The sequence below is a fragment of the Tyto alba genome, unplaced genomic scaffold (genome assembly GCF_018691265.1).
Source record: "Tyto alba isolate M040663 unplaced genomic scaffold, T.alba_DEE_v4.0 Super-Scaffold_14, whole genome shotgun sequence".
NCBI classification, from domain to species: Eukaryota; Metazoa; Chordata; class Aves; order Strigiformes; family Tytonidae; genus Tyto; species Tyto alba.
The window spans coordinates 46,395,276-46,456,223 of record NW_024881276.1 but is presented as its reverse complement, the minus strand read 5'-3'; the positions used below and the strand labels follow the sequence as shown (position 1 = coordinate 46,456,223).

Below are 60,948 nucleotides of genomic sequence, written 5' to 3'. Positions count from 1 at the left end.
GCTGATGAAGCGAGGGTCGAGTTGCCGCCCCATCCTTGTTTATCTCCTGGGGCGGCAGAGGCGACTGGAGGACAGTACAACCTCCCGCGGTGGGGGAGAAAAAAAAAAAAATAACAAAAATTAAAAAAAAAAAAAAAAAAAAAAGAAGCAAACATAAAAAAACAACCAAACAAATCCCAACGGCTGAGGGCAAGCCCCGCCCCCCCGGGAGCGGCAGGGCCCGCTAGGGGGCGCCGTGGCGCCGCCCGCCTCCCGCCATGCGGCTGCTGCGCGCGGCCGCCCGGCTGCCGCCGCCGCCGCCTCCGCGGGCCCCGCAGCAGGTGAGGGGCCGGAGGGGGCTCGGCCGCCGCCGCCGGCGGGGCGGGAGGGGCGGCCCTGCCGCGGGCCCGGCGCCGTACAGCTGCCTCGGCGTGCTCCCCGCCGCCGCCGGGCCCCGCCTCCCCCGGGGAGTGGGCCGGGAGCGGAGCTTCCCCGTTTGCGGCGGTGGCGTTGGGGGTTTGGGGCGTTTGTAGGTGTCGGAGGCGCCGCCGGTGCCGCTTCGTGACCGGCCCCGGCCCGCGGCGCTTAACCCCCCTTTTCGCAGTGCCCGTGTCCCTTCAGAGAACGCGTCCGTGTGTCTCGGCCTGCCGTTCCCGGCACCGGCCGCTCCCCGTGGGCAGCGCGGCCCTCCCACGCAGGCACCGCGCGCCGTCGGGCCCACGCGCGCACCGGGGTGTTTAGTAGTTGGCAGAAGTAACTCGGAGTTTAGCGGGTCCTTCAGGTTGTCTCTTCTGCTGAGGGAAGTGATTCCCCTCAGAGGGGGCCGCTGTTTGGCAGGAAGGGGGAGAGGCCTGTCCTTAGCGGGGGAAATCCCGCAAAATTCAGCGTTTGCCCTTGAGGTTTTCCTCCCGAGTATCGTAAGTTTGCTGAGAAACCGAAAGTTCTTTCCCCCCCCCCCCCCCCCCCCCCCCCCCACTAAAATATAACATTTTCACAGGTTAACAAAACAAAACGTGTAAGCGAGTAGTTATAAATTAGTTATTGCAGTGCTTCATGGCTCAACTCCGGCTGACTTCCACAACGACTCAAATTATTTTTTTTCTTTTAGTTAAGCACATAGGTACACCTTGGCAGAGGTGATCGTAATCCTGCCATGCTTACTTTGCTCTTGGTATATTAGAGTCCCAGGAATCACTGTATTATTCACACAGTGGTTATGGAGGAGTATTATCAGCAAGCTTTGAATGACCTCTTCAGAGGTAAGGAAGAAGAGAGTATGCTAGTTTAACTTGTTTGTTCTCTGAAATTTCTGTTACATCTTGATTGCATGTGTGAGGTAGCCTTGATATTTGAACATCCTAATATCACTGATACTAAGTTGATTTCAATTGATAAAATGTTCTTCTAATAATTTAGTGAGAACTATGGAGGGTTTTGTTTGGTTGGTTTTACCACTTTTCTTTTTTTCTCCTTTCTCTGAAGGTGGAAAATAAAACAAAAGGGAAACTTCAAAAGCAGATTTGTCAAGTTGTTCTGGATCATTTTGAGAAGCAGTACACAGCGGAACTGGGAGATGCATGGACCAGTGTCAGGTCTGTTGTTTTGGGGAGAAGGGGGAGGAAGAAGACAGGTTCTGTTATTTTTTTAAGTGTTTCATAAAATAGCTTTGAAAAGATTCATGGACTGTAACAACTGCCCCAGTTTATTTTCAGTTTAGAACTAGTGTAAAAGTGTTAAATAGCAGAAGACTGAAACTTGGCATTTCTTATTGTTTTCCTTGACATGATTCTTTTGGACATGATGAAGTGTCTGTTCTCCTGAATGCATGGGCATTGCAGGGAGACTGGCACCTCCTGTGTTTGTTGTCTGTTTTGTTAAAACATGATCTAAAAGCATCCCTGTGTACACTTAACAGCTGCTATTAGGGTTTATTTTTTCTACAGCTTTATAGTATCTTGAGAGACTGGGACGAAGATGTTAGAAGTACATCCCCCTGATTTCTTTCATTAGAAGAAATTGAATATTAATGACATGTACAGAAAGGGCTATCACTTAATTTGGGCCTTGATCACACAGCCTCTAAAGAACTGGCTGTGGTATTGAGGGGAGGCATCTTACCAGCTAGCTGGTGATTGTTGCTCATAGGAAAGTCAGCAGAAGAGCCCTTCTGGAGAAGTCCACTGCTTAGCTTATATACCTTTCAACAGGAATTTGAACAAAAGCAGTTGACTTAGACCTAAAGTGTATGAGGCATACTTCTATGTTCAGTGCCACATTACTTTGAATGGAAAAGAGTCTAATGTGATCACAGCTGTAGAAACCATGTGCTTCCTCTGAGTGCCCTCTTTGGTTTAGCCTCTTTGGATTGAAAAGTAGTTTAAAATAACTGTCCTCCTTGGTTTTTTTTTTTTTTAAAAAAAAAAAAAACAAAAACAAAAACAAAAAAACCCCACAAACCAGCATAGATGTATAGCATTAAGTAAATCAACTTAAAAATTCTTTTAGGTTGGATCAATGTGTTTTTCTCTTAGGCAATGAATATTCCTGAGGACTATTTTTTGAGACTAGGTGAAGAAGTGCTGAGAGGAGTTCAAATAGAAAGTGGGGGAAATCCATGTAAGAAAGGTCTGAAAAAGTGAAATGAAATACAAACAAGCACGTTTCTACCATATAAGCACTTTTTTGGGGACTGTCTTCCAGGAATATCTATTGGTTTAAGTTTTTTTCTGCCCCGATGTTTGCAGAACATAAAAGGAAATTTAGAAAAGAACACTTGTAAAAACTGCATTTTATGGTGTTGACTGCAATAACCATTGCAAAGCCAACGTGATTCTTTTTGTTGTGAATATTTACAAGTGATATTACGGTTGTTCTTTGACTAGGGAAGTACTTTATAGTCAGATAGATCACTATGCCTCATCATTTATAACTTCTATGGTCATTTGTTAAAGAATTAAGAAAAATAGAGAACATCTTGTTTCAGAATAAGTTAGTGTTTTAAATGCAATAACTAGAGAAAATGGGGTGGCTTGATTTCCTATAAAAATTATTTTCCTGCATACTTTGCTTAATTATATCTAATCAAATTGTTTCCTTTTTGATGATACCAGAATCATCCAATGGTGAGACTGTTAACCTTATGTAAGAAAAGGCTACCTACACTATGGAAAGCTCATTTTATTTGTCAAGCGACCTCATAACTTTTCCTTTTTTCAATCTAGAGATGTACTCACATACCCGTTGTGCTGGCAGTACGCCATTCTGCTCAACAAGTTCAGCCCATCTGCTGAAGTGGGGAACACCTTGCGTGCAAAGGGATATCATCCTGTCTTTCCAGCAAGTTTGCCCTATCTTCCAGCATCGTTTAAGTGTTACATCAGGAGGACTCCTGGGAGATTCCCTGCACAAAGACACCAGGCTGGTAAACTGAAAGAGTATTATCTGCTGAATGCTGCATCGCTGCTGCCAGTGTTGGCGTTAGAAGTGAAGGATGGGGAAAACGTTTTGGATCTCTGTGCTGCACCAGGGGGTAAATCAGTAGCTCTACTGCAGTGCGCCTATCCAGGTAAAGTATCGAGGCGCTGTTAGAAGCTGATCCCTGGCTCTGTGCCTGGGCTGTTGCAGTTGTGCCCATTTTCTGTAGAAGATTGGGGTTGGAAAGCAAAAAAAAAAAAACAGCAGTTTATATTCCAAGTAGTTCCATGCTGTTTAGTAAGATTTTTATGAAGTTTGTTTACCTAAAAGAGGATGAAAAATGCAGTGGTTATTTAAATAAAAGTTACTGCAGACTGACAAACAAAGGTGGAGTAGCTATATTTTCCTTCTTCCACTGGTTCCCTTACCATTACTTCTCAAGAATTTACTTAAAATTATGTAGATTTGTTGGCACAGGGTGGTAAGTAATCTGCAATTTTAACATTACCTGTAATTTTTTTTTCTCTTTTTTTTCATTTTCCTCTGCTACCTCTGGCCAGTACTATGCAAATTGTCTAAGTAGATTTAAGTGTACTGATATAAAACGGAGCATAACAAATTAGATGTGCAAGATCTAGGCAGAGGGAGAAAGCTTATGATGAGGAATTGCTCTGTATCAGTACTTAATAAGCTTTGTGTCTCAATCCACCTAGATGTTGCAGAAGGCACTAAGATAATCACAGTGTTTAGAAGGCAACAGCAAACAGCAGCTCAGTTCTTCCCAGCCAGGGAGTTAAGGCAAGCTGTGATTGCCATTTCTGAGTGTCTGTGTTAGTAATTGTCTCAACATCTTCACAGCACCTTATGGTCTTAATGATGAGACCATTACTATAACCACCTGCACCTGTTGATTACAGTTGGTTCTCACATCCTCATCACTAGAGGAATGAGGCGATGCCACAATGTGTATTACCCTTTCAAAAGGCTTGGGGAAAAAACATTTTTATCCCATGGCTGCTTTTGAACATACCAAATTGTTGCTGAGAATGTAAGATGTAAGGAAGTTGATTCTGAATATACCTCAGAGAATGCTAAGATGTACCATGTTGTGTTTGGCAAACATGGTGTAGGGCAACCTGTGGAGACATGAAAACAGGAATTTTATTAATTTAGAAAACAGAACTAAGAAAAAAAAATATGCTGCTTCTGGTCTGGGTGCAAGCAACAGCAGTGTTTCTTCTGAAGGGGTAACTACTCTGGCTACATTGTTAAAAGTAAGTGCAACCAATAGGCTTCTGTTAAAACACTTCTGGCTTAAATTTTAAATAAAAAAGGGTTTGAACTGCTTGGCTTAGGATACACAAAGTGGATGGTTTATTTATTTAAAAGGTAATTAATAAGGGGAATGTACTTCATTTGGGCAGTGGCTCAAGGAGACCAGAAGGGCATTCTCCTAGTACTGGTCTTTGGATATGGATCATGTTTAAAGTTTGTTTTAGTGTGGAAGTCTATTGCTACAGTAAGTATTTGATAGTAAATATGGATTACTGTAGGAGCATGTTGAAATTTACTCAGGTTTATAAAAGTTCAGTAGTGTTATAAAACATGCAATAACATAAGCACATAACTTGTAAACTCTGTGACAGACAAGGCACAAAAGCAGAACTTCTGAAATTGGTGTAACTCATTTATGAAAAAACAAAACAAAAAACATACTTATTTTAGGGTGTTCAATTTTTTTTTTTTTTTTTTTTTTTTTTTTTTTTTAATTTTCAAAGGCCAGTTTCACTGTAACGAATATGATGATTTGAGGTTAAGGTGGTTGAAACAGACAATAGAATCCTTCATCCCGGATCCTTTGATTAATGTAATGATGGTGTCTAAACTGGATGGAAGACAGATTGGAGATCTGAAGCCAGAATTATATGACAAGGTAACATTGTGTCTTATTAGCAAATGATATTTCTGCATTCTGCTTCTTTTTCTTCCTATGTTGCTTGGTTTTTAATTTATTTTTTTTTTCTCCTCTGGCCCCTACAAAAATATATGACCTATCAAGGGGAACCAAGGTCATGTACAGGATTTGCGGAGCCTTGGGAATCACTTTATGAAGCCTGTTGTGCATTCATGTGTTAGATGATGTTACCTATTGAACCTTGGTAGTGAATTCTGAAGACCTTGCAGCAGCATTCTTTGCATGATGTGTAATTAGGAGGGGGAGGAACAAGTGAGAGCTCTTAAGGTAGAGGGTACTTTTGGAGCAGTGATGTCTTATCTCTCCCCAGTCCCCTCCCAATATCTCCATACAAGCATCTCAGAATAGTAATTAGATTGTTTATGCCACTAAAATGTAAAATAAAAAGGATGTTCTAAGTGTTTGCAAAACTAAGCTGAGTAGATTTTTGGCATGCAATTCATTGTGGATTGTCTTATTTGCTCTTATTTATTGTTTAGATACTTGTTGATGCTCCTTGTTCAAATGACAGAAGTTGGCTATTCTCTTCTGATATTCAGCAAGCTGTGCTTAGGCTAACACAAAGGAAGGAGTTATCATCTCTACAATTCCAGCTGCTAAGGTGAGAAGTGCAAAGGAAAGCTATTAAAGGAGCTATTCATAATTAATAAAAATTACATGGGGGCAAGATTTGTCATGTTTAATAACCAAAACCAGGTTTCACTATGTGAGAGTGTTACAGTGCTGTTTAGAATAAACAGTTGATCTAGGTTAATGTGAATATGGAAATTTTTACAGGGTAATATAAGCAATGAGGTGTAGGTCCTCTTAACTCACTTATTCACATATATGTCCATTTTCAGATGACTCAGAACAGTCTGGTACCATATCAAAACATTTTTGGTTGACACAGCTAAAATGGTCTCAGATATATCCCTCAGCTGAAGCAAACACATACGTATAATTTTTAATAGTGTTTTTTTATCTGTGAAAGAGTCTATAAACCTACCAAGCTGGACATCCTTCCCTAGCTCCTTTTGTTGTTTTTGTTCTTTTACCCTTTATGGTTCTTTATTGCACACTTTGATAACTGAGCTGTAAGTCAGCACTGACTACCAACCATCACTTAGGTCATTAGTTAATGCTGCTTCAGAATTTGCTTTCTGAGTTGTCTGTATCAAGAGATTGAGTCCACTATTGCACTTTCTTACATGCTGCTAGAATTTAATACCCATTTGACTATTTGTAGCTCAGAAAGACCACTGATCATAATTGATAAGGTAAAAAAGTAAAAGAATATGGGGTTTGGTGGGGGAGAAAGGATTGTTTATTTTTCAAGAACATCCACCTGTAATCCAAATCAAGGGTGTTGTGTATTACATTTTTTAATACCAGCCATAGGCTAGCATTTGTAAAGCATTTCAGACTGTACCATTTTTCTCATTGGGGAAAAAAAAAAAAAAAAGGTGACTTCCCAATAATACCTTCTAGACTTGAGGATTTTTTGCAGAGTAACAGTCATGCCTGAAGTCCATCTGTCAAAGCAAATTGAGGGAAAAATAACATAAAAAGGAAAAAGAAAGTTTTTATGGAAAGTTCCCATTGCAGCAGTTCAAAATAGTTTTGCATGACTTCCAGTTGAAAAAGGCCTAGCAGAAGCCTATGATTTATAGCAGAAATATGAGTATCTTATTGCAATAATGCATCATGTCACCCATTTCCTTTGAAGAAATCAGTCTCATTTAAAACACTGACCTGTTTCAGTGTTCCTTTTTCAATATTTGACATATAAAATCCAATTTGTGAACCCCTACCAAAAGAAAGTGTATATCATGCAGAGAAATTTAGAGACTTTGCATAAATCACTCCGGATTGTAATTCTGAAGTACAGAACTCATGACACTGGAAACCTTGTTTTCAAAAAAATGACACATTCCTGTCAGCCCAAATCAGATTTAATTGAATTATTCCTAAATCAAGAAGAGAACTTTGCTTCTGTTGAAAGTATACTTTACTATAGGAACAGCAATAAGAATTAGATTTGTAAGGACAATATACTTTTGATATGTAAATTGAAGTAAAAGGATAGTAATTTCATTGCTTAACATGGGTCTGAATAGTTGTATAAGATTGACCAGTCTATTGTTATGTGCACTGGAATTTTTTTTGTCTTTTTAAAGATTTTGGAGCATATGAAATAAAGGGTTAGGTTCAAGAGTTGGAGATTACAAGTGTTATTGGGTAAAATACTTGATGCATACTTAGTAAATGGTATAGCTGTCCTTTGTATTTTTATTGTTCCTTTTATCTGATCACTTTAGGATGAATTTCCAATACTAAAGATATCTCAGATCCCATGTGAAAAGGAAAAAGGAAATGATAAAATGAGACCAGGAAAGGCTTAAATGATTCATGCAAGTGCATTAGAAGTTTGACACAATTAAAATTGTGGAATGCTACTCTGTTCAATCCTTTGTTTCATGGCTAGAGTGCATAGTTATAAATAAGAAATTGAGTTTGAATCCCATCTCTGGTACTTCCAGTAATGTTCAGGAAGGCTGAACCTATGTTAATCCAGCTGTACTGCGTCTTGTGCGAGTCAGCTCATGCAGAGCTACCTCTGTTTTACCTATTGAGGTTACCTGGTGCTTTATGCACGTGGGCATTTCTCACCCTGGTTCCTGTATCTGTAAAACAAAAACAAGTGTAAAGCTGGATGCCAGCAATTTTGCTGAGAGTAGTATAAGAAATGCTGTGATTTTTAAGATGAAACTTAAAGTGTAAGGACCAACCATTATTTCAGTTCAGCAGTATTATTAAGTGTAAGGATAACACACAAATGAGAAGAATGAAATGCAAAGGGGAGTTCTGTTTTCACTTCTATCAAGTGACACTTATCTCAAAATTTGACATTCCCCCTTAATTAAGGAAATGCTTCACTTATAATCTGTTTTTCTGGGTTTGGCCATCTTGTACATTTTTATCTTCTTTAAGCAGATCTGCTTGGGGGGGAAGCTGGGAACATCAGAGGAAAGGTGAAGGAAGGAAATGTAGTTTTTGCAATACAGTATAATTTTTAAGTACATAGATGTTTCAGAGAATGAAGATTTGAAAGAAGTGTTGAAACTGATACAACAGTCTTCCTACTCCAGTCTGAATGAAATTTGAAATGTAAATAAGTGGCATAAATGCTGAACAGCAAATTTTATAAGCGGTGGGGGCACCACTGATTTGAAGGAAATTGAGTTTGTAATGATTGTTAATACCGAAACCAAAGCATCCCTGCTGAGCACTATAATCCAAGAACACACTGCAAATCTTGTTATTATTTGGAGTGTTCATGCAGAAAACAAATTGCAGAGTAAGGAAGGAATGTTCATTTCCTGATACTGAATGCTAACACAAAATGCAGTGGTTCCTGTAAGTGAATTTACCAATGTTATCAGTTTTCAGATAGAAATTAAATTTTGGGTTGAGCTCAAATTCATAATAACTTAGTGGTGAAACTGTTATGGAGTTTGTAATTATTCCTAGACCAGTTACTGCAGCTAAAAGAAACTGTTAGGGTTCAGATGAAAATAAATCCAACAGCATACAATTTAGAAAACACAGCCAAGGCATTTAGACAGCTCTAACTCTTCTATACACAGCATCTCTCAGCAATTAAACAGCTCTAATTGGTCTTCAATAGAGTTCTGGTCCACAGGAGCTCAGACTAACTTTAAAATATATAGGTTGGCTGAGTTTCCTTTTTCACCTCTTTTTTTCTCCCTACTGGTGAGCTACAAGAGAGATTGCTTCAACTACCTAAGACACGCGCAAGCGAAGTTCAGAGGGTTGGGGGAATTTGAGGTGCATGAGAAATTTGAAGTGTGCTTTGGATTACTGGTGGCAAAATAAGCCATGCAAAATGCTCATTTTCCTACTTGATCTCTTTCAAGTTGGATGTATTCTCATTTTCCAGAATTTAGGATGAAGCATTAAACTTGGCTTGAGAAACACAGAAAACCCTTTATTCATCCCATATCATTCAATGTTTCAATCCCTATTTTGTTTAGAAATGTGATTTTTAAGGAACTGTGTCTGGTTCTGTATAACATATGTATTTCCTCTTACAAGGAGATACGTATTGTGCAAGTAGAGCACAATAGTAAGATAAAATGAACGTTTCCCTTTCTACAAAGAACACTTTTTCTTTGGATATCAATCAAGAAAGGTTACCAGAAGTTTTGAGTTTGTTGTTGTTTTGGTTTGGTTTTTTTCTCATTGAATAGTTTGGGAGGTAGGAGGGTTATGCATATGTTTTTATTTGGAAGGAAAAAAAAAAACGCCACCCAAACATTCTGGACCTTTTTTTTCTGAATTAAAGGGCACTTAAGCCATTAGTTAATGTCATTTATAAGTAATCAGATGTTGTGCAAGCAGCTTCATAAAGCTTTTGATCTGTGTTTGTCTTGTTGCTTCTGTCCCAGAGCAGAGACTGCTGATCATGCAGCCACTTTGTATGGTGGTCTACCAATCTGCACACGTGGGAAATAAAATGAGATTGACTGCTTCTCTTATGTCATCAAGTAGAATTGGCAACCTAAGTCCCTAAAGGCTAATCTACATGCCACAGGACTTGCTTTATTTACTCTAGTCCAGACCTTTGAAAATATACCTTAGTTAGAATAAATGTTAAGAATTTTGGTGAAAACGTAGGGCACAAATATAACAAACCTTAAGTTACAAGCTGCTCTGTTTTCTCTGGTATGTGAAAATTAGTCATGTGGTTTCACAGAGTACATTTAGTCATAGGTTTATTTGTTGAAAAAGAGTCTTTTTCATGTACTGTGTAGTAAATACTGTGATATGCTGGAAAAATCCTGATAATTGTCCGTCTGCATTCAGTGTCACCTCTGATTTTCACTGGAGTGTAGAGTTTTCCACGGATATCTAAAAGAGGAATTGTGTGCTCTTAATTGTGGGTTTTTTTGCTGTTGTAGAGTGAAGGCAAAAGTTGGATTTTATTAACATACCATCATATATCTAGCATATGGTACTACTGTATCATTTGTGCTTTATGACAAAAGCCTTTATGGCTACATGGGCACATAATGTTGAAGTGAAAAGGGAGATACTTGGAATTAACTAGTTGTCCTGTGCAGGCAAAGTGATTCAGTTTTGTTTGTGATTTGCTACTGATGAAAAAAAATCTCAGCCTTTAGCGTTCATTTCAAAGGCATGGAGAGCCAGTGTCTTGAACCTCTAAAAAAATTTACCATCATAGAAGTTGCTTGAGTTTTAGAGTCAGGCATTAAAAGGGCTGAATGTCATGGAGGAAGGAAAAGCACAAGGGATTCCTTCCAGAAATATGGCAGCTGTCTTGTGCCACAGATTTCTGTTTCAGTGTGTGCTGAACTCCTGCACAGGAGCTCCCTGGGTGAAGTTCAGGAGTGTTTTGGAGAGACCTGAAGGAATTCTGAACCCCAGTACCAGAGGGGGAGAGGTGAGCTGAGGAAAGAAGTGGATGCCATTTTCTGTGAAGAAGGGAAAGAAGGCGGCACATAGGAAAGTGGAGAAAATTGCGTAGAGCATTGCTTCATCACACTGTTCTTCAGCTCTTTTTCTGGAATTTTCCCCTTTGCTCCTCTCTGTAGATGCCCATTTAATCCACTCGTTATCCATAACCATCTAGTCAATTAGCTCCACTGGGAATTTTATAGAATTACAACTGTTGGACCAACAAATCATCTGTGGGTTGTGTGGATGATTCCTTCATTAACCACTTTCTAGCTTAGAAAAGCTGAATAGTTTCTATAGACTGCTGGCCCCAGGCTCCAAATTTGGAATGCTGCCCAGGGTGTCTTGCTGTGCAAACCATGTTCCCGCTCTGTGCATCCTTGCCCCTCTGGATGAAAACAGTTAGATAGCTGCTGACTGGACAAGGAGACTTTGGGGTTTATTTTGATTTCATATGCTTGAATGTGGCGTGTTTGTGCTACGCCGTTCCCCAAAACACTGTTGGTTATGTTGCTGCCGGTATGAGTCGTTTTACTGAGTGTTTTAGACTCATGGTTGGTTTGAGTTTCTTCACAGTGAGTGCTGGGGCCACTGTTGTAGCTCCATGTTGTCTTCCATTAGAGTTGTTAAAATAAAGTGTTTCTGATTTAATGTACTGCCTGGTTCCTTAAGCTGTTGGCAGTGCCCTGTGAGTAACTTACAGATCAAGTCCCTTAGGATATGTTGCAAAACAGTTTATTGAATTAATAAATAATTGCATGGGTAGATAAATAAGCTACCCAGCAGCTAGGCAGTTTTTCTGGGATCGCAAGTTTACATTCGGACGCATATTTTGCTTTAATTCCACTTTCAGTCCTTTCTATGTATATATGTTTCATAAGCTGTAAGGAAAAACACTAACTCTGAGGCTGTGTGGCAAAGTCTGTAGTGGGTTTTAAAGGTCTTTTGTTCTCCTTTCTGTAGCTGAGAAGGTTTTGCTTGGGCTATATATATTTTTATTCTTGTAAGTAGTTTAAGTTGGGAAGAGAGATGGGCCTTTGAGAGTGTGTAAGGTAATTCTGGGATGACTAAAAAGACAAAAGGTTTGAAGGTTTGTGACAGTGGACTACCTCTGGCTGCTGGAGGCTAGCCAGCTAGAAACAGCCTTGCTGTCAGTGATACTGAGCGTGCAGAAACCCAGCGTGCGAGTGTGTGAGGCAGCTGCAACGTTGAGAGTGCAAGAAAAATTCTTGAGCATTGCGTTGGCACTTGTGGCTCTTAAATCTGTGGATGGGAAATAAACCAATCTGTTACCATTGCAAAAGCACTGCAGTTCTGAAATTGCAAAGGACGTCTCGTAGCCCTGTGTTAACATGATGAGTATTTCAGAAGGCACTATGCATAAGAAGAGAAAGCTCAATAATATTAAACTGAAGGTTCTGTTTTTGCTTTAGAACAATTTAAATTTGTTTGCTATAGGAATGTTATTTATCAGAACTTTCAGGACAAATTTTGGCTAGAGCAGAACAGGGTGGGTTTTTTGGTTTTGTGGTGTTAGGTTGTTTGGGCATTTCTTTGGTGACTCTCTCTACTTTTATTTCTAGATCAATCTAAAGCTGAAAAAAAGCAGTTCGCTTTGCTGTTGCTACTGTGTTATTCTGAACTGCAGTCTCTCTCCATGGTAGCAAAGCTTACTTAGAGAAGAGCAGAGGGAGTACATGCTCAGGGTATGGAGAGAATACTTGAACTAGCGTCTGTGTCTCCTACACACCTCTGTCACCGCCCATCACAAAGTGTTAAAAAAAATTGGTATTTTGACACAGAAGGAATTTCCTTATCATTTTGACTTGGTTTGGAGAAATAAAAGCAAAACCTTTAACATGCAGGCCATATTGCCACAATGTATCTGGACTCTTGTTAGACAAAGAAGGAAATGGGTGATCTCTTCATCCCTGTATTTCATACTGTCCCACACGTCATCCTTGTCTCTAAATTGGAGACATGGATTTGACTGATGGACCACTCAGTGGGTAAGCAACTGGGTGGATGGTCACGCTCAAGTAGTTGTGGTCAATGGTTCAACGTCCGAGTAGAGAGCAGTGATGAGCAGCATTCTCGAGGGGTTGGTGTTGGGACCAGCACTGTTTAACATCTTTGTTGGTGACACGGACAGCGGGACTGAGCGCACCCTCAGCAAGTTTGCTGATGACACCAAGCTGTGTGGTGCAGTCGACACACTGGAGGGCAGGGATGCCATCCAGAGGGACCTGGACAGGCTGGAGAGGTGGGTCTGTGCAAACATCATGAAGTGCAACAAGGCCAAGTGCAAGGTCCTGCACATGGGTCAGAGCAATCCCAAACACAGATACAGATTGGGTGATGAGCGGATTGAGAGCAGCCCCGAGGAGAAGGACTTGGGGGTATCAGTGGAAACTAATAATTAGATGGAAAACTGAGTATGAGCTAGCAACATGTGCTCGTAGCCCAGAAAGCTGTGTCCAGGGCTGCATCAAGAGAAGTGTGGGCAGCAGGTCGAGGGAGGGGATTCTCCCACTCTGCTCTCATGAGAACCCACTGGGAGTCCTGTGTCCAGCTCTGGGGCCCCCAACATAAGGAGGACATAAACCTGCTTGAGTGAGTCCAGAGGAGGCCACAAAGATGACCAGGGGGCTGGAGAACCTCCCCTGTGAGGACAGGCTGAGGGAGTTGGGGTCGTTCAGCCTGGAGAAGAGAAGGCTCCAGGGAGACCTTACAGCGGCCTGCCAGTGCTTAAAGGGGGCTACAGGGAAGGTGGGGAGGGACTCTTTTTATCAGGGAGTGTAGTGATTAGGACAAGGGGTAATGGTTTTAAACTGAAAGAGGGCAGATTTAGATTAGCTATAAGGAAGAAATTATTCCCTATGAGGGTGGTGAGACACAGGGTGCCCAGAGCAGCTGTGGCTGCCCCCTCCCTGGAAGGGTTCCAGGCCAGGTTGGACGGGGCTGGGAGCAACCTGGTCTGGGGGAAGGTGTCCCTGCCCGTGGCAGGGGGGTTGGAACTGGATGATCTTTAAGGTCCTTCCAACCCCAACCATTCTGTGATTCAGTCGATAAAAAAAATAGAATTGTGGATAAAATAAATGCATCTTGAGGTCCTTTGTTTGTTTCATAGTTTAGAAAAGAGTTGGCAGTTTCTATTCTGATCAGACAATCTTGCACGTTGAGCAGAAATACATCCCAGTTGCCAAAAGATGGCACTGTTGAAATGTTTTATTATTTCAAAATTGACCTAAAATATATGTAATCTTTTTTACTTTAATACTGAAAATGGTTGAATGATTAACATAATTAATGCTGACACTTCCAATGGCATGCAACATAAACCCAAGCACAGGAGGAGTATGCTGGACATTCACGTGCTAGCTATGGTATGAAATATATATTTATTGTCTGCCTATTTTTTGAAGGATGTTTGAGACACCAAGACTTTTAGAATTAACAAAATGTGAGCCTATCATGTTTAATTTTCTGTAAGTGTGAAAAATCCTCTTTTTGGGTCCTAGCTAACTACATTTTAGTTTCATGTAAGAGTTTTTTGGTTTTAGGGTTGTCATGTGGCTCTAGAGTGGTGTTTTCCCTGAGATTTTAAATAATAATATAGCTCTGTTTTCCCTAATTTACTGTTAGCATCTTTCCCATTGTTAGATTGAAAGTAATTCTTGAGAAATAAACTAAATAAAACTTCTTTAAAATAATGTATTTCTTTAAAAAAATCTTATCCTGTAATAAGAGAGGTTAGGAGAGATTAGTCTTACACGTCTTTTGTACCTCTGACTTCCATAGTACAATACATGCCATTGAGCCCATATCCAAAGAGACACCCTGCAAAATACAAAGTATTGTTAATACTTTTTTCTTTTTTTAAAAAAAAAACCTTCATTTAGAATGAGGAGAGGAGCAATTTGCATCCCTTAAATTGTTTTAGAGTACTTCTTGAATGGGATGGACATCAACCTTTTGTCTGGATTACAGATGTCTTGTGCTAACGTGCTGGACAGATTTCAGTGTAGATTTGGGGGCTATAAAGTGATAATGTCAGTAGTTCAAAGCAGGTATGGAGGAGCATCAAGCAAGTTTCTATAGAATGATGTGCCAGTGGATCTCACTCTATCTTGCAGTTTTCCAGTTATTGCAATTCCAAGCTATTAATGATTTGAAGATGTAATTAAAATATTGGACTATTTGATATCACTAAAGTCTCCTGAATTGTGATATACTGATATGTACTAAAGTTGTCTTCAGAACCCCAGAGAAGAGCTGTCTCTGTTTGTTTGTTTATCATGTATGTCATCTGGTAACAAATGTACAATAGTACTTGCAGTTCGGTAATGTAATTACTACTTTAGCATATTGTTTTATATTGTCTCCTGGAAGAACTGACCTTGGAGATCTTGTATACAGGCCCTACCTGGTAAATAGGGCATCTTAATGGTTTGTCATGCATTTCACTGATTTTAGTCTTCTCTGATAGCCCTTGACTATGTTATGGCACTAAAACAATAACCTCACGCTTCTGCAGTGGTGTAGTATGATAACAGGCAACAGAAAATCTTGATTTGCATCTATCAGCTGCCAACAGTGGTGGTGCTGCTTTAGGGTCGCGACTGCAAGTACTAAGGGGTTGTCATGTCATTGAAGCAAACATGGTTATTGGGAAAGATGAACAATTTGTGAGGCTCCAGGAAAAGTTTCCTGTGGTTTTAATGTGTGTTCTTATGTTTCTCTGTATGAAGCCTGAAACTTCGCATTAATAGTGCCTGTAACATGTAAAATTCATTATAGTAAATGTATACACCTGAATTTAAAACTATGAAATTAAGTGTAAATAGATTTATATTTAAACTGAAGGTTTTAATTCTTTAATAAATCTGAAAGTCATCTGTACCGCCAGGAGAAAAATAACTGCAGATTAATTACTTCTATGTATTTTATTTTCAAACAATATACTATAATCAAAGGAAGGTGAAAAAATATTTTAGGGTCTTTTACCCTAGCATCCTTTTTAATCATTCTAGACTTGGAGCCCGCTTTTGGAAGTTACGAAGTACCTTATAACAGGCATCAAATTCCTTCAGCCAAGAGTCGAGCTTTAAGTAAGGATTTGGAAGGTGATCAAGATGCTTACTGTAAGAGGGAACTTACATTCTTAGATGGTGGAATCATAGTAGCAGTGGTGGGTTCTGCTAGATGTCTGCAAGTTACGCTCCAGCTCTGTCCTATCCCTTGCAGAAGCTTGTTTCCCTCCATTGATAATAGAGAAAGACTAGTTTGTTAAATTTATTTGAACAAATTCTTTTATGAGTGAATTCTCTGTCATGCTGATGACAAGGGGACCAGACTCCCTGGATCTGCTTAGTCCGGTGCAATATCACTCTGTGACTTTGAGCCCAGTACTTCTTCACTTTGAATTTTGCAGCTCAGTGCAGGTTTATCAAAAGCCAAGCACGGCTTAATCAGGGATGGCGGTCGGTTGACTTTGAGCACAGACACTGAAACAACTGTTGCTGAACTTGACAAGATGGATAGATACATTGATTAACCTTGCAGCATAAAGTAATCCTCCTTAGATATTCTAATTCATGACTTGGGTTCAGAATAAAGAGTAACTGCACTAAGCAGCCTGACCTTTTTGGGTCATGGGCCCGTGAAGATTCCCACGCAAAGGAGGCTTCGAGTTAGGGGGTTTTTGATGTGAGATTTTCAGCATTTTGTTCAGAAACCTGTGCTGCGCTTTCCTGTGAATCACTGCCCCAGTGACTCAGTTGTAGGAGCATGGTGCCTTTGAAAGTGTTGTCTTTAATGGTTGTTACTGTATATATGGTAAGAAAAGGTCATGTAGCAAGTGCTCAGGCTTTTAACCCCCTAAGCTGTAGGTAGCTACATCTACGTTTTTGCTCGATGCGTTTACCTTTTCCACTTTCACGTGGTAAAAATATTTTCTCACTTCTTTAGTGTTCATGTAGTACCTGTCTTATGAGTAGGAAAGCAGTTGCTGTTACCTGTTTCTATGAGTAAAGTTATGAGGTATGCTAAAAGTACATCTTCATTATCATGCAAAACATTTTCAAATTTTCAAGCCAACTAGCTGTCCTCTCATGGCTCGGCATTCATGTATGCATGGAAAAGGTGTAGCTGGAGGGGGAAATTCTATGAAAAGGAGTAAAGTAGGTGGTTTCTAATAATACCGTGAAGATCAGCTCAACTTTGAGAGCCCATTTAGATTTCTGCTCTGTCCTCGTGAGTTCTAATGTGAAAGATAGGAAGCAAGCAACTATTACATGTGAAAAAAAAAAAAAAAAAAAGCTTTTATGTTTTCCAGAACTGGTAGGAGACCAAGGAGATGGGATCTCTGCTGGCTTGTTCACGAGAGGGAAAGTTGTATGTTCCTGCTCTGCTTTAGGAGTTACCTTCCATACATCTGGGCACACTGCAGTTGCTCAGACAGGCCAGAGAGCAGCAGCATAAGCGGTGCCGTTTTAAATGGGGGCTGCAGCCACAGCAGGACAGCTGCAAGCAAGGAAGGTAGCTGGAGGGACAATGGAGTCAGCCTAGGGCCTTGGGTCCAGTACTGGTGCTTTTGTAGCCTGCTAAGGAGTATGAGTGTGGGGAGGAAGAGTAGGTATCTGGAGCTGAGCAATTCAAATGCACACTGGTAACTGTACAGTTTTAGAAATTAAGATCTGGAAGGGACATTAGGATGACACCTGCTCTGTTTTACTGTCTCAAGGTGGCTTGTAAATGTCATCCTATATCAAGCTGTGTCTAAAACATTCTGAAACATTTTTGTAGACTCCTAAAAGCTACTCAGAGGTCTGGATAAGCTTGTCATTTTGTGATAGCTTTAGCTAATTTTGGGGGTATCCTAGAATGAATCCGTTAGACTCAGTGAAATTGAAAGTATTCAGACTGCCTAAGTACTCTGTAACCTGTTCTTCATCTATAACAGGCTGAACTGGAACTGCTCGCTCACATAGACTAAATGTGCTAGCCATCTGGTCAGTCTCCATCTTTTGACTGAAGACTGATAAACAAAGGCATTAAACACTGATTTTGAGCATCACCAGTTGAGATTGCTCTGTTCTTTTACGCTTACTGAAATTAGAGTAGTATAGACTCCAGTAAAATACGTAATTGGCTTGCTGATTAATGTAGCCAAGACTCATATGAAAAATGAGCAAGACACTGTATACAGTCATCAGAGAAACATATTGGGTATAATACACAGGAGTTTTCACCTGAGAAGGTGAACAGAGTTGTATTATCTCTGTCTGAAACAGTCATTTATCCTGATGTTTCCATATTATTTCGGACAGGACTTTCAGAGTAGCTTTGATCTGTGATCTGCTTTGATCCCACTTGTGATGAGGCTTTTTTTATTGATTCTTCTCCTGAAAAGGCCCGATGCTGTTAAAAGGACTTAGCTTATTACCCTTGTATTTTCCTCTTTCCTTTCTCAACTGTCTTTGTTCAGATAACACCCTTAGCAGCAAGTGCTCAGCTTGTCTCTGAAGGAATTGCTGTTTCAATGGCATTGTGTTTGTTTATCTGGTCTTGGAATCAGGATCACTACATTTGGGGGCTGCTCACCTCATCTGGTTTAAGGATATGGGGGTTTTTTGGTGTTATTTTTGGGTTTTTTTGTGTTGTGGGTTTTGTTTTGTTTTTTTTTTTCCCCTGTAGAATTTTGGGAGTGGGGGTGGGAGGGAAGGGGAAGGGGTGTCAGTGCAGTACTGTCAATAATATCTACCAATCTAAGATTATTCAGTGTGTTTCCATACAGGAAGTCTCTGTGTGTCACTGTGCTCCATGAGTACATACTTCCAGTACCTGCCCTGCCCTCGTGCACCTGCTGAATTCCCAGTGACACACTTGCAGTCCCCTGAGCACCTACCTTGTTGTCTCTCTGATACTCACAAGCTGAGTAACAGCATTCACCAGTTCAGATTCTCATAGTTTTAAACAAAAGAAGTTTTGTTTAGGGAACAATTGTATTTTAGTGTAGTATTTGCTTCAGCCAAGTAGTATCTGTTTTCCAGCAGCAGAAAGGTGTGATCTGTTTGAATACTAGCTTATACCCCAGTCTTTGAGCCATTATGTCCCAGAAGGCTCCAAAGTGTATGATTAAAAAGGATTCTCTTAAGAAAGCATTTTAATAGCAAATGAACCTTTAGTATAGCTTCCTTTTTTCAGTTATGTGGTGGTACCAGATTTGAAGAATGTTCTGTGCTGCAAGATTTAGGATTTTTCTCCTTACTCTTTTAATTTGCAGTAGGTGCATATGGATTGCGTATCTCATTTCTGTACTCTCATAGGTTATATTTTATCTGCCTGAAAAAAGGACCTTTCAGATCTGCTTTAATGGAAAGTAAGCAGTCTGTTTAAACTCCGTTCCAGTGGGGAAGTGAAAAAGAACCTCTGTTCTGTCCATCCACCAGTAGTTGCAAAGCTTTCAGGATACTTGAAATCTTAAGCCACCATTTTGCCTTTGTTTAGTCACAATTTGTCAACGGGTTAATAGGTGAAAGGCACATAAACAGACAATATGATCCAATGAGTCATATTTCCTTAGGAAATCATGTTGAAAAGTAGTGGCTCAGTGAAACCCCCGAGTCCTCTTACTTGCTAAATATGTGGCAGAATTTGCAGAAATGTTTGTAAAATTACAGCCCGGTAATTAGTTCAGGCTATTACTACAACTGTACATTCTGATATTTGTTCATGCAAGCAGCTAGCTAAGTGTCTAACTAGCACTTTTGATGTGGCGTAACCCATTTTGTATGCACAGTTGCAGCATTTTCACAGTTCTGCTGTGCATATAAATTTTTGAAATATATTCTGCAACTCTGAATGGATTCTGCTTGTCACTGTTGTGTAAAAAATACCTTCGGTTTACTGAGAATACATTAATAAATGAGAAAGCATAAATGTGTTGCAGGTAGTTTCCTGAACTGTCGATTATATACTGTTAAGATGTTTTCATGATGATATTTTTCTCATGTTTATTTATACCTATTTATAACTGTAGATTTATAAGTCTTTACATGTTCCCCCATTGCCAGTATGTCACTTCTTATGTTGAATTTTTTTTTTTTTTTCATTATTTGCAGGTCTGCTATTAAAGCATTGCGTCCTGGTGGATCATTGGTCTATTCTACGTGTACTCTCTCAAAGACAGAAAACAGTGATGTAATAAATCTCATTCTAAACTCCTGCAGTAATGTTATGCCTGTAGACATAAGTGAAATGGCCAAAGCTGTTTCTCAGGAATTCACTTTTCTCCGTGGTACACAACAACATGAACTTCTGGTTCTCCCAGAGAAAGGGAGAACATGGGGTCCAATGTACGTAGCTAAATTAAAGAAAATGTAGTCCAGCTGAGGCCTGTTAGGTTTTTTATAAGGGATATGTGATAAATTAATATTTATTTCTAGTATAGTATGTATAGATGAACATGTCCAAGGCAACTGAATTTAAAGCATTGCAGTTTTGTATCAACTGCTGCCTAATAAAAGGAAGCTAGACGCTTAGTTTAGCTTAAAATACTGAGTGTGTTTTGTAATGTGGACTTGTGGGCCTCTGTGAAGTCCTTACGAAGTCAAGGGCACTTTGTATTATTTTCAAGGTGTTGATCTTAGATGGATTTCTAACCCAAAATAGAGGCCTAATGTGGTGGGAGTTTACACTGGGTTTTAGTTTTTTTTTTTTTAATTACTAATTTAGTTTTAATAAAGTATATTTTCAAATAAATTGTTTCAGTGATCTAGAGTCATGGAAATCATGCATTCTCTCTCAAACACATCTAGAAATCTGTTTTCCTATAAGAACTGATTTGTATGCAGAGTCTGTCATCTTAAGCCCTGACTATTCCAAGCACTGGCAGAACAGGTTTCATATTTGCTGAGTTGTTTACTGGTTAAAAACTGTCTTTGGTTTACAGCTGCAAAGGTCAGCAGCTATATTGACACCAGCTTTTTCTTTTTTTATATTTTTGAACTTACACGTATTTGAAACAGAAGCATAATGATTAATAACTGCAGTAAGAGCACAGTATTCAAAGAGTTTTATTACATCATTACAGTCATGACGAGCAAAACGGTCAGTCTAGAGAAGTTGCTTATCCACCGAATTAAGAAATGTTACATGAATTTGTGATGTCCCATCTGTGGTGTGTGAGGAGAGTCCCAGTGAGAACATGTACCGATGTTGTTTTTAGGTTCCCTCAGTTCTGCTACACATTGCTGTGGATAAACATCTAGACATGCATGTACATGTTCATGTGTATGCACATGCAGACTGCGTCTTCCTATGTACTGCCTGAGGGTTAGGTGTAAAAACCTCAGATCCAGCAGTGCTTGAATTACGCCTATGAGTGGATTGTGTAATGGTGTATATATTAGGGCGAATGCTTGTCCTGAAGTAGAATGGAGCCCCTTCATCCCTCTCGGAGCAAAGATTGAAGCTTATAATAATTGTTTTTAAGGAATGGTGTTTTGAAGAACAGAGTTTGTTTGTTTGTTTGTTTTTTTTTCTGGTAGATGAGTTGCTTGTGTGGAAATGTGTTTGTGTGAGACTGTATACATTTATATTTTGTGGGTTTTGTTTACATCTCTGTATATATGGAATTCTAAGTTTTTTGCAATCACAAACATGACTTGTTAATGCAGATTTTATTTTTTTTTTTCTGAATACAAAAGAATATCAATTTATAAATAATGGATAAACTACCAAATTGGTAATTCTGCACCTCGCTAACAAAGGCAGGGATAAAGTTGATTGCCTGAGGTCTTCTGTAAGGAGCTCCATGTAACCACTCTGGAAATGCAGTAGTTCTACACGAAATTCTCCAGTGATTCTGTTGCTGTGAGCTCAGAAAAACTTGTTACAACTGTGACTGAACGGCCTTTTGCCTCTGAAGAACTCAGCTGACTTCTCACTGCCTTTATTCTTTGCTCGCCTTGTGACACTGATGAGCCTGGACTCTGCATTCACCCCGGTTTGTCAGTGCACCCCGGGTCACGGAGCGCTCAGTGCTTGGCCCCGCTCTGAGCACCGGGGCTGCCGGGAAGGCTGTGTCCGCAGTATCTGGAGCAGTAAGAAGGCAGGGTTCAGCAGCAGAGCACCTGAATTGAAGAAAATCTTAGTTGCCTAAAAGCACATGCTGACTGTGAGCCATAGCCTTGATTCTTCGGGCTTCTGGGACTAAGAGGATGGGTTGTGCAGGTTTTTTTGCTGCTGCACCTTTTGCTGAAGGAAATAAATGCCGGAGGTACTCTGCTGCTTTGGTGCCTGAGCTTCCACAGCCATCCTTTCACCTACTTCGTGATGAAAAATGTTTGAGGTGCCCCTGTAGTATTAAATTGTCAGCAGTGTTTCTGAAACCTTAAAAGGATATAAAGCGTATGCAACTTGAGGCACAGAAGTTACTAATGTATGCAGATGATACTCTGTTCCTATGAAAAGACCTAACAGCATCTGTCCCAGAAACATTAAATGTAATATCCAGATTTGGAGTCATCTCAGGCTACCGGATGCAATAACAGTACCCTTGTCAAAATGCTTTCCATCGGTTTTATTTGCCCTGTGGAAATTGAAATGGAAAGCCAAGAATGCAACTTACTCAGGGATAGAATTAAAATATGTGGTTAGGCTGAATGGTTGAGGAGAATGTGGACTAGGTAATCACAGAAAGAACAAAGGAATCCTCGAAAACTGAATTTTTCTCAGTCTCAGCGTATGAGCAAGTCCCTGTGAACTGCATTGCATTAGACCTAAATTATGCAGCAAGGCCTCCTGATGTATGTAAAAGCCGCACTGGGTTCTGCATAACACTTTGCTGATCTCCTGGAGTTTCTTTTGAACTACTCTAAAAGAGCACCAAAAAAGCAGGAAGAAGTGAGGCAAATTAATACATCATATTTATTTTGCTTTGTAGCAGATGAATGCTAGTACAGAGTGCTGCCAAGTGTGGGGTTTTTTTCTGTTCGAATCAGTTCTGGCTGCTGTCAGGGATGGGGGGGGAAAGGGGGTGAGAAGGGACAAGCAGGAAGGATGGGAGGCATGCCTGTGGAGGTAAGGAACAAGGTGCTTCACATTGGGGAAGCAGCATCCACTCAAAGGTGCTTGAAAAGCTTTCTTGTCCATTCAGGAACCTCTTAGGTACTTCTGATGTCCTAAGATGGCTTCTGCTCACCTTCAGGACAAGGTTGCAACGTTTTCCAGTTTTACACCTTTTTCTCAGGGAATTGTAATTTAATTCCTCTACTTCGTCCTGCCTCCTCTCACAGGCAATTGAATGGAAATGGGGTAGCAATCAAGTCAGGCTCTCTAACTTTGAGGAAATTGCAGCCCCAGGGAAAAGGCAGGTGTGCAAGCTGAGGGCAAGAAAATGACCATTTTTGTTGGGTTGTGGAGTAGCTGGAGAAATCTGCATGATCTCCAATGAAAGCAATTAAGAGAGTGTTTGTCTGACTACTCAATCATATTATGCATAGCACATGTTAGTGCCAGTATACTTCAGAGGCAGCAGAGATGACTGGAGCTCAAATACTATAGTGCTTTTCTGCCATTCCCTTTTCAAACATATAAAATGTCATTTTCCTGTCTCAGGGGGTGTGGCACAATAAGAAATTAGGGCCTTCTATGAAGGTAAGTTTAGATATTTGCCACATTTGTTCCTTTATTCAGTGGCATATGACGCAATTTGATTACGGTTTGCCAAAAGCATTCTCCACTGTGAAATAGAGTGGAAAAACAGATTACACACAAATGTCTGTGGACTGTTTCAGGCAACTAGGGGACTAATGAACTCTGCTTTCTTACTAAGATGTGCAAAGAGAAGGCGAAGCACACTGAAAGGGGTAAAACTAAAAGATCAGGAACACAGCAGTGGAAGAAAAATGTGAAATACTGAGAGGAGATGCCATGCCTTTTAGCTTGGAAGAGCAACAGTGCTGCACCCTGCACAGCAAAAGGTCTGTGAGGGTTTTGGTGGTGGGGAGAGGGGACCTCCTTTAGGGGAGGGTGGAAACCACAGTTACCTGTGCTGGAGCGCGAGGATCCCCTTAGTTCTTTTGGTTATTTTAGGAGAAAAATGTCTTTTGAGGACATCCATCATGAAAACTACTGGGGGCTTGCTTTAATTTTGCAGGGTATTTAAATTAGCTATGAGCACTTAAATAGAGCATGGCTACCTGTTTCTTGCAAAACGAATGGCTGTATCTGCAGTGTACCTTGTTAGAAAAATTGATTTGGTGGGAGGAAGTTCTGAGAATCTGATCCATCTTAAATAGTCTCTTCTGTCATAGAACATGGCCTGCTGGTAAGCTGATGTAGCTTTATGCAATATTGGCTGTAAATGAGACTCTTTCTTCTAGAGGGAGCTTGAACAGCACATATTGGTGTAGTCTCTTTACTTCCAGGTAAAAATGCAGGTAAAAGTGAAACTTTTTCTCAGTTATCAGTTTGTCAGACATGGACCAGAGAACACAGGGCACACAAAATCACTAGTCTTAGCTTTTAGATGGTGCTGCCGTGTCCCCACCACATGATTTTTTACTAAAGATAGTTTTTTATAAGACAGGTCACAGCAATCATGAAACATTTGTCAGAAAATGCTTTCATTGGCTGCTCTTCCTGGCTGCCTCCTAAGATTTGAGGTTAAGACTTAATGGCCTTGGAAGGCTTTATTTTTGTAGTAGTTGTACATAGTTTTCAAGAGGGGCAAGCATCATAGAGCTCCCATGGCTCCACTTAAAAATGTGTTTCAGGTGGTAGCAAAATAAAATACTTCAATCAAAAAGTCACAACTACTCTCAAGAGAAAGGGATGGAATGTAAACCTAGGTTTCGTGCCAGTCTATTTCACTGAAGAATTTCCACTCCTTACAGCTGTGTTTAAGGTGTTCACTTACATAAACGCTTCCTTGCTCTTTCACTTTGTGATAGCATGGCAGTGCTGTGGTCGCTTACCAGTGTGTCGTGGTGATGGAACCCTTCGTGGTCACAGAAGAAAAGGAAACGGATCTGCTACCCCAAAACCACAGGTAATAATCAATTCTATAGTAATAAGTGCTCTAAAAGTTGTTGCAGAACTATGTCTTCTGTTAAAGAAGACAGAAGCACTAGAAGGCAGCACAGCTACCCAAGTTTGAATGAGGCTAGCGCTTCAGCTGATTAGTAACATTATCTTGTCCTTCACAAAATGATGCTTCCCTGATGTACGGCTTTCATCTTTCATGACTGTAAGAGTTTAGCAAATGAAATAAATAAATAAAGCAGTCAAAATAGGCAATATGCTCATTTACATGCAGCATCAGAGCAGCTCTCAGAGTGATCCAGAAAAGATGTGGTCTAACTGTTGCTGTGTGTCAGTCACCCATGCTGTTCTGGTCTAATACTTGTACATCTGCACCTGCATCAGGTACGGGCCCTGACACAGCAACTCCTGATTATCCCTTTGTATCAAGTAGCTTTCTTTGCTACTGGGGAGATCTCTAAAGGTGCACGTCTTCCTTCAGTGAGAATCTGTGATTGAACAGTTTTCAAACTGTGTTTCGATGCACTTCAGTGTGGCACAGGCTGACAAGGCAAAACTTCTGTCTCTGGATAGGCATTCCTGTAGCATCTTAACCTACCTGAGGTCCTCTGATTTGAAGGGGCATAAAAATGGCATATATTTTAGATACACTTTTCCCCTTTTTTTAACATACTCGGTGCTTATTAAACATCCTGCCCTAAAAGAGGAAGGAGGCTGGTATTATCTGCCCTAACTAAAACAGGTTAAACCCAGAAGTGTGATAAGGCAGCAGGGAGTTGATGGGAAAGAAGCAACGTGAAGGTAACAGCAGAATTATATCTTAATTTTTTAATTATTTCAGCCTTATTCAGAACTGTAAGACAAGCATGTGTATGTAAGTGAGAATTAAATAGTGGTTTCTAGAGTGAAAATTTCATTAGATTTTGCTCAGAAATAACTGTGTCCCCAAACTCCTCATTCAGTCTGGCTGACAAAATAAGGACTGCCTGTATCAAGGGATGTGGTGGTGTGTGTGCCACATGAACATTTTACTGAAAAGGGTCTCCCGTACCACCAGTTCCAGTTTCCTGCTTTGGTAAGTCTCCAATATGCCTGTCACAGACTGCTAAAACTTTACCTCAAAGATTTCAGGTTTATTGTCTCAACTAGAATGCAGTTTTGGAATTAAGTTACTCAAAATTCAGAGAACGAAATGATCGGTTCACCTCCACACCTGCTTCTGGTGTTCACCATCACACCAGTAATGAGTGAGCAGCTACTTACTACTGCCTGCATTTGGATGTGGTGGGCTATGAAAAGCAGGGAAATATGTAACTGATAGTGTCCCGAAGTGAAATGATGCTACAAGGAACTTCAGAGCAATATACCATGGGGTTTTGGTAGGGGTGTTTTGCTTTGTTGATTTATTTTTTAGGAAAAATCTAGCTTGGCTGGATGTGTGATTAAATATCAGATAGAATAATTCATTACAGGGAGGAGAAGATGCCAGAACGTTTGACTAGTGTAAAACTACACTGCACAGAGGATTAGAAAAAGTACAGGGAGGAATAATTTTGTGTTGGCAGGAAGTAGACTTAATAGTACTTTTTTGTCTGTAATTTTTGTGATTCTACAGCTAACCAGGGAAACGTTTAATGTTCCTGATATAGCAACTGAAGGTAGAAGAAGAAAGATTGACATACCCAGCACTGTTATATTTCATTTCATTACTTCACACAGGGCTTTTATATTGTCACGCCCATAAAGCGCCAGTGTGTGCGCTTATAGCCAATTCATCTTTATATACTGCTGCTGATCCCATTGAAGTGAATGGCAAAACTCCCATCAATTTTAATGGCAGTGGGATATGGCCCATTTTGTAGATATACAATGTATATTTCCTGCACACACTATTTTTCGTGTATAACATGCCTCTCATCTGAGGTTCAGAGAATGTTTTATAAAGTGACTAAGTCATAACCATTGATGTAGTCTCCAGCTGATGAGATAACGTGATCTGTCTTCAAAATGAGATTTAAAGGTTGACGTTTATCTATCTATCTACCTATTTATTTATTATAGGCACAGTATGCATGTAGGTGGTCTCCATGTATAAAGTACTGTCCTTGGAAAATTTACCCAAATAAATTGCAAGAGGTAACTATGTTAGAAATAGATATTACACCTGCAAGGTTAACATTGTGCTTCAGCTTTTGAAAAATAGGAAGCCTCAAAGAAAATTGAAGGAAGCATGGATCAGTGGGTTAGTACATTACACAGCAGTCTGCAGCACCAGAGGCTAAAAAAGGTCCCTTTTGGAAAGCATCTGTTTGGATAGCAACTCACTTAATTAACAAGGTATCAGTTAAAAAAAAAAAAATATATATGATTCTTTGGATATTTTAACTAGTGTTCTTACTGAGAAACATTTTAAACAGCAGTAAGTTGTCTGTTCCCTCCAGAACCCATCATCCTTGACCCTATTTAAAGAAAATGTCCAATGTATGGGCCATATTTTAGCAGCTGTAAACCCTGCTGGTTATGCATTGAAAGATACAGATCCATAGCAGCATTCAGCATGTGTGTACTGGAAATGGAATTGGTTGACAGGCTGATGTCTTCACTTGAGAAGCTTCCTTTCTTCACAGTAACGTATGCTGGAGAGCAGTCACATTCCCAGCTTAGTGAGAGAACAGGGTTTGTAGAGGACTCAAATAGGAAGTTGGCAGTTTAACTAAAATTCTTCTAAGGTAGTTGTGAGTTATGTACCTGTAGAGACTAAATAATTCAGCAGACTGCACTGCAGGTGACGGATCACAAAGCCTTACTGTACTATACACTCTTCCGTTTAGTGCTTGCTGCAGTCACAGGTCCTGGAATTGGATTATGCAAAGACTTATGAACTCTTTCCTTGACTGGATGTATGCTAGAGCATATCCAGGTTGTTGAAGTGTACTTGTCTTTGATTAGTGTCATGACATTGAAGAGTATCTCTATGAATATGTTGATTGAAGTAGCTGTGCTGTGTTGGGGTAAGACAATAATTGAACAAACACCACCTTTCTGAAGGACATTAGCATCATCTAGAAGTCCACTTGCACTCAGTCCCTTACAGCCATTCTTGGAAAACAGTAGTTGTCGAAGACACATATGAATTAACTGGTTTTGGTTGGCTGGTTTTCACCATCTTGGTATTTTCAGCAGTTTGTATGGGTTTTCTAAATATGTAAGTACTCTTTTTTTTTAAAGTTGACTTAAAATTTTAGGCTGGGACTTACATTCCTATGTGATTCTCAAGAGAATGCAGACCTTGAATTCAAGTGCTGAAAACACAAAGTGCTGAAAACAGTTTAATGCAGAGCTATGTCTTAAGTGCTGAACTGTGTACCATAACACCATTCATTGTAAAGCATCTATATGCCACCACTATACCTTTGTGGAGAGGATGGCATTGTGGCTGTAGCACTATCCTGAAGTTCAGGAGGTTAGAGTTCAGTTCCTAGTTGTACTGTTTTTAGCTGGGTTAGAGTTCATTTTCTTCATAGTAGCTGGCATGGGGCTATGTTTTGGATTAGTGCTGAAAACAGTGTTGATAATAATTCAGGGATGTTTTAATTATTGCTGAGCAGGGCTTACACAGAGTCCAGGCCTTTTCTGCTCCTCACACAGCCCCACCAGCAAGTGGGCACAAGAAGCAGGGAGGGGACAGAGCCAGGACAGCAGACCCCAGCTGACCCAAGGGATGTCCCAGACCCTGTGGCATCATGCTCAGCATATAGAGCTGGGGGGAAAAGGAGGAAGGGGTGGGGACGTTTGGAGTGATGGAATTTGTGTTTCCACATCACTGTTACATATGATGGAGCCCAGCTGCCCTGGGGATGGCTGAGCCCCTGCCTGCCGGTGGGGAGTGGGGAGTGAATCCCTTGGTTTGCTTTGCTTGTGCACGGCTTTTGCTTTACCTATTAAACTGTCTTTATCTCAATCCACGAGTTTTCTCACTTTTACCCTTCCAATTCCCTCCCCGCTTCCACTGGGCAGGGAGTGAACGAGCAGCTGGATGGGGCTTAGTTACTGTTTGGGGTTAAACCACGACTAGTTTTTCTGCTGATTTCCTTTGGGCAATTTGCTTCTGATGTGATTTTTAGAAGTACTTAGTGTAAGCCTAGCTGTGCTATCAAAATCAAAATTTCCTATTGACTTATCCGAAAACAGAGTTAAGACTTATTGAAATGTATTTTCTGTTTTGTCCTCAAAGTCTCCAGGTCTCATTTTTCCATCTGTCTATTGAGAATTATGTGGTTTACTCACAGAAATGATGAGAGGATAAACTCACAGATATGTGTGAGCCACACACACCTTAGAGCAACAAAAGCCAGGCTTGGCCCAGTAGCATTTGTTTACTCTGTGAAGGTCTGAATGACTCCACCAGTTTCCAGGAGCTGAATAACCTGAGAATTTATTTTTTAAATTATGATGCTACTTTTTCATAAGAGGATTCATTATTTTTGCTGAGAATGTACAATAATAGCAGGGAGTGGGGGTGAGGAAAGCTTTCTGCTACAAATTTTCTTCCCATTTCCTCTCTTAAAAGACAGTCTTGCAACCCACAGCAGTTGTCAGTAGCCTGCAAATTATTTCTGCCCTCCCTAGCAGATGTCACAGTGGCAGTTGGCAGTATATTGTGAACTCCAGAGGTGTCAAAGATTAAAATAAGTGGAAGTTGTTAAACAAAAAAGATATAAAATGTTCTTTCTTAGACGCAAAAATATAAATGTCTGGGCTTCTGACAAAAGCCTGTCTCCCTTACATTTTCTGTTTGCAGAATACAAAATGCTCTAACTTCTAAACTCAGCTTTGCTTTAGTCTGAGAGATGCTGTTGATTTTTTAAAATTATTGATGCTTGACCCAAGAAACACAAAGGGCATGTTTTATTTTTCTTGAAGTTGCATCATATAAGTTGTCTCCCAATGCAGAAGAGAAAAGTGGTTTGAAAAAGCATTTGCAGTTGTGGGGTTGCAGAGGCAGGGGTTGGCAAAAAGCGACATTATCAAAGTTCACTCTCTGAAGGCTACTCCACTGCTTAAAGGAATGCAACATTTTGTGGCTTTTGGAGTTGATTTGCAGCAGAAGTGGTTTTTTGGAAGGGGGAAATAGATACTAGTTCTGACAAGAAGGGATGTCTGAGGAGGAACAGGAGAAGTGATTTGTTGAGCTAAAGAGAAGAATACAATTACCAGACCTTATGCTAGATTTAATTACTATAGTTAAAGAAATACACCACAGCTATGAATAGAATAAGTATTACACATACTGGTAAATAGAAAAATATGCATAAGATGGATTTTGAGCCCCAAATTTGCTGTGCTGGAACTAAATACTGTGGAGTGCACCAACTCTTTGGAAGAATGAGTAAAAAAAAAAAAAAAAAATTAAGATAATTATCGTTATGACTGGAATACCAATTTGTCAGTTATTTCCAGGTGTTTTCAAGTGACAGAAAACTTGGATCACTGGCTTAAAGTGAAAAAAAGAGTCCCAGGAACAAAACAGAACTTCGAGCTGCTGGGTTTGTCCCTTTCCATGGTCTAATTTGCATAAATTTATAGGTATGGAGCTTCTCTCTCTCTCTCTCTCTCTCTCTCTCTCTATATATATATATATATATATATATAACTATGCAAGCAGCAAGATCATTATCATTAAAACCCGGGAAACTCAAAGTCCAGGAAGTTGAAATGCAATGCCTGCATGCAAGTTTGTTTTCACAAGATGTTTCTGAGGATGAGAGCATAATAAGGTGTGGCTCAGAATAAACAGAATTATCATTACTGGTGACCAATTTTGGATGAGTTGTTTTAACCTCATGTGTTGGGCAACCTCTTGGAAAACTATATGGAAAACGACATGGCAGAGTTGCTCTTTCCCAGCTCTACTGAATGGATCCATGTTTTCTTCTGAAGTGCTTGACAGTGACTCTTTGCAGAGATTCAAGATTGGACTAGACTGGAGGATTATATAGGTTTAGTTTGATGCCAGAGGGAAATACCTGTGTTTCTGTGAAAAAGGGTCCAAACAATATTTAAAAAAAAAAGCTTCATGCAAGTATGTACACACAGAGAGCCTTTTAGTTTAGACTCTTCTGCCTGAAAGATACTTACAAATGAGAGTGTGGTTAGGTTCATGAGATCAGAGATAAGGAAGTGAAAGCTGATTAAATACATTGGGATGTGTTTTGTTTTGTCTGTTTTATTGAATAAGCAGAACATTTGGAAGGAAAAAAAAAACCTCTATGCTAGGAAAAATGTTTTAAAAATCTTAAGCCTTCTGAAGTTTTTTCTTTTTTTTTTTTTTTTGTTAAAGTGTCAAAATTGCTATTTCTGAAATAGGCTATAAAACAAGGAGAATATAAAAAGCTTTATAAGAAAGTACATTCTCTGTGGAATCCTACATTAAAAGGAAAATGAGAACTCTGTTTCACTCTTTACATGATATCTTTAGTCTGTCTGAAATGGAGTAAGGTTAACAGTGGCCAAGTGACCTATGTGTCAAAGTCTTATTCAGTTCCTTGAAGACTTAGTCTTTCAAAATTATTTCAGCACTTTGACAATGTTAACTTAAAACTCAGAATGGACAGAGTTTCAGTTGGTTCTATAAGGTAACTCTTCCTCCTGCTATCTTGGTTTCTTCAGGTACACAACTGCTATTGCTGATGGTGAATGGGAAAGTTCATTTGATCTTCCATAGGGAATTTTAATGAAAACATTGTGTAGGGGTGTTTTGGAAAAGAAAAGGTAACATTTTGTTGGAATACCTGCAACTGTTTTACACTATTTAACTGAGCATTGTTATGTTGAATAAAGCAGGACCAGGTATGAGTGGGTGTGGAATTTTGAAGTAGCAATGGTGGTGCAGGCAGAACTTAGAAACGCCACCATTCCAGCTCATGTCTAACAGCCTGTATGTCTATGTAACTCCAATTATGTGACAGGGTGTTGAAAAGAGGATACTTTCAGGAAGAGAGGACAGCATGCAAATGCCTGGTGTTGGGGTAACAAAGATAATTTCAGACTGCAAACCATTGCTTTGGCTAAGTACATTTCAGAGAGTCCAGCTGATGTCTTCATTCAGGCTCCAAAATGTATTTGGAGCCTAACAGCCCGCTCCCCAAGAACATGAAAGGCCTGGGTGCAGCTAAGCCCATGCAGGGCTTGAAACCTACTTGAAACCAAGTAAGTTTCACCTTCAAAAGAATGTAAGATCCATTAAGAAAAGCCCCATCCCTTTGGATAGCAACTTCTTCCTCCCGCTCTGCTGCCAAGCAAAGAGCGGCCCAGAAGAATGGTCACTCACTCCTCCAGGAGGTCTCCACTGCTCTCCCTGGAGCGAGCACATGAGGAAGCTCAGCTGTCCTGAGCCACCTGGATCCCTTTGCTGCTGCTTCTCACTGCTCTGCAGCACACTGCACTCATACAGCACCCTCCCTGTTTGTAAAGAGAACTGTTTTGTTTCTTTCTACCCAAAGTTTTAGGAGAAGTAAAAAGAAAACCTGTAGGAGAAGCTAAAGCAGCTCTGGATGGAGGTGAGCAGGATGGTTTGGTGGGAGGGAGAAGAGAATGAGTGCTTAAGGTGGTTCCATTAGCATCCAAAATAAATTAATTCAAGAGGAAGCACTGGCGAGGATTACTCCTATGATTTTAGGGAAGCTGGAAAGCATAGAAAGTGGTTCTCTCTTGCACTTTCTCTTCCTGCAGTCATTTTTTGCTGTACTGGGGGGAAGGTATTGGACTAGATATGTGTTTGGTCTGATAACATATGACTGGCTTTAGGAGTTCTCACAGTGGGATGGTTCACTTCACAAGCTCCTCCCCCCAAAAGGTAACATTTAAAGAAAATTAAATGATCCTTAAAAACCAATCTTATTACTGAATTTATAGTAATATCATGATTTCAGGCCACTTTTGGTTTTCAAATTTCTGTGGGTGAGTAGTAAACATGAAGATTTTTCCTTCAAAAAGGCAATGGTACTTCCGAATCAGCAAAATGTATACCTGGTCTTTGCTGCTCTTTCTTTGGTGTACTCCCTTTTTGAAAACATTGTTTTAGAGGATTGATAAATCTGAAGAAACCAACCCTAAGCACAGCCAGTTTGGCAGTGGCCTATCCTGGAGGAAGAAGTTAGCAAATGTGAAAAGTGATACTAGATCATCACTGTGTTAATGCCTCCTTACGTTTTATGCTGCATATTTGTTCAGTGAGCCTAAGGACGTGAGAGTGAGATCTGATTCTTTCCCCTTTCTGTCTTTAACTCAATGACAAGTCTATGATGATTTCTTTGAACTTTTGCTCTCGTACTTAGATCAGGACATGTATAACCATTGTTAACAGTTTGTCTCTTGGGGGCTTCACATAGGAGTATTTTTCTATTCTATAATATCTAAATATTATTCAGTTGAATAACTGATTTTCTCACCTCTTACAAAAGCTCTGATTATGCTTACTCTAAAATGCAAAGTCTATAATGAATGCCAACCTACTAAATTTACCAGAGGGTAGGAAAACAGTAGAAGTTAAGTCGTTTTATTTCAAGAATCTGTGCAAACTGGAGTAAAAGTGGACTTAGGCATCGGTTCATTGGCCTAATCTATATTGGATCTGAACTATTCCAACCTCTACTGTAGAAGAGCTGTCCTGGCCATTATCACATTTGGATATAGAGTCAGCTCTAATCTCTCTTAGTTCTACTACTGTATTTCCAGGAAGGATGAGTCTGTTGAGCCTTGCATACAGGCCTGTCAACTCATTTCAACCTGTAGCTATTTCCCAGGACCAATATTATAACACATTTATCTTGTAAACCTACTCTATTAAAGGATATCAATACATATGTTAGACTTAAAGACTTCCTAACTGCCCTTGTCTTGTAGCAGTCCCTGTTGTTCTGAATCTACACACTGAAAACTTTATCTCCTGTCTATGTCAGGAGGTCCTTTGCTCTGTATTCTTTCCCTACAGACCCATTGTATTTTGCATGCCATATTTTCCCTATCAATGTTGGCAGGTATACTCACAGGCTTATAATGGATTTGTTAAGAAATTATCTTGAGACCTTTGTGTCTGATGCAAATATAAACAAGTCAGCTGCAGTTTTCCTGTCACAAAGGAGATGGCATAAAGGCAGTGCTTGAAAAAATATGAAGGAAAGTACATAGCTCATTTATATGTTAAGGGAGACTAGCCTTCCTGGGACTGTAGTCACTGGCACTGTGACAAGGCAGCAAAACTCAAGCAAATCCTCAATAGGGATAAATTCTCTCCACAGATAGATGCTCCACTGTTGTAAATTCTCACAGTTTCATCAGAGCAGTGGTAACCAATACCAGCTAGGAATCTGCTCCATCCTTTGAGAGGGGAAGGCTTTCTGGAAGTTTTCAGTTGCAAGATCCAGGCTTTCGCATCACCTTGGTTTAGCAATTAGTTTAGGACTGTAATCCCTAGGTGGTCTGGGGGTGCAAGCCTAATCAAGTAAGTGGTGTGCTTTGGGCGAAAAAAACATCTGAAGGTCGCTTCCTTCTCAGAGGAAAGGGAATGATGTCCCTTGGTTTTCCCCAGAAACATAAACTTTCTGAAGACATGATCATACTTGTAGCTACTAGGGATTCATCTGGCTATTCCAAACCTGGCTGGAATGGTAGTACACAAAAAGTAAGAACCTAGAAAGCAGGACTCAAAGAAGGGAAGAGAGAAATAAGATCACAATTAACAAGCTACTGACGTGATTCCCTTTTTAAACATAGAGTTCTCTCTAACTTGTACTGTAGGTAAGCCCAGTCCTATTCTACCTAAAATTTTCTGACTTCGTTCTCAGAGTAGAAGATGTATTAAAAATGCTCCATTTGAGGTTTTGGGGATTTTGTTGTTTTTTTGTTTTTTTTTTTTTTTTTTTTCCTTCCCCTCCTAACACGCATGTTAATGTTAGTTGCTTGGTGAAAACTACTGTCCATAGTTTATGCAGTGCTTGCAAACAAATGGGGAAGTTTTCTATCTAGTCCTATTTGAACTCCTGGAGCTGTAAATGAGACTGACATGACTTTTAGTGTCTCGAATGGTAATGACCTGAATCTATATATATACACATATATATGTATATGCACACACCTATATATATACACATATATGTGTATATGTACATATATATGTGTATATACATAAATATACACACATATATATGTATACTGGTATGTATATTCATGGGAAGAGTGTATTAAAATGTAGTGACACAAAAGTAATTTTCACCTCAATTTCAGAGAATAAAGCAAATTTATCTTCTATCAGTCATACTTCTCCCACATTGTCTGCCTCAGAGAATGGGATTTGAATTGTTCAAATGAAATTAGAATGTCATGGCCTTGACCTGAATAGAAACAAGAATATAAAAAAGTACATAGAAGATGCCTGTGTAATCTGTGGGGTTTGTATGGCTGTTAATTTGTAAGCATTGTTAATTCACAGTAGCAATAACCTCCTATATTAGTGAAGCTGAGTGTCAATATTAACACGTATTATATGCATTAAAAATGATCCATTTGCCTTTTTTTTTTTTTTTTATCTCCTAACATGGATGATCAGTTTCAGGTATAACACTTTAAGATTTGTATTATATTCAGCCAATCCAGATCTCATTACATTAGACAAACACTGTACAGGAAGAAAATGGATTGTATAAATGCCACTAATCTTATTCATGAATTTTCCTACTGCAGTAGGTTGGAAATATACTACAAAAATTCTTATATAAATTACTTTGTTTAAGTTCTGGTATTGTATTTCTGTATTTTTTCATTACTATTTAAGAGGTTTTGATTCATTTCTTCAGATAAAATTCAATGCTTTACTGTTGCTGTTTGTTCTCTACCATTGTGGATAATGTTCATCTCTCTTACCTTCTTTCCACCTTCCTGCTGGTCTCTGGATATCAATCTGTATCGCAGGCTGGAACGTCAAATTCCGGTAGCTTTTTATAGAATAGGGATTCTTCTTTTTTGTTTTGTTTCGGTTCTTTTTGTTGTGTGCTTTGAATCAGACAAAGTTTATGACTGTTCAATACTGTTTCAGCTATTGTAAGTAACAGTTTAATTACCTGTTTTCTTTTGATGTAAAACTGTTTGCATACTGTTAGTTGCTGTTGGACATTGTGTTGTAAAACAGCCCAAAATATGGTAATAGAAATACATATATTATTTAGTGTATATATATAATATAAAATGAGCATATATATTACATATGTAAAATACATAAGTAAAAACATATATAATATTGCATGTGGTATGCATATGGTCTAGGACAACTGCAGGTAAGTCTTCTGGAGGAGTCTTATTAATGAAAAAGCTCCAATCTTAAGCTGGACCATACTGTAGTGTTTAATAAAAATATTACATGTGACATTTATTTCTACAGGATTCTTGTACACAATTTAAAAATAAGATTCTATTTAATGCCACAGGTTTTCACAATAATTTCTGTATAAATCCATGGCATTTCTGTGTTATTTTGTTGTTTCAATTATTATTTTTTTAGGTTGCACAAAACCTTCCCGTAAAGAAGTACAGTATCTTCTACTTGTGGTCTGCTAGTCCTTGAGGAAACTGGTATAAAATGGAGAAGTAACATGCTCTCAACAAGAACAAGTCTGTGTTTTGAGCATTGTTGATTATCTGAGAAGATCACTTGTACATATTAATTCAAGAAAGCTCTTCTATTGGTATATGTATGTTGAATGCCTTTCCTGGTCTGTCGCTAAAAACATCAAGAGGGTACTGATGTACAGCCTATTGGTGGGTTTGACCTTCAAAAAAGAAAGCATGGTGAAACGGAGCAACGGGAACCTTGAGGAGTGCTGTGAGTTCTGTTCTTTTTAGTGAGACTACGGTAGCTAATTCACAAACCTTTTTCCTCTTCCCTCACCCTCTTGTCTACTTTTAGGGGAGCAAGGGCCAGCAGGAGAGCTGGCAGATCTCGGGGCATTGCGTTATCTCTCCTTTGTGTCACTCTGTTTCTCTTCTCACTAGTCTGGGGCCCTTCTGGTAGCGTCATCATTCATGTGGACACAAGGTCTTGAGGGGGGATTTCCAGTGATGCTGACATTACTCACTGCATTACATCTGTGAATACTGGCTTCAGAAGCTACTGGCAAGAGAGCACTTCTGGAGAGTTGACCTCTTGCTTTACCATAACATTTCAATAGATTTTCTTGTTTTTTTTCCTTCCATCTGCTGTGGAAGGAGAGGTGAGTAATGGGTTCTGGAGGGGACAGCAGATCAGGTGGATTGCTACGGGCAGTTTTAATTGTTGACCAAGTCAATTTTTTTATTATTATTTTGTTGTTTGTTTATTTCAAACAGGTAAAATGATGAGTGATTCTGGTTCACTTGAACAAACCAAATTGCTCTGGCTGACAGCATACTTTTAATAGATTCCTTCAGTAATGATTAGGCCAATGTAATACAAGCAGTGCTTGAATTGTTATTTACACTCATATATGAATATTCAGTGATGTAGTATTTTTGGTGGCACAGGTTTTTTCCTGTAATTACGGTAGGTCTGCTTGTCAGATAATACCAATATATTGATTTGTACAAAATGGCACTAGTTAGATATATCTGAAAGTTCTAGAGGGTCAGAGATGTGCTGCTTATTGTTGGTGTTTATTTCTTTTGACTAGGCTGAGATGTGTGAACTGGATTTTTTTTTAACTTGGTGATTAAGGTATAACAGTCTTCATTTTATTACAAAATTGCTATTGGCATTGAATTTCTGTAGTTTCTTTTCTATCCTCTTATGTTTGTGACTTCTGTTTACTAAAGTTATTAAAATTCCTGTGCATACTGAATATGAATAAAAAAAATAAAAACTGTTATTAGTACATTCACTCTTTACTACCAGAAATCAACTTTTTTTTTTTTTCTTTTTTCACAGCAGATTTCTGCACAGAATATTTTGAGTTCTAGCTTTATTTACCTTCATCCAAGAATTTTGCTGGAAAGGGGCTGTTAATAAAACACAGTCAGAAGGGAAACACCAGTGAAAACACAGAAACACATTCAACCTCTGTCACAGGTAAGCTCGTTTCTGGTCTAATGCAAGTTCTTCAACATATCAACATGTAAGAGAGACATGGAGGAGAGTTGAAGGTGGTGGTGTGGAGGAAAACCCAAGTATTCAGATATGGTTTTATCTGCCTTATTTCCTGAGCTGTAATGCATTGCTTTCCTTCCCTTGCTGTGCTGACTGACCACAAGACAGCTACAGATTTCTGTCTTCCATCCCATTGCAGGTTTATCAGGTGAGCAATCCAAGCAGGGTAAGGGGGAGGCATTCTGTAGCCTAGGTTATGGCATCGAAGGCTGCACATGATAGTGCTATGGGGCATGAAGTGAAGACAGTGCATCCCACAGAACAGTCCAGGTGTGTTGCAGTGTTGAGGAAAACCATTCTGCTTTCTCCACACAAAAGAATAGATGCCTTTTGTAGTCCCATGGGAGGCTTTGGCACCTGAAAACTTTCATACCTAGTAAAATTTCATACTCTTGAGTATAAACAAGGTTTTGAGGTCAAACCATTTATGGTACAGAGGGCTCTCTAGGGGGGCAATAACTGTTTTGTCCTCCTTTTTTTGTGTTTCTGCAAGGTCTAACATCACTGGGTTCTGGTCCACAGTAACACACCTAAATATATATTGTGAAATATACATGTGATGAACTACACATAATAGATTCATGTTAACGTGGAGCTAGGTAAGCATTGCTGTAATCAGCTTAATTTTTATTTTTCTTGAATCTGAAGCCAAACAATCACTTTGCTCAGGTGAATTTGCATAGAAAAAAAATCTTTATGCCTGTAGTTAAAAATGCAACATATCAGATCCTGATATCCAAGCCATTTGAATCAGATTTCAGTTAGACAAGGCAATTTTTCATACCATGACAGCCATCAACCTAATAGGAAATTTCCCTTTCCTTTCAAAGCTTATGCTATTATTTTTACTGAAGGAAATGAGAGCCATCAAGGATTTTAAATTCTGAATATATGAAATAGGTTTTTCATTTCAAAGCAAACTGTGATTTTGTAAAGTTATTTTTTAAATAAAGTTATTTTTTGATGTGGCTTAGAATCATATTTTCTCCTAGGCATATCTGAGTTCAGCACAACCAGGAGCCCAGCCTCTATTGAACACTGTGCCCTCTATACGTATAAGCTACTGATTGATGCTCTGCTTCCTAATTACATGGGTGAGTAGAAAAGAATCAAGTGTTTTCTGTTATGCTCAAAGGCCAGAGAGAGACCATTATGGTAGTCTGATCTGACTTCCCACAAGACAGAGGCCATTTGCCAACCCTTGAAGTAACACATATTTTCATTAATATTGGATTTGTTGTTTCCATTTAAAATATTTTGTCTATGTGAAACAGCTGCAAAAGGTGTTAGAAAGGAGCTTCAGCAAGGAGTAAAAAACAGGAGAATTTTGAGTCCAGCTGCTAGGGCTGAGACAAGGAAGAGATGACCTTGCAGTTCAAAGCTTGAACTTTGAGAGGTAAGGAAGAGTTTCAAGCAGCAAGAGAATAAACAGGGAAAGAGAGATGACAATTTCCATTTAAGAGAGCAGAGAGCAAGTAGAATATTAATCTTGAGAGAATGAACTAATACAGATTATGACTCCAAAATATGAAAAATTCATACTTAGGTGTACAGTTTGTCCCACTAAAGAAGAATTTATCTACAAGACTCTCCATTCTGCCTTTTAAAGGATAAAGTTTCTCCCATGCCCAGTTCTGTACATTTATGGCTTTGATTAAGTATTGTTGTCCTTCTTACAGCTGTTAGCCATAAGCTAGACCTGTTGTATAATGGGTTGACACATCATTGTTGAGTTTGTTGTTGACTAGCCAAGGCTTAACTGAAATAAGCAGTATTCAAACTGGTATCTCCAGCTTATTTCTAGGAACAGCATATTTTTCTCCACCTGACCTTATGTTGGATTTGTATGTGTGACAGGTTTTTGGTAGTAGAGGAGGGGGGGCTGCAGCAATGGTTCCTCTGAGAAGCTTCTTGAAGATCCCTCAGCTCCAAGACAGACCTGCCTCTGGCCAAGGCTGAGCCAATTAGTGATGGTGATTGTGTCTCTGTGATAGCGGATTTAAGAAGGGGAACCTGGGAGTAGGGGTGGGAGTTGTGAGGGAGACACCTATGCAAACACTGAGGTCAGTGGAAAAAAAAGGAGGAGGAAGAGAGTGGGGAGGTGGGCCAGAGCAGAAACTTCCCTGCAGCCTTTGCTGAGGGGGCAGGCGGTGCCCCTGCAGCCCATGGAGGATTCCATGCTGGAGCAGGTGCCCACCTGCATCCTGTGGAGGATCCCATGCTGGAGCAGGTGGCTGTGCTCAAAGAAGGCTGGGACTCTGAGGGAAGCCTGTGCTGGAGCAGTTTGTTGCTGGGAGGACTGCAACACATGGGAACATGTGAGAGGGACCCATGCTGGAGCAACTTGGGAAGATCTGTAGCCCATGGGAAGGACTCATGTCGGAGAAAGTTTGTGGAGGACTGTCTCCCAGGAGAGGGACCCCGGTCTGGAACAGGGCAAGTGTGTGAGGAGTCCTCCCCCTGAGGAGGAAGGAGCAGCAGAAACAATGGGCAATGAACTGACCGAAACCCCCATCCCTTGTTCCCCTGCACCACTGGGGGAGGAGGAGGTAGAGAAATTGGGAGCAAAGCTGAGCCTGGGAAGAAAGAAGGGGTGGGGGGAAAGTGTTTGTAAGGTGTGGTAATATTTCTCACTATCCTACTCTGTTTGTTAAATTAAGTGGTGGTGGTGTTTGAATTAAACTGATGGGTTTTTTTTTTTCTTCCCCTAAGGAGTCTGTCTTTTGCCTGTGACCATAATGGTTGAGTCATCCCTCCCTGTCCTTATCTTGATTCTGAGCCTTTTGTTGTATTTTCTCTTTCCCATTCCTGAGGGGGAAGGAGTGAGTGAGTGACCGCCTGGTGCTCAGTTGCTCTCCAGGCTCAAACCACAGGGACACCTTATCTTCCCCACCATTTTTATTCAAGTAGCCTGTCGCATCATAAGCCAAGACCATAAGGTAAAATCTTCTGGGGAAAGAGACACTGTTTAAGGAGAGACTCATGCAGATGGCTGCACTCTACTTTCCTTGAGGTAGGATCATATCTTAGGCTTTTGTGGCATAGTGCAAGACTCTTTTACACATTTTGTGATTTAGCAAATGTTCTGGGTTGAGTGAGTGGTGGAGTTTTTTTGGTGGCAGAGGAGGGGGGATATAGGGGCGCGGCCCCTTGCGAGAAGCTTCTCGAAGCTCTCCCAGCTCCAAGTCAGCTCCACTTCTGTTTGGGAAATTGAGCCAATCGGCTGCGCCTCTGCAATAACATATTTAAGAAGGGACGTGGTGACGTGCAGTCGGACTTGTGAGGAGGAGTTGCTGCAGCTGCATGAACACCAAGGTCAGTGGAGGAACGGAGGAAGAAAGGAGGGGGGAGGTGTGCTGGAGCAGAGACCCCCCTGTATCCTGTGGTGAGACGGCAGGACGGCCCCCCCTGCCACCCATGAAGATCTACAGTGGAGCAGACATTGATTTATGGCCTGTGGCTTCCGCTGACTGATCAAGGTTCTGTGCCCAAAGAAGGCCGGGGTCTCATGGGAAAAGGTAGCCCCGTTGCTGTAATTCAGTGCTGGGAGGATTGCAGCATGTGGGGGAGTCCCACGCCGGAGCAGCTCAGGAAGGGCTGCAGCCGTGGGAGAGAATCCAGTCGGAGGAAGTTAGTGACCCATGACGGAGCATTGTGGGGAACGCTGCGGCCCATGGGAGGAATTCATGTCGGAGCAAGTTTGTGGAGGACTGTCTCCTGTGAGAGGGGGACCATGATGGAGCAGGAGGAACAAGTTCCAGAAGCTTCCCCCACCGAAGATAAAGTGGCAGCACTGACTGCATCCCCCATTCCCTGCCCCTGTGCCACTGGGGGAGGAGGTAGAGATATCAGCAGCAGAGCTGAGCCTGGGAAGAAGGGAGGGGTGAGGGGAAGGTGTTCTCAAAATGTGACAATGCTTGTCACTGTCCTACTCTGTTATGTGTTGTTGTTAGTTTCTGTAATAAATGTATGTTCTTTTTTTTCTTCCCCTAACGAGTCTGCCTTTTGCTCATGACCATAAAGGGCGATTTTTTCCCCATCCCAGTCCTATCTCGAACCCCAAGCCTGGCTCTCTGTCCCTTCTTATTGCTGGAAGAGAAGGGAGAGAGAGTGGCTGCGTGGTGGTTGGCTGCCAACCAGGCCCAAACCACGACAACAAGCCAGATGGTCCCATGCAGTGCAGCACTTCTGTGTGTCAGGGAAAAGAAAACTTGAAGTGTTCTAGGAAACTGGAGCTCTCTGCTGATGCACATGCTTTGAAACTTTGGTGTCATAAATATGGTTGGGTGGATGGATGGATTCCAATCTACTATGGAGCTGCAGTAGAATACAACAGTGTTAATTAATTGTATTAGCAACATGTTCTCACACTGAAGGGTTGAAAGAGTACTGCATGGTTGTAGCTGGAAAAGGCTTGCTCAAAAGACATAGAACACGTATAGCACCTAGTTCTCAATGAAGCAAGGTTCGTGGCTGTGTCTGTATTACCAGATAACACTGTTGAACAGAAGCAGATGTGTGCGGCAGAGCACTTGGGGCTGAGGACCCAGCACTGTATTTCAGTAGCTTACTCTGGGTCAACTGTAGCTTGGTGCTGTGAACTTGTTAGCCATTAGTGGATGGAAAACATTAGGTGGACTCTTGGAGCACACCATCTGATTGAGTTTCATCCAAAAGGAATCCAGTTTTCACACTCCAAAACCAACTCATAATCTGAACCAAGAGTGTGGTGAGACAGAGATGCTCCAAAAGTGGAGTCCTGATCCAACCCAAAATGCTGATATACATGTATTTCATGCCTACCCCATGAATACTCAGGGAACAGAGCAACTAAGACAGCTATTGTGTGATCCTCCTTCCATTTATTGAAAAGCCACCCTATGCTGGATGAGTTTAGTAGTGCTAAACTCTGCTAGGTGGCAAGGAGACTGCCTGGTCTTCCCAGCTGCATAATCTCAGTTCACTTTTTCCTGCCCTTTGTGCTCCCTTCCTTAGCCTCAAGCTGTCAGTATTTTGAGTTATTTGAACTTCAAAAAGAGAAGAGTGATTTAAGCCTTCTTACATGTTTTTAAAAAAACCCACTGGAATATTGGTTTCTTGGTGGATTTTCAGATCTTTAAAGTTCATGTTTTCAAGCTTTACACTGTGCTTGTTCTAATACAAATTCCACTAGCATTTTCTGTGGATCTCTGATCCTTCAAATTTAAGATGATGAAAGTAGTTAGTGAAATGGTTGTTCTCTAAATATAGGAAAGCCCTTTAATTAAGGGCATAGAAAGAATTAACCTTTTTTCCCTCCCCACGCACCTCCTAGAGATTTGAACAATTGATTTCACATAGGTAACAAATTAAAGTTTAACAGCAGTATGATGAATACACTTAAGTTCTGCAGTTTATTTCACATGCTCTTGAAAAAGCATGCTTAGACATATTATCAATAAAGGATAGGTGACATTTCTGGTAATTGGCATAAACACAGAGTCTGTGAGTCCATTTTACTCCTTTAGCTGTTGGTCTGTTGGTTTTGTTTTTTTTTTGTGGAGAGCAGACTTTAGAAAACCCAAAGGGTAACTATTAAATTGGAACATGCATAAATATACAGTCCCTTTAAACAACATTTCCAGCAAGAATCCCATCCTCTTTCTGGGGCTGCCAAATGTCCTGAACCACCTGAGTGTTTTGGGTTGTTTCATGTACCATTAACTACAGAATATGGAAATACTGCAAAATTCATTCCAACTACTAAACCTTATGTGTCTTGGTAACTGATTTTAGAAGATATTTAATGCTGTGTAGTCATTAATGTCTTTTGGTTGAGTTCACCTTTTCCACTAATTCTATATTAAGGTAATTCAACAGTTTATAGTACATTATTCCTGATCCACCCTGACGTAAGGGAGAAGACAAAGAGTCCTCCTGGTCTATATTTTATAACAACTATGGAAAATGGTGTGCTGTGTGACTACTTAGAATAGCTGTAACTTTTCTCTGAGGCTTCAATTTTGCAAGCTGTCCAGAAAAATCTTACGAACACAGATTTTTAGTATAGTGTCCATGGCTTGGAATGGAAAGAGCATGGATATGCACAGCTATTTCCCACATTGAGATCTGTTTTGATGTAATTTTCTACTGTATTCTGAACTAACCATGAAAAAACAAATTAGGAAAGAGGATAATTAGTTTTGAGGAAGAGTTGCTTACAGGCTTTTAGGTATTTCTGATCTCAGTCGGCTGTACTCAAGTGTGATAAGGGATAATTCATTTGCTAAACTAGAATAAGATTGTACTACTAAAACATCTTGTCAGAAAATTTGTAAATTGAAGCCACGAAGACAAGAGACAATGAAAACAGTCATGTATGTCTAGCAAAATGTGTGTGTGCATGTCCTGCTTTTAAAACTCTTGAGTATAAATGTGTAAAGGGAAACATTCTAAATGACAGAAAAGTCCACCACTGAAGGAATCACCTTTTAATTTAGAAATTTGCAATACAAGTTATAGAATCTTATTTCATTGATCTTTACAACTAGTTATTCTGTATATTTATCTATATTGTGAATGCGTTGCATTGGATATACAGACCACAACTGGAGATACAATATCAGTCTGAAGCTCTTCATTTCATTTCTTATATACATATGTATATGCTTCTTATGCAATCTATGATTAAACATATGTGCCTTGCTTTTTGGAAAATCAAACACATAATGTGTGATCCAGAAATGGCTGAATCAAGGAAACTACTACATTGACTTTAGGCATCTACTTTTATGTATAAATGTGGGGGGTTGCCACTTTTGAAAATAAAAGCTTTTTCTTTGTCTGTTGGTACTCTGTGATTTTCATTCCCTTCATCAGAACAATGAGTCTTTGCTAATTTGCAGTGGTGAATGAGGAAACTTGTATATTAATTTATTTTGTGCACTAACAAGTAAGTCATTTTCCATGGATGGCTACCGCTTCAGTAAACATATTCTGTGTCTCTTTTTTTGTTAGTGCTAGCATATCTTTATTTATGATGCTTCATAGTCTACTAGTCAATGTTCTGTCCTATGTCTGCAGAAATAATGAAACAATAATAATAAGAATCTTGACTGTGGCATATGCCCTATCTTTGGAAGGTGAGAACAGTCCACAAATGCTGTTTTCTTCAAATAATAAACAGTGCTATTTAGGAGAGTGCTTATAAACAAACGTCTTACAGGACTTAAGCAGCATAATTTTAAAGGTTCTGCTTTTGTCAGAGAATTAAGCTAAAAACCATCTGCTTTCTGTCTTAGAAACATTGAACTAAATCCAAGTTGGGAGATAGTAGCCTCACTTGCACTGAACTGCATTCACTTTCATACTAATTGGAATACCAAACACTGTAATTGCCTCCCGCAGCCTGTGAGAAGGGAGCAACATGATGTCATTCTCTCTTCCCCTGCCAGCTACAGCTCTGCTCTGAAAGAGATGCCCAAGGGCAAGAGTAGGAGTACCATGGGCTTTTTGCCCCACACAGCCTAGCAGTCTTCGCAGTGCTCTTCTCTTGTCTGTATTCTCCCTGCCTGTGATCTTGCCTTCTCTTATGGTCACCTGTGGAAAATTTAGCTTTTCCTCCTTCAAGCTCAGGTGGCTACATCCCTCACCAACACTTAACAGCTTTCCTTCCCAAATTATTCACTGCTCCTTTCCTAAACCTCATGCTCCCTGCCACTCTTATTTAACTATTTCTTCCCATTGACCCCAGCTGGTTTTCCATGCTCCCTCACTTTCCCTGCACAAAGTCTTAGTGTAGTGTGAGACTGCACACTGCTGCTCAAAGAAGTAACTGCAGAAGAGCTGCTTGTCTCAATCCCATAGGACAATGTCACTACAATGCTGACATGAGCTACCTATACTGTTTTCAGAGGCAGTATGGGGAAATTGCTTCTGCAAGGAATCCAAGACAGATGGCTGCAAGTACAGCAAGTACTTACTTGCTAGAAGGAAATAAAACCTGTGCCTATTGCACTCTGACAGATTGGTTTGAAAGGGTTCCATGCAATTTATAATCTCTAACCTGGTAAAGAGAAACTTATTTAGCATCAGTGACTCCCCCCATTTAGTTCTAACTCTTTCAGTGGGAAAAGAAGGTGTAAGATTATAAGTAGTAACTTGGTAGCTATAAGCAACTGTTTTAATCAATTTATCTGTAGGTTATGTGGAAGTTGCAGGATGAGGAAATACTAGATATGAGACACAGTGGTACCTTTTCATGAACAAGAAGGTCAGAAGAAAGAGCTTGTCATCCAGGTAGCCAATAAACATAAATTTTGCCTTGTGTAGATCGATATAAGGTCATGTGTTCATATCTGATTACCTTAGATCGGTAAAGATTTTGGATGTTATTAAGATAATAAAAGACAGGTTTGGGATCATGATGGCTCTTCTTTGTCCTTGAAGTTCTGTGGTTGGAGAGGTTCCCATCTGCAGATGCCAGAGGGTTATTGAAACCTGGTTGCTGAAATGAGGGAAGATTTCTACCTGAACAGGTAGTTTTCCAATTAGATTTTCTTTAGGTGCTCTCTACCCCTGGTTGTTATATATCTTTCTTCTTTTGTATTGTTTTCATTTTCAATCTGTATTCACTTTCTCTCTTCATGTTTTGTTAATGACCAATTACTTAGCACAGTAGCTTGGTTCTAAAATCTTTGTCTTTTTACCAGCCAGCACATCTGGGCACGCTCGGTTACTGATAGTTTTGCTATAATTTCCTTGGAATTGGGAACATAACAGTGGAAAAACAGATTTTGCTAACTGTCAGCTAAAGTATCCATCTCTCCCCATTCACATATCTGTTTTGTCGAAGTGAAAAATATCTGTAATAGTCTGTTCCCTCATGTAAATTAGTCTGCCATTTAAGCATTTTCCTACTCTTTTCACCCTTATGACAAGGGATCCATTAGGTGCTCATCCCTGCCTTTGCACTGCCCTATTATGATGAAGATCTAAGACATAGCCCTTCCTCCTTTCCATGGAGCCTGAAAAGAAACCCTGTTCTGTAAGGCTTAGGCTTTGCCTCCATTTACATGGTGATAAAGGCAGAACAACTGCAGAGGAGTCAGTCATGTCACTCTCAGTCTGTACTGGTGCCTAAAGCCGGTCACTAAAGCCCAGGTTGCCATTTAGTCTTTTGGGGTATCTGCCCTGTGAAAGTGTCTTTGTCAGGACATGCCTCTCCTGGATGATCTTTCTTAGACAATTATTTCAGGCTACAGCTGTTATCATTGATCTTGATTTATTTTATGTCTTTATTGTCCCATGCTTTGTTTCATCATTGCTTTTTTTTTCCTGTTTGTTTGGGGTTTTTTTGTTGTGGGGATGTCTTTAGGATAAATTCTTTTAATTTCTTTTAGAGTATACCTAGGGCTTTGCTTTTTCAGTCTATATGCAGTCTGTATTTTGAATACATTAATTTTTTTTTTGCTTTATAGAGCATCTACTAATGTCTTATTATAGGAGTAAAGATACTTACTTTGGGCTTTGTCCCCTTCTCATTGAACGCTTGCTGTAGTGTCAAGTGGGCTTCATATATCTCTTCTCAGCACTAGGCCTACATTTTCATAATAAGTATTTTTCATACAACTGTTAATATTAAATATTGACTAAAACATGCTACTGTCTGAAGCGTGTGTGTCCTAGCACAGCACTTTTCTAGTGCCTGCATGTAAGCACTTCTTTTTTTTCCTTTGCAGTCTTCTGCAATGAAATCCTGATGGTCACTTATGATGAATCATTTTAATTGTACCATGGTTTTTAACACAGCATTGCTTTAAATCCCACATGCAGATGGAGGTCTCTCACTCTGCAGTCTCTGATAGAAATGTAGACATTTGTTCCAATGATTAATGGGGTAAGATCAGATTTTCCAGCACAAATCAATATTAGATACAGTCCAACATCACTTGTAGATGTGCACTGCACTAGAAAAGTCAACATAAAATGAGGCAGTGGCTTTCTTTCCCCTTGTGTATTGGATGGGCTCTGACCTCAGAGGAGATAGTGGTGTTTATTTGCATATTTGTTTGACTTTGTGATTGCTTTACCTACAATTAGAAGATAGAATTTTTAGTCACAAGCCCTAAATGTGTGAAGATGGGTAACTCTTCAGGGTAAAATTTAGCAGATTACAGTGGCTGAAGACAAGGAGGTTTGTCTTTCAGTGAATGGATGGATATAACCAGAGCAACCTGTAATGGCTCTTTTAGTTTGCCTCTGGCTAAGAAATTAGAAGTGGTGCTATCAGTTAAATAGTCAAAATGGCCTGAATCAACCTTAATGCAACTTTCATCTTGTTTTGCTGCAGGCAGGCCCTGTGAGATTGTTTCAGTTCTCAGCACCAGTGGAGAACATATACCTGTCTCGCTTTTCTTGGAAAACAAGAGGTCAGGCTGGGATGCTGACATAACAGCTTCTCTTTTCTATGCCACTGCTCTCCAGAGAGCATTCTGGTTTTCTTTGGTTTTGCATATTCCACAAGGAAATATAGCTTAGACTTGTTTGGGTTTTTTGTTTGTTTTGTTTGTTTGTTTGTTTGTTTTGGTTTTGTTGTTGTTTGTTTTTTTTTTTTTAATAGCCATGCCTAGTGATTTACTTCAATCTAACTACTGCATTTGTAAGGTGCTAGCTATTGTAATAGATAGACAGAAGGCAGTCAACATAGTGTTGCTGTTAGAGAAGAGATGAGTCTTGGTATTTCTGTAAGCAACTCTGTTACTTCAGACTGTAAAATAAGTGTAGGAATTAGCGTGCAATATTAGATCAGCATTTCAGATCCTCCAGTCTTCTGTGTTCTTACACTCCTTTGGCCCTGACACTTCATAGATACTCTAAGGTATCTATGTTGGTGATAAACTGATGTAAAAAGTGGGTGTTTTTTTGGTTTGTGGGGTTGTTTTTGACTTGGTTTGTTTGCTTGTTTTCTCCTAACTTCAGTGATTGACTAATTATCTGAAAAGTGATGGTTTATGGCCCTTCAAACTTCTGGAGATTTTGCTTTTGTTTCCTTTTAGATGTTCTTGACAACCACACAAGTGAGATCTGCTTTCAACACCCTCATTAGGGAAGAGGAAATATTTTGCTTCAAAAAGCCTGTATTGTGTGTGTTTGTTACTGCAAATTTTAAAATAACAAGCTTAGAAATATTTTAAAATTCTCTAGAGAATGGAGCCTGGTTCTGGGGGCTGATGGCCAGATTGTGCTACCAGGTATGATATAAATCAAGAATAACTCTGTTGTTTGCAGGGCCATTACTCCAGCATAATCAGGAGCAGAATGTGACCCTCAGTTTAATTTCTGAAATGGCTTCTGAATTTATTGGATCTATGCTTCTCTGCAGGACCTTTTGTGGCTTTGCTGCAGTGGTAGTCTGATGTAAATCAGATTTCCTTGCAGCTGAGAACAGTGCTGATTATATATGAAGCTTTAATAATGTTTGCTGAAGTTTTGTGTTCCTAGGACCATCTTGGGCTTTCAAACAGCTTACCCTTCTCCTGTGACCTGAAGAAAGAGGAAAGTGTTTTACAGTACTAGTAAAGAGATTACATTAGATGAAGTTATTTTCAGTAGCTATATCAGGAAGATTGAGAGTCAATTATCCTGGTCAGGTTCATCTTTAGGACACAAGCAAAGAAGAGGGTTGAGACATTTATATTGTACCAGCAAAAAAAGATTTAAAGATGGTGTGTTTGTGCTGAGTGCTTGGGCCTTAACTAGTGAGGTCACTGATCATATTTTGGGAGCTGGAGAGCATTGCTTCACTTTCTTTGGGGTGTGTCTTGACCTCTTAGACTCCTTTACTCAGGAGAGAAAGCAGGCTGTGTGGCTTTCATCACCTGTAGCAGTGAATATTTGGTAGGGACAATAGTGCTGAGTCTCCTGGTAGTAATTCTGTGTTCTGTTTTGTGAATTTCTCCTCTGTTGCAAAATATGCTCTGATTTCAGAAAGCATTCCAACATTGTTCTTTGCTGATCCTGCCTGCAGCCTCTCATTTGTAGAAGTTGTATATGCATATTTTCCCTATAATAAAATACTAACTGCCCTTTCTTATTTTTTTTTTTTTTTTTTTAATATTACTCACAAGATATAGAACACTAGCTATCCAAAAGTAGCTTTGATATGTAAGAGCCCTGGCTTTTTTTTAAGTGAGACTTAGCATCTTGTAAGACAAAAGATACTGCTGTTTCTCTTACGTTTCATATGCAGAGGGAAATGTTGCTTGAAGAAAGGCCATATGCAACAGCGTGTCATTCTGCTGCCTATTTTTAAGTATTCACATACCCACCACTTATTGGAAGGAAAGACGTCTGTTCTGAGAGTGTGACAGCTGAATCAGTAACCTCTGCCTCTCACAATTACAAGAAACTGATGATCAGCTGGTAGATGGGACTGTGCAGCTAGAAGGTAAGACTACTGAAGCTATGCTGCCATAAATCCACTGAAAAGCTTACTCAATATGTGCCCCGGTTACTCTGTCCACAAGACTTTATTTTGGTACCCTTTAGTTATCTTGTCAAGCAACTCCCTCTTTCTCTGCATTCATCTGTGTTTTTACTGCATTTTTTTATACATTGAAATTTCTCCTATTGGAGCACTGAACTGTGTTTTTAATCTAAATGAGATGAGTGTTTGATTTCTATTTGAATGAATGATAGAAATACCAAATCCTTCCAGGATGGAGTGGTATCAGAGAAGCATTATCATGTTTTCAACAGCTTACGGTGTGCCTGGAAATATACATTGATTTCCCTCTCTAGCCCTAACCCTGCCTTTCTGGGGATTGAAATGCACCTAGGAATTTGGCTGTTTATAGTGAGGGGATTTCAGTCAGGTTTCACTTCCCCTCCACTCTGAGTTAATTCTAGCAGGTGAGTGCCTTTATATACTCACTTCTGGCACATGTTAAAATGGTCTGCTTATCCCAAGAATGAACCTAAAAAATGTAATCATTACTTGATCTGCTGTTCTGAAGCAAGACTGTCTAGTAACAACTCAATATTTTATTTTGGTAGCATTGGTTCACCAGAATTGATTGCATTTCAGTATGCAGTACTTGTATTTGTTCTTCAGTCTCTCTACTCAGCGAACACTTTGTCATAGCAGTAGTGGCTGAACTGCTAAGGTAGCTGCTGCTGAAAAATAGGGGGACATAAGGAGCTAATCTAAAAAAAAAAAAAAAAAAAAAGCAGCAACAACTCCCAAAGAATTGACATTACCTTTACACGGAGCAGCACACTGAAGTTGGTGAGTATCAGTAGAATTCATCTACACCTGCACCTAATGGGGAGAAGTCATGGAGCAAGGCAGGATGTTTTCCTATTGAGATCCAGAACCTGAGTATGATTTATCTCTGCTTTGCTTCTGTACAGCCAAGCTGCTTTGTCAACTGCACTTAGTGGTGTCCTGGGTTGAGTGAGTGGTGGAGTTTTTTGGTGGCAGGGGAGGGGGCTATCGGGGCAGCCCGCTATGAAAAGCTTCTTGAAGCTCCCCCAGCTCCATGTCAGCTCCACTTCTGTTTGGAAAATTGAGCCAATCAGTTGCACCTCTGCGATAATGTATTTAAGAAGGGACGTGGTGACGTGCAGTGGGACTTGTGAGGAGGAGTTGCTGCAGCTACGTGAACACCAAGGTCAGTGGAGGAATGGAGGAAGAAAGGAGGGGGGAGGTGTGCCTGAGCAGAGACCCCCCTGTATCCTGTGGTGAGACAGCAGGGCGGCCCCCCCTGCCACCCATGCAGATCTATGGTGGCGCAGACACTGATTTATGGCCTGTGTTTTTTTGCCTGGATGATCAAGGTTCTGTGCCCAAAGAAGGCCGGGGTCTTGTGGGAAAAGGTAGCCCTGCTGCTGTAATTCAGTGCTGGGAGGATTGCAGCATGCGGGGGAGTCCCACGCCGGAGCAGCTCGGGAAGGGCTGCAGCCATGGGAGGGAATCCAGTCAGAGGAAGTTAGTGACCCACGACGGAGCAGTGTGGGGAACGCTGCGGCCCATGGGAGGAATTCATGTTGGAGCAAGTTTGTGGAGGACTGTCTCCTGTGAGAGGGGGACCACGATGGAAGCAGGAGGAACAAGTTTCGGACACTCCCCTCACCGAAGATGAAGGAAGTGGCAGCGCTGACTGCACCCCCCATTCCCTGCCCCTGCGCCACTGGGGGAGGAGGTAGAGATATCGGGAGCAGAAATGAGCCCGGTAAGAACAGAGGGGTGGGGGGAAGTTGTTCTCAAGATGTGGCAATGCTTCTCACTGTCCTACTCTGTTATGTGTTGTTGTTAGTTTCAGTAATAAATGTATGTTCTTTTTTTTTTCTTCCCCTAACAAGTCTTCCTTTTGCTCGTGATCATAAAGGGGAATTTTTCCCCATCCCAGTCCTATCTTGAACCCCAAGCCTGGCTCTCTGTCCCTTCTCATTGCCAGAGGAGAGGGAGAGAGAGCTGCTGCATTGTGGTTGGCTGCCAATGAGGCCTAAACCACGACAAGTGGTCTGTGGGGTATCCTCTAAATGTGTTTTCCCGGTTCTGTTCCCAATTGCTGTAAATCAGAAGCTGTTTCACTGAATTTGTTACTTGAGTTGTGGAGTACCACTGCAGATGAGGAAAGAATTCTGCTTATTACATAGTAATTTTGTCTGTCGGCAACAAATTCCTATTTCTGGATGAATTTCTGCTCCTGTACTATGAGAGGTTTAGATGCTGCTTTAGTAGCCCAGAGAAGTATCCAGGTAAAATTGCTCAGGGAAACAAATCTGCCATTTCTGGAGTTCTGTCTTGCAAGTCACCAGAATCAAGCTGCAACTTGGGTAAAAATGTCTTTCAATAGCTTTTGTAATTAACAAGTTTTGTTGAGAAAGAGTAAAGATTGCCCCAAACCTGGAGTTTCTCTAGAGATATTGTGTGGGGTGGGGGGAGCGGAACGGTTTCTCCTGCCTTGGAAAGGGCTCCAGTGTACCTGGGGAAAAAGGTTACTGGTAACAGGATCAGAGACCCCCTCCACTCCCAGCTAGTTCTGAAAGCTAGTTTGCATGCTCAATTCCGGCAAAAATTAAAATAGTCTCAGTATTCTAAATCCCTGTTCTGTTGTTCACAGCTGATTCACAAAGCTGCCCACTACTTTTTCCATTTTCTCCCACTACTGAAGTGTGGAATCTTACCAGGGTTTTTTTTCCTCTTTCTTCAACACCGAGTTGTTTAGCTGATTCTTGGAGGGGAGCTGTTCCTTGGCTGAAGACAAATTGAAGTAGAACAACCAAATTAAGAGATGGCAGTCTGACATTCGGGTGTTGACAGAGCGCTTCAAATGTCTGGCATGACTATGCAGGGTTAAAAGACCTTACACTTGAAAACAGCTTACACTTTAAAACAATGGAATTTACATGTTTCAGAGGTTTCCTATCTCCTTATCTCCTCCGTTAGGAATTAATAAGGTAAAGACATTCAGCTCTAGAGTGGTGGCTTAGTTGCATACCTTTTATTAAGTAGCTGAGGTGTGAGGAGACTAGCTTGATATATTTACATAGACTGCAGCTTATGGACATGAAGACTTTTCTTTTGATGCACTTTCTTTAATCCTCTGCATTCTGACTTATGCAGTAGGTGATAAAATATACCGGTCCTTTGCAATAAAAATATTATGCTTTTATGTGCTGACTTATCCCCTGACATCTCCAAAGACTTTGTAAACCCTTTGACTAAGTTATTGTGAAGGAAGAGTGTTTATTCTTATTTCCTACTTAAACAAATTAAGAAAGAAAGGAATGAAGTGGTTTGGCCAAGGCTAGTGTATGAGCTGCAAGGCCTAGAGCAGCATCTGACATGCATTTCTAATTATATATAGCAGTAACTATTTCAAAATCTTTTATGCTTTTTTCCCCTTTAACTTAAAATAGATTATCACTGACTTCCTGATTTTATCACTTTTTAGGAAAAAAGTAGGGACTTTGTCAAAGACCTTGTTCCTGATCTTGCAAACTTAAACTTCCAGGCCTAGCAGCTTTCATCTGATGCTAGAAATTATGCTTGTGAGCAATGGCTTCATTGCCATGTTTCCATTGAGTGATCTGAGATCAAGCAAAGGCTAATTTTACATTCTCAGAGTCCTTTCTATTTAGGAACGAAGTAAGCTATTTCAATAGAACATATAACTTTGAGTGTTATCTAAAGCTTTTCTTAAGACTATGGAAAGACATATAGGGTTATTAGGCACAAAAGTCTGAAATTCCATTAATGGTTTTATACAACACTGCTTAATTTTTTTCTTTTTTTCTCCCTTTCACCGTGCGTAATGGCTTTGAGTCTCCTGGGTACTGGGAGCAATGTGTTCTTGGACAACAAGAGAACAAGAGAATTTTTCTGCAGATACTTCTAAGGACATATCTAATCCTTCAGATGATCTGAATTTTTTGTAGATAAGATTTTTTGGTAGCCCTATCAATCTTCAGCAATGTTTCAGGTTTGTCCCTTCCATTAGCTAGTAATGCAACTAATGCCATTGGCTGTTGGGTATGGGTTTGTTGTTTTTTTTTTCATCATGTTGCCTTTATTACTGTTAAAGTAAGGTCAGAAATTCATAATTAGTAATTTAGATTGTTCTATTGAAATTGATCACTTGGGATAAAGGTAGAGGAAACCCAAAACTTTTAAGCTGACAAGAATGGATATGTATGTAGTCTGCAGCATTTGGAAAAAAGCTTCTGAAAACAATCCAGGGAAAAATTGTGGGTCCTGGGCAACTCTAGGCAAGCTGGTGAAGTCTGTGGGTGTATAACCTTGTGAATTCAAAGTCCTTTAAAAATATTACTGACCAGAGCCTCAACAGTTGCATTATTTTTTAATACCTATGTATTTAAATATTTACCTAAGCTTACAGTGCCATCGTCAGGCATTCCCCAAATGAACAGGTCTGCTATCAGTACCTTCTATCTTTTGGTGGCACTTTCTGCCAGATGCTCCTTTTCCAATTTTTCCCCAATATATACATAGAAGAGATGGTCTACTTGTTTCCCATCTATAGCTCAGGAAGAGAAGTAATGAAAGAACCATGACATTCATTTATGCTGGCATTTAGTTTAGTAGATATCCCTTTTTTTATCACCTGTAAATGAGAAACTTGAGAAATTCCCTATATTATCTATAAATACAGTTATAATCACATAGCGGTCGGTCCACTTTAGCTTGTTCATGGATGTATTTTTAATAAGAATTTGTACAAACCTGGTAATTCTGTGTGTTTTCACATGTTGTCAATTTTAAAGGTGATCACTGATGTGTTTTGGTTTTGTTTTTTTTTTTTTTTTCTTGGCGCTTTTTCTTCAGAATGATTGATCTATAATAAACGACATAAATATATGGAAAACCTCAGTGCTCTTAATCATTTCTTGATACTTTTTCAATTATTTCTTGATTCTATTCTTACATATATTTGGGCTTCCCATATTTCTCCATCTCTTTCCCCTCAGTCCTGATTTTTGATTCCTACTATCCAGCCTGAGACCCATTCCTCTGTAGTTTACAGAAAGAAGAAGCAGGATTGGAGGAGTAATTTGTAACTGTAATGGTCTAGTGCTTGCCCTTTCTTGCCTGTCTTTTTTCATCTCTGAGACTACCTAGTGAGTGTGTAAAAGAGGCAGAGGCAGGGGAATAGAGAAATATCTGGACACAGATTCCCTGCCAACTGATCCCAGTGACTTTGGATACTTGGAAGCCAATTACTATGAATTCTCTTTTGTTTTGCCAAATTGTTTTAGCTGAGTTCAAATATGTGTATCAAATTTCCAGTTCCAAATATGTAGCCTAGCAGATTTAAAGAATCTGCATATAAAAATAATCACAAGACATATACAGATAATTCATGAAGGCAATTTTAAAGTGCCATTGGCTTCTGCATTTATTATAGTCAATTCTGTAACTGATGTTTCATTAATTTTTAGTACCGATGTAGTAGTTTTCAACTTCAGAAGCAACTTTAGGACTAAAATGGTATCTTAAACTACCAGCAGCATACACGTTAAGTAATAAAATAAACAAAATTTTGACCTGTAAAGGAAAGAAGTGCTATGTTCATGCAGTCTAGAGTAGCTACAGTTTATGGTGGAAGATTTTTTGCTGCTCATGTCATAAGCAGAAACATAGAATCAAAAGGCAGAAATGAGTAGTGCCCTCAAAATGAAGGCTGCCTACATAACATGGGTTCAAGAAACTGCCCACATGGTAAGAAGGAATTGGTAGGTGCAGGATATTGTATAACAGTGGTCTTGTGGTGTGCTTGAAATGAGAAATGCAAATGTTTTAAAGTCAAAGGTATTGTTGCTTAAATAATTTGTTTGCTTCTGTATATAGCTGTTTGTGCATCAGTAGCAATTATTGGAACTGATGCTAGGTATTTATGGTGCTTTCATTTGGTGTAGGGCTTTGCTACTTGTAATTTTGAGATACGATGGCATTAGACATTTCTCAAACACATGCTAAAACAAGTAACCTGATAATTGCTATTTTGCTTCTCCATTGTTCTCTGCTAGGCTAACTGCTTTAATGTTTTATGTGTTTGCACTGACTTATTTTTATCTGTAGTATTTTTTAAAAGCATAAAAGATACAAACAACTGAAACACTTGCATCATCCAGCAAAACATTGCACTAGCATTCCTTGCATAGGTGTTTTTGAATCAATCATATTTATATTGTTGTGATCATCTAAAATAGGTTTCTGCATCTATGTCTTTTTGCTCAACATGATACTAGAACAACACTGTTTTATAGACAAGAAAAAAAAAAACAACTTGGCTTTCCTGGAAGTAAAATATTTATAGAGAAAAAGCAGGTGTGAATTCCACTGGCAATTTTTAAGGCAGAGAATGAAATCAAAGCAGATGAGTTTCACTGCCATCTTGGGATGATGTTCAAGGGTGTTGCAGACAGCAGCAGTACCTGAAATGTTCATAGCCACATTCTGCATCAGGGTAAGAACTACAGAAGCTCTGCTTAGTGTGGATTTGCAGGCTGTGCAGGGTCCTCGGACCTATACCTCGACAAAACGCTTGTGTACAGCTGGGCTGTTCTTTGGGAATTGGGGCTTCTACCTGCAGAGTTCAGTGCTGCTGCCCGTTTTGGTCCTCTGTGTCCCCAGGGCAGGGTGCTTACTTGGTCACAGGTGAGCAGACCAGTTGCCTCTGCATACAGGGAACAGTGGAAGGCACAGAGCTGGTGGTGCCCCATTGCACGCATGAAGCACAGCAACAGGGAGGTGTGAGGGTCTGGCCTCGGCACTGCTTTCCATACTTGAAGTGACAGTCTGGAAAGAGCCTCGGCTCTTGCCTCCTTAACCAGGTATCTGGTAAGGGCCAAATTTTGGTCTGGTTAAATTCAGGTCACTTCACTGGCATCAAGAGAGGTATGTGGATCTGTGCCAGAAAGGGATCTTGTATATATAGCCATATCATGTTAACAGTAGATATTACAATACATTATCTATTACAGTGTACTCCAACGTTAATTCCCATCTGATTGATGATATAGAAAACACCAGATTCTGAATTTTCTGTGATGGATATAATAATTCTTTATCATCGAATGTCTCTCAAATGCTAATCAAGGCAGAAGAAACAGCAAATCAAACATCTCTTCAATTTAATCTAAATCAAAAATATCTTTTCAGTTAATAAAACTGGCAAAGAATATAGGGATGTTGGATGAACTGAGAAGAATGACAAGTTTCTCGCCTCAGCATCACTACTTCATATGTCACTAAACTTAGGGAGAATGGTTATTAGGTGAGATGGAGACTTTGCTAGATCTTTCCCTGCTCTTTATTCTGTGGAGAGATCAACATTAGAAAAGATTAGGATTAGGTCACTTTAAGAGGGAAGAACATGAAAATGGTCAAAATTACCTAAGGCAGTCTGGGAGTGTAGCAACTTGCAGATCTTCGTAATTTCTCTGCCCTGACAAGCAAAGCTAGTTCACCCAATACAGGAGAGAAAAGAACAGCATGTAAAGTTCGGCTCATTAGGTGGTGAGGAGTGCTGACACTGGAGGTCTGGAGAGCACCCACCAAGGCTCTAGCCTCCATATTAGAGACCTGAAAGGATCTGTCTCGTCTGCAGGTAGCTTGACAATTGAGGAGGGAAGATCAGCCCCTCCAGCCTCTGCTCTTAGTACAGAGTCTTGTTGGCTACAAGCTTTGCATTTATACAGGTCATTTGAGGATTTTCCCCAGAGAGAGCAGATCAATTTTAAAAATCCACCTGAGAACAAAAAATATGCGGCACTGAGCTCCCATCTGCTCCCTTACACAGAAATGTTCTGCTTTACAGTAATATTCTGTAATGCTGTATTAACACAGTTGAAAACTGTAATGGATGGGCCAATGACTGCAGGATGGTGGTTGTTGTTTTTAATAGGCACTTACATGTTTAACATGATGTAATTGTTAACATAGGATTTCTATACAGTAATAAATGCACTTGTTAATAAAGCCTCTGGGAGAGCTTTAACAAAACATGGTGGGTTTTTATTAAGGCAGAGAGCAAAAGATATGCTGTTTAGCAGAGTTGAGCCTCCTTTAAGTATTGCTTAAAATAGTAAATGCCCTCCCCATATAGGCAGAGAGAGTCCACTAGAAGTCATTGACTGAACTAGTACCTGAGGGACATAAATTTGATACACATTTCTTTCTTTGTCATTTAAGAGAGTCTCTTTCTATGTTAAATGGGATAGCTGATACAGAAATTACTCTGATCTTGTTTTCCAGCTCTATCTATCACTGCAGCCATGACAAGGAGCTCAGGCTGGCAATGCTTGAAGGAAGGGAAGTACAAGATTTGAAGATCATAACCCTGTCACATTGCAGTTCATGGTGAGGTTGGCTATTTATACAATTTCATTCAGATGCTTCTCTCAAGATATATTTACTGTGCTGTACAAAACTGGGCTACATAGTTCTTGCTCAGAGCAAGATTAGAAGATTATGTATATTTTTCCCTGGGACATTAAAAAAATCCTGTTGTCAAGCAGATGATTTGTTTTTAGACTTATTGCAATATAAACGAATAAGCTACACATAATAACTAAAACAAAAGAAATCTGTAGTTGATATAAAATTTGAAATAGTGTTATCTAATTCAAAACAAAATTTCACTACTGCTCATTTCAGACTTGGGTTTGTTTTTTGTAGTGATGGAAAAAATCATGCGTGAAAATCAACAATCGGTATTTACCATATGATCAGCAAAGCCTAACAGAGCATTTAATCCTATGGTTTTTAGTTTGCTGGACTGCATAAATAACACTGCAATAAATTTAGGAGAATACATGATGAAAACCAGTGACTATGTATGCATTAAAATGTCTGTTTTCCAGCTACAGAAGAACTGTTATCAATTAAATTTATTCCTTTGATCTTAAGATCAGATCTTTAATCTTAAATCAGAATTTTAGCTGTAAAATTTGTATGAAATGAGGAATTACACCTTACTGGAAGTCATCACAATCATCTAGTTAAGGATGCCAGTAGAATGAATCAATATCACAGGGATGAAAGGTGTGATGGCACTGTGCCTGCATCCAGGTATGTTGTTGAATATGGGTGAAATGTTGGCTGAGTCAAACAAGTTGAACATGGATTTCAGAAGCAGCATGTGAATAGTAAACATGCTTGGAAATCCCATCCCAAAAATATGATGACCAAGAAAGAGTTGACATGGGTTTAGCAATTCCTGCTAAAATGTGTTCTTTTTTTGCGGTGGTTTCTCTCTTATTGGATGCAAGCTCCAATTCTCCTCTCTCTTCGCCTAATTAAATTATTCTGAGAATTAACCTGTGTAGGATTCTGTATTATTTATGCAAACAATTGCACTATACTTATTAAAAGCAGAGTGCAGCAGACCTGGCTATAAACCTTATTAAAATTCTAACTATTGTCATTGCTTCGCAATTCATAAAATGATGTGTTAAAAAAAACACAACCTGTAGTCTGTTCTGTCAAAAGTGTTCCCCTGTTAGATCCATGCAGTTTCAGTCCAGTTTATTCTTTTGTCTGTTTACATGCAGACATAACACTTAACAAGTGATAATGTGTAAACAAGAGTATTCATTGTGCAGATAAATAGACTCCCACTGTTGAACAAGCCCTTAGCACTTTGCATTAAAAATAAATAGAGATGTAAATTCGAATACAATATTTATTTTAACAATAGGACTTTATCCAGACTAGCATTCTCTGATGTTTCCAAGATTAAATAAGTGGATTTTAAAAGAGTTTCACTAATCCAGAAATTTAAAACAGTTTAAACTTTTTGTTAATAGCACCAAAGGGAAAGATAATAACAATGAGCAGTTCTTCACAATATCAAGAAATAACATCTACATTAACTGACTGAGAATTGCTGGTTCCATGCAACCTCAACTCTGTTTACTCACTGACAAATGTGGTCATAAGTGGTGAAAGAAAGAAGTCACAAAGGTTTCCACTGATATCAGCATACTGAGTAATACTGAAGGGGTTTTTATTCAAGACACAGGATGGATTTGGATTCCATACTTCATTGAAAGTGCAAAGGAAAGAAGTATAGCTGTCATCAGGCTGTTAAATATCTCCAGTATGTGCTTGTCATTAATTCTGAAGGTGCTTAAGAGAAACTTGTTACAAGTTAAAAAAAAAATGGTGAAGTTTCCTTTATTTTCCTGAGAGCATCCTATCACTAAATTTTCCATCAGCAGTTATTCTTAAATGCTAAATTCCCTTCTGTTTCCCTCATCCTCCTCCCTCATTGTTTTTGATGTGCTTTAGGTCACAGGACTAAATATGAAGTTCAAGGGATCAGTACTGGTGAACAAAACAGTGTTTAGCTCCAAGTTCTAGATT

General features: G+C 39.8%; 1 protein-coding gene and 1 long non-coding RNA gene across 2 annotated transcripts; both read left to right on the top strand.

Annotated features, from left to right (window-relative positions):
* The first annotated feature begins 993 nt into the window (after positions 1–993).
* NSUN3 (NOP2/Sun RNA methyltransferase 3) lies at positions 994–20,614 on the top strand. Its single transcript, XM_009965001.3, has 6 exons — positions 994–1,238; positions 1,462–1,571; positions 3,201–3,544; positions 5,172–5,326; positions 5,848–5,969; positions 19,975–20,614. The coding sequence occupies exons 1-6, from the start codon at positions 1,224–1,226 to the stop codon at positions 20,234–20,236; spliced, it is 1,008 nt and encodes a 335-aa protein (XP_009963303.2). The 5' UTR covers positions 994–1,223; the 3' UTR covers positions 20,237–20,614.
* Positions 20,615–37,860: 17,246 nt separating this feature from the next.
* Positions 37,861–40,321, top strand: LOC116965336. Its single transcript, XR_004409295.2, has 3 exons — positions 37,861–37,994; positions 38,566–38,671; positions 39,065–40,321. It is a non-coding gene; the product is annotated as an uncharacterized LOC116965336 (long non-coding RNA).
* Positions 40,322–60,948: the final 20,627 nt, after the last annotated feature.

Coding starts and splice junctions, on each gene's coding strand:
- NSUN3 (XM_009965001.3), top strand. Junction 3,545..5,171: donor ACTGCAGTGCGCCTATCCAG/GTAAAGTATCGA, acceptor TAATTTTCAAAG/GCCAGTTTCACTGTAACGAA. Junction 5,327..5,847: donor AGCCAGAATTATATGACAAG/GTAACATTGTGT, acceptor TTTATTGTTTAG/ATACTTGTTGATGCTCCTTG.